The sequence below is a fragment of the Sinocyclocheilus anshuiensis genome, unplaced genomic scaffold (assembly GCF_001515605.1).
Source record: "Sinocyclocheilus anshuiensis isolate Anshui unplaced genomic scaffold, SAMN03320099.WGS_v1.1 scaffold1561, whole genome shotgun sequence".
Taxonomy (NCBI): Eukaryota; Metazoa; Chordata; class Actinopteri; order Cypriniformes; family Cyprinidae; genus Sinocyclocheilus; species Sinocyclocheilus anshuiensis.
The window spans coordinates 704414-766931 of NW_015536630.1; the positions used below are offsets into that span (position 1 = coordinate 704414).

At 35.0% G+C, this 62518-nt stretch overlaps 5 protein-coding genes and 1 non-coding gene across 9 annotated transcripts in view; 4 read left to right on the plus strand and 2 right to left on the minus strand.

Annotated features, from left to right (window-relative positions):
• Window positions 1-2293, plus strand: part of LOC107654128 (beta-taxilin-like) — a 13310-nt gene extending 11017 nt beyond the window's left edge. Inside the window, exons 9-10 of one of the 2 annotated variants that reach the window (XM_016441057.1) lie at window positions 1311-1406; window positions 1735-2292. In XM_016441057.1, coding sequence (XP_016296543.1) covers window positions 1311-1406; window positions 1735-2253 — 615 coding nt within the window. In that variant the 3' untranslated portion in view covers window positions 2254-2292. Of the gene's footprint in view, window positions 1-1310; window positions 1407-1734 lie in introns of both variants that reach the window. The other variant, XM_016441067.1, reaches the window with a different exon arrangement.
• Window positions 2294-11241: 8948 nt separating this feature from the next.
• Window positions 11242-26385, plus strand: afdnb (afadin, adherens junction formation factor b). Of its 2 annotated transcripts, XM_016440537.1 has the most exons (26): window positions 11242-11297; window positions 12644-12756; window positions 12848-12947; window positions 13986-14137; window positions 15001-15193; window positions 15291-15400; window positions 15505-15653; window positions 16817-16881; window positions 16983-17170; window positions 17296-17441; window positions 17528-17610; window positions 18970-19232; window positions 19376-19519; window positions 20546-20741; window positions 20838-20929; window positions 21156-21230; window positions 21591-21656; window positions 21738-21811; window positions 21933-22051; window positions 23126-23323; window positions 23400-23479; window positions 23580-23738; window positions 24366-25097; window positions 25178-25253; window positions 25335-25395; window positions 26058-26385. In XM_016440537.1, the coding sequence occupies exons 4-26, from the start codon at window positions 13997-13999 to the stop codon at window positions 26173-26175; spliced, it is 3528 nt and encodes a 1175-aa protein (XP_016296023.1). In that variant the 5' UTR covers window positions 11242-11297; window positions 12644-12756; window positions 12848-12947; window positions 13986-13996; the 3' UTR covers window positions 26176-26385. The 2 variants fall into 2 exon arrangements, with proteins under 2 accessions (XP_016296023.1, XP_016296032.1); XM_016440546.1 differs by lacking the exon at window positions 11242-11297 and having other exon boundaries at window positions 12475-12715.
• A 136-nt stretch (window positions 26386-26521) lies between these two features.
• Window positions 26522-29030, minus strand: dusp23b (dual specificity phosphatase 23b). Its single transcript, XM_016441080.1, has 3 exons — window positions 28789-29030; window positions 28036-28312; window positions 26522-26763 (listed from the first exon to the last, which is right to left on the minus strand). Exons 2-3 carry the CDS (start codon window positions 28303-28305, stop codon window positions 26575-26577), a joined length of 459 nt encoding a protein of 152 aa, XP_016296566.1. The 5' UTR covers window positions 28306-28312; window positions 28789-29030; the 3' UTR covers window positions 26522-26574.
• A 672-nt stretch (window positions 29031-29702) lies between these two features.
• Window positions 29703-29785, plus strand: trnal-cag (transfer RNA leucine (anticodon CAG)). The gene has a single exon. It is a non-coding gene; the product is annotated as a tRNA-Leu (tRNA).
• Window positions 29786-32067: 2282 nt separating this feature from the next.
• On the minus strand, window positions 32068-50571 carry LOC107653741 (transcriptional-regulating factor 1-like). Its single transcript, XM_016440555.1, is given in 16 exon segments — window positions 32068-32551; window positions 32553-32720; window positions 32814-32995; window positions 35349-35465; window positions 35734-35847; window positions 36866-36954; window positions 37622-37697; window positions 37777-37880; window positions 38309-38448; window positions 39163-39217; window positions 39359-39641; window positions 41229-41381; window positions 41476-41623; window positions 42702-42748; window positions 42828-44172; window positions 50277-50571. Coding segments are annotated over 15 exon segments (2982 nt in total). The 5' UTR covers window positions 44010-44172; window positions 50277-50571; the 3' UTR covers window positions 32068-32427.
• A 3914-nt stretch (window positions 50572-54485) lies between these two features.
• The window catches only part of LOC107653750 (protein-tyrosine kinase 2-beta-like), a 23565-nt gene continuing 15532 nt past the window's right edge, over window positions 54486-62518 (plus strand). For both annotated transcript variants that reach the window (XM_016440567.1, XM_016440575.1), the window contains exons 1-13: window positions 54486-54761; window positions 55489-55547; window positions 56509-56743; window positions 57060-57238; window positions 58174-58261; window positions 58461-58540; window positions 59312-59374; window positions 59455-59509; window positions 59635-59775; window positions 61113-61187; window positions 61878-61979; window positions 62105-62216; window positions 62456-62495. In XM_016440567.1, the coding sequence (XP_016296053.1) occupies window positions 56537-56743; window positions 57060-57238; window positions 58174-58261; window positions 58461-58540; window positions 59312-59374; window positions 59455-59509; window positions 59635-59775; window positions 61113-61187; window positions 61878-61979; window positions 62105-62216; window positions 62456-62495 (1142 nt within the window). In that variant the 5' untranslated portion in view covers window positions 54486-54761; window positions 55489-55547; window positions 56509-56536. The remainder of the gene's footprint in view (window positions 54762-55488; window positions 55548-56508; window positions 56744-57059; window positions 57239-58173; window positions 58262-58460; window positions 58541-59311; window positions 59375-59454; window positions 59510-59634; window positions 59776-61112; window positions 61188-61877; window positions 61980-62104; window positions 62217-62455; window positions 62496-62518) is intronic.

Consider the following 62518-nt stretch of genomic DNA (forward strand, 5'->3'; position numbering starts at 1 on the left):
ACTTTTCAGAAATGTGGTTAGGTCCAATATGGAAAACCTTTCAAATGTGTCGAAACTTGTTTAGAGTCTCACATTAAATGCATCAATGTTTAGTGTGGCTCTCAGACCCAGAACAGAACATTAGGGTTAATTTCTAGCTTGTTTAATCAGGGTTATTATTGGTGGCTAAGACTTACACTATTAAAAACATTTTTGTTAATTTAAATAAATCTGAAAATAAATTTGCTGAAAATCTTAAACTAAAGGAAAATGAGAAATGTTGCATTGGCAACTAACTAAAATAAGTTTAAGCTGAAGCAGTAAAATTACTAACTGGAAATTAATAAATCTAAAACTGAAACTAAAACTGAAATAGAAATAAATTAAACCTAAATAGTAATATATAAAAATACAATAAAATAAAATAAAATAAAACCCTTTCTGTTAATTAAAAAATGTAAATTCTGAATTCTGTTAATTAAAATAAATAAACTGAAATAAATCTGAAATTAATTAGGTGAAAAACTTAAAACTAAACACAAATGTGACCCTGGAGCACAAAACCAGTCTTAAGTCGCTGGGGTATATTTGTAGCAATAGCCAAAAAACATTGTATGGGTCAAAATTATTGATTTTTCTTTTATGCCAAAAATCATTAGGAATTCCAGATTTTCAAATAGTTGTATCTTGGCCAAATATTGTCCTATCCTAACAAACTTATTTGGAAAAAAAAGCTTATTTATTCAGCTCAGATGATGTATAAATCTCAATTTCGAAAAATTGACCCTTATGACTGGTTTTGTGGTCCAGGGTCACAAATTAGAAATGTTGCCTATGTTTAAGCTGAAGCACTAAAATTACTAACTGGAAATGAATAGACTAAAACTAAACTATAACTGAATTAAAAATTAAATTAAGCCTAAACAGTAATATTTAAAATAATAATAACAATAATATGACAAAAGCACACAACAAACTTCCTAAAACTATAACCTAAAATTAAAAAGTAAACTGGAAATTTAAAATAAAAGCCAGTTCAATATATGAATAAAAATATGATGTGAAATGTGAAAATATAATACTACATAAGAAGATGAACTGACTTTAACTGAAATTGAGTGTTTACTGTTGTCCTTTTGTATTATTACACACTATTTTTCCTATTTAATACTGTAAAGCTGCTTTGACACAATCTGTATTGTTAAAAGTCAAGTCAGTCAAGTCAAGTCACCTTTATTTATACAGGTGACTTGACTTGATAAGAAATACTAAAAAAACACTAAGCAGCTTGCTGTCTGATGTACATGGTAAGATGTTGATTTGTCTTACAGATGGCAAAGAAGATGAAGAAGTTGGAGAAGGAGACAGTGGCCTGGAAATCCCGTTTTGATGGCTGCAATAAAGCTCTCATTGATATGGTTGCAGATGTAAGTTGCTCAGGTTATATATCAATCATACATCAATATTGTTGAAATCAGTTAACCATGTCAGGTTCTCCAAAGAACCTTTTAGTAAATAGTTCTTAAAAGAACCCTTTTTAACCATTTAATAATCTAAAGAAACTTTTTCCACTGTAAAGAAACTCCATGGATGTTAAAGGTTCTTCATTGAACCATAGATGCCAACAAAGAACCTTAATTTTTAAGAATTTATCCACTATCTATGAGAATTAAGAGAATGAATCTTCACCCAAATAGTGCTGCTGAGTCTTTCTAGTAGATACAGATTAAATATGATCAAGATTTTCTCACGCAGAAAGCGCTGAAGGAGAAGGAGTTTGAACTCATCACCCTGAAGACCCAGAAACTGGAGAATCTGTGTAGAGCGCTTCAGGACGAGAGGAAAACCCTGTATCAGAAGCTCCACGGGTCCCAAGAGCCTGGAGCCGAAGACTCGGCTGCTACCGAGCCAGTCACTACTGAGGAAACTACAGAGGAAGTGACAATCTCAACAGAAGCGGTCAGTCAAGATGCAAACACCCCCATTGAACCAACCTGTAAGTCTCCCGCAGATGCGACGCCGCTGACCAAAGAGCTTGCCAACCTGAAGGCAGAGAAAGCTCGGCTACAGGAACTCTCGACAGCGTTCACCATCCACCGCCACCTGCCGCCAGAGGCCTACGAGGACTCAAACAGCTGCGTTGAGAGCGCAGACGACGCTCAGGGTGAGCAACAGGTTGACACGGAGTTCAACTTCACAGAGGAGACCATCACAGACACAATGTCTGAAGAACATCAAGAGCTCAGAGACAAAGACATGCAGGCGGTTGATTAGACAGACTAATCTCAATGTCAGTTTGTCACATTCACAAATAAACTTTATACAAATACATCCATGTGTATCACGCTTGTTTGAACTTTGACACCATGCATTCATGTAGTATTATGTATTTTATTATGATATTATATTATACAAAAAATGGTTATATACGGTGCATACATTTGGAGAAACTTTATTGCAACTGCTGGAAATAATAGATACGTAATCATTTATCTGCTTTTTATTTTTGCTATAGTATTAATTACTCAAGCTAAAGCCTACAGCCAATTATTTCCAATTTCATTCATATTTTTGTGAAATAGTTTTTCGAGCTGGCAGATGAGAACCTGTGGATGAACATTGGTGAGTATAATTAGAAACCCAATGCAAAGTAGCCTACGTATTATGTTACAAGAACCAGCAACAAAGTATTAGGGCCAAAGCAGATGTATAAACATTATCCAAAAATTGTAAATCATAGATCATACATAGGGTTGCTTTGATTTTGAATAAAACTTTTAATTGGTCAAATCATTTTAGAGGTCTTAAATAGAAAAAAGAGAAAAAGACTCTAAATCATTCTCTAAATGAATTAATCTTCATTTCACTGTTTTCATAGCCTATCTAAAGAACGTTGGAGCTACTATGTAAAAACAGGAGAATTACCTCAGGATTTGACAGTTATGCAAGGAATTAATTATTCATTGTGATTATTGTGGGTGTTGGTCTGTATGGTGAAACTACAAACAAGTAGGCTACTGTTAATTTGTTTAACTGGATTTACAAAATTCCTAAATTATCTCATTTCATTTTGTTATGGAAGATTACTTAATTCAGGGTTCGTACACATTTTTACCAATAAATTTCCATGACTTTTCCATGACTTTTGAGACAATATTCATGACCTAAATGTTCCATTATTTTACAATAAGAATAAAAATCTGTTCAAATTATCATAGCATATGTTAACTAAAATGAATGACTATTAATGCTACTCGTTTGCTTTCTTGTTTTAGTAATAAGTACAAGCTGCAGCTGCGCCAGACGTTACTCCACATTTCACATTTCACATCACTGAATATTATCATTTATTTAACTGTGTGGCCAGGATGGCCATTTTGGTGTCATTTTGTGTGTATTTTTGCTGCTTAAATGCAACAAGCTGCGCTTTAGAGCCCTGCATTTCAGCCCGAGCCCAACGGCCCCAACTTATTTATGGCTTCGGGACAATTTTCACGTCATAGCTCAGACACGGGCCAGGCATCAGGCTTGCTTCCTCCTTATTTTTATATTTTAGATATCCATCAATTATTATGGTGATGACAAAAATTTGCCGCGCTGGTGGAAACAACACGAGACCGTGCTACCACGACTGTCAAGAGTGGCTCGGACGGTGTTTAGTGTCCAGCAGCAGCGAGTGCTGGAAGAGTTCCATGTTAAAGCGCACGCAAAGCTTGCCGCAAAACGCCAGCAAGTAATTACCATGATGAATGCCCCAGGCGAAATAGAATATTCACAGGGTTTCGGTTCATTTTTGTGAAGCGCTCCTGCTCAAGACAGAGACAGCAGAAAGCGTATCCTGTTTGTTTTCTAAAAAAGCACAACGTATGCTGATATTGTGAGTGCAGACAAATAAAAGTAGACCCTTAACAGTCCCGAATGATGTATTACTCTTACCTTTATGAGCAAAAATGACGGTTGTTTCCACTGTTATAAGAAAAAAATGCAAGTGATCGTGCTGGCGACTCCATGTCCTGCAAAGCGCGCTTTAGCTTCTCTGCACAAACGATTGGATACGCGCCTAATAGCACACATTTATCTAGGTTAACCATTTAAACTAACATTGTTTTTTTAAGCATTTTATATAGGCCTATAGATTTTATTTTAGTCAAGTGGTGATGATTTGAGAAGGCTAAATTGATCAAACATAGGCTATGATTAACTCACTGTCTGCCACTGGCCGCTTGGTCGTTACTTTAAAAAAAACAAAAACTTGAATTTAACAAACACAAACATTTTCCAAACATATTTCTAAATTAACGTAATAAAGAAACGAAAATATATATAACCACTTTTGCCATTAAAAACGAAACTGAACTATTTTAATGGCTACAACAGCAGCTGTGTAATTGGGGAAGAGAGAAAGAGAAAAAAGACGGGCTCCAGTCGGACTCGGCCAGTAATTCTGATAATCTGTCGGATAAGGGCCGGACTAGGGCATATGTTTGAGGCCCGTGCAGGGTTCTGCTGACTTTATTTGGTAGCAAACTCAATTTGGTACTGGCAAGGTGGCTTTTATATGCACGAGCGTACTTTGGATGTGACTGCGCACCGCCTCTGGAGCGCGCGAGTACCGAATGGCTTAAAAAGACGTGCAAATAAATAATACAATTTTCTGACGATGCAACAATGACCCGACGGTTGTTTCCACTGTTATAAGAAAAAATGCAAGTGATAGTGCTGGCGACTCCATGTCCTGCAAAGCGCCCTTTAGCTTCTCTGCACAAGATTGGATACGCGCCTAATAGCACACATTTAACTAGGTTAACCATTTAAACTAACATTGTTTTTTAAAGCATTTTATAAGCGCAGACAAGATGCGCCGGTGTGAAGCCGTTTGAAGAGAAAGTCAAAGAGAGAAGACGCGTACAGCTGAATCACTGATTTGATCAGTCTGTGTGGGCTGGACTCAGTCTGTAGGTTTGATTATTTACTCATCAACCCTACATGCTATAGGCTATTGAATAAACGTGTGAATATCCATCATTTTAAAGTCAAAAGCTGCGGGAATGAGTAAAACTATGCGATATAGCCTATGCGCAATCCCGCACCGAAATTCAGGACCTGATTAAACACAATTCTATTATACAGAGTTTTGTGAAATAGATTTCAATGACTTTTCCAAAACTTTCTGGGTTTATTTATTTTTCCAAAACTTTTCCAGGCCTGGAAATTGGTGTTTTAAAATTCCATGACTTTTCCAGGTTTTTCATTACAGTACGAACCCTGTTAATTGCTTTTTTGGGAGTGGCACATTTGGTCTAAAAAGAGGTCAAGAGCGCAAAAGTGTCTTGGCAATTTTTAGCTATATGTATTTTTTTACAGTCCCTAAACACTGCTATATAAGTAATTTCAGCCAATTACATGCCAAAGCCCCGCCTCCAAATATATGCCAGCCAATCCGATCACAGCAAACGCGAACGCGTTCTTGTGATTCGCTAAAAAACGCGGGCCGCTGCTCTGTATCCAGAGTGTGTCGTAACGGTCGTAACACAGAATCAGCTGCTTCCTCACGACAACTGTTTGATTGATTTCTGTCAGGTAATAGGCACATTTTATATCTAGTATTAAAATTTACAAAAGACACTGGGTGGCGCTGCTCTCACACTCACTGTGATGCTCTGTGGGTTTGACAAGACCTTTAACTTTTCATATTTAAAACAGACCAGTATCTATTTACATGCTACTAGAACTTATTGTTTTAGACACTAGAATCTGTTTGATTAGCTACTAGTGCTTATTCTTTAGGTAAGCGTATCCTTTTTCTGACACAAGAACAGTTTCTTCCCCAAGGCAATCTGCCTTATGAACAGTTTAATGTTCCCCCCATTGTGCAATAAAAATGTGAAATAACCCTATATTTATTTGTTACCACCTACATCCTAGAACATCCCTGCATCTCATTCTATTCTATTCCTATTCTATCATCTATAGCACAACTGTATGTACAATTTATTTTATTTTTCAATTACTTTGCTATTTTTTGTCTATTTATATTTATATATGTGTGTTTTTTTTTTATTCTCATCTTATTTTTATTGTCTATGTGTTGTTGTTGTCTCTGTGTACTGGAAGCTTATGACAATAAAACAAATTCTATGTATGGGCAAGCATACTTGGCAATAAAGCTCTTTCTGATTTCTGATTCTTTTTAATTATACTAGCACGTATTCTTTAGATACTAGTTCTTGTTTATTAGATACCAGTACTTGTACAGAATAACTTCCTGAGGCTGAACGGCTCTAAAACTGATGTGATGCTGATTGGTACAGTGGTGGTTACTCAAAAGGCTGATCAGATTAGTTTTGATTGTTGATTCCAGCATGGTATTTCTCACTTCATGGTATTTTTGATTCTCAATCGACATTTGATGCACATATAAAACACATTCTAAAACTGCCTTCTATCACCTTAGGAACATTGCTCGACTTGGACCTCTTCTCACTTTTGCTGATGCAGAAAGGCTTGTACATGCCTTCGTTACGACTAGGTTGGCTTATTGTAATGCCTTGTTCTCTGGCCTTGCAGCTAATTCTCTGAGCAGGCTACAGTATATTCAGCTTCATTCTCTGTGTCCCATGATCTAATGGAGAGTTTCTTTCTGTTCTAGAGGAGCTGCTGGATAACATCTTGAGACACTCACTCCCTGACCTCCAGCAATACATGAGGACTCATGGGGAGCAGATCAACATTGAGACACACACACACACACACACACACACACAGGTTTGTTTTTGTGAAAAGTGGGGACATCCCATAGGCAAGTACTCAAAGTTTAGCCTACTACTGTTATACTTAAAGCATACTTAAAAGTATACTTTTATATACTAGAATGTGGGCCAATTTAGTCCCAAGGAGTATTGAAATAGTACACTTACAAGTATACTACTAGTACACTGATATTTGTATACTTACTACATAAAGTATACTTAAAAATATACTTGAACTTTACTTAAGCATACTTGCTAAAATAAACTTGAAGTATACTACTTTTTGGTAAGGGTTCCCTCACAATGACTGACTGACGCGGAGGAACTTTGAATAGGTTCATAACTCCACCTCCGCAGCCCTTTGCTCATGCTCATGCGTGACTTAATCTGAAGTATCTGCGGTAAACCACACCAAACGTTCAAACTGAAGTGTCAACAACAGTCTGCATGATAAAAACAGGGCTTACTATAGAAACCGCTTCCACCAACCCTCATAAAGATGTCTAATTTTGACGAACTTCTGCAACACGCTGGTGACTTCGGGTTGTATCAGAAGAGAATCTCTCTCCTAGGGTCTTTGCCTATTTTGCTACTCGCATTTGTGCTAATAGGAGTTGTATTCTTGGGATACACACCAGACCACTGGTGTAACACCGCGGGTCTCCAGGAGAAGTGCGCTTTCAGATCACAGTGGAGTCAGCTGTCTTAACCGTGGCTTGTGTACTGCAAACACATACCAGCTTCATCACTGTGTCTGTCACGCGACTCTGTTCCCCTTTCGGGCTCTGTCTTTACATTTATTTTGAAAGATGAAGCTCCCGATTATTGTAAGGGCCGTTACATTTCCGACGAGTGCTTGCGGTGTTTGGCCAATCACAATGCACTGGGTCAGCTGGCCAATCAGAGCAGACTGCGCTTGTCGGAAGGAGGGACTTTGTAGAAAACGAAGCGTTTGAGAGAGGCGGGGCATAGAGGACCTACAATAATGTACAGTATTTGAAAAATCATGTGTTTTTTGAACATTAAAGCATGTCAACATATTCTGTTACACCAAATACACAAAATAATGAGCTTTAAAAAAGCATCATATGACCCCTTTAACATGCACTTGCTTGCTTTGGGTTTGCAGGCTTTAAAATGTAACTGATCAGTGTTTAAACTTGAGCACAGCTCTGGTGCTGTCAAACCATTAATCACATCCAAAATTAAAGTTTTTGTTTACATAATATATGTATGTGTACTAGGGCTGGACGATATGGCCAAAATTTATATCACGATATATTTCTTAATTTCGGTCGATACGATATAATTCCGATATCGATACATGGGAAACACTGGTAATGTATATCGAAATATCGGAAATGTGTTAACCTTATACTTATTTATCATCCTAAATCCTAGTACATCCCTACAACTTTATTTTATTTTATTCTATTCCTATTCTATCTATAGCACACCTGTACATACAATTTATTCTTTTTTTGTGGTTTATATTTATGCATGTGTATATTATTCACATCTTATTTTTATTATCTGTGTGTTGTTTTTGTCCCCGTGTACTGGAAGCTTGTGACACTATAACAAATTCCTTGTATGTGCAAACATACTTGGCAATAAAGCTCTTTCTGATTCTGATTCTGATAAATACACACATGCATGTATATATTTAAGAAAAATGAAAATTTTATGTATTAAATATATGTATAAAATATATACCGTATGTGTGTATTTATATGCACATAATAAATATACACAGTACACACACATATATAAACAAAAACTTTTATTTTGGATGCGACTAATCGTTTGACACTACTCCTTGATATAGTGACTAAATATAGATTAATCTCTTTGATTATGCGTAGTGACATGTAGATAATTTCGTGCACATTTTTAATTAGTTTTGCAGTCAGAGCATTGTTTACTTACCCTGATCTGAATGTTGTGCTCGTGTATCCCAGTTTTCATTGGTTTGTGAAGACTCTTGGCTTGCAGACCTGAACCAGGTATGCTTAGCTGGAGGGTTTTTTATAGGTGCCCTAGTGACTGGGTACCTAGCTGACAGGTATTTTTCATCTTTCCTGTATCAGCATGTTATATTCAAAGTGCATCAAAAAATCGAGTGGCATTTACTATCATGATATAAACACATTCCAGACTTGAGCTTGACAATAATAACATTTTTCTTTACAGGTTTGGGAGAAAATCTTGTTTTATTGCGTCGATATTTGGCCTTGCAGTTTCTGGGATATGCATTATTTTTTCACCATATTACCCCCTCCTCCTGTTCTTTCGATGTTTGCAAGGCTTTTTCGCCAAAGGAGCATGGACCTCCACATATGTATTGGGTGGGTACATAAGATGCCATACTATAGCTGTTATTTGTTGAGTACATGAATTAACATCAGACTAGAGCTCCAAATCAGTTAAATATAACTACTTGGTCATTTATATCTGAAAAGCAAATACATTGCTTGTAACATCACTAATCCAGTTTTGAGGTTCAAGTGCTTTAAGCTCCAGAGCTTTAAGATTGCAAACTTGTGTTACGTATATTGCATTCATGCATTTGCCAGACACTTTTATCCAAAGCAACTTGCATTGCATACAAGTTATGCATTTTATCAGTTCATGCATTCGTTGGGAACCGAACTAATGATCTTGAAGTTGCTAGGCACCATGCTCTGCCGTGTGAGCTACAGGAATGTGTTTTCTTGATATATTTTCCTTTTTCGAAACAGTTATCGAGTTCTTTGGATCAAACAACAGGAAATTTGTCTCCGTTATGTCCCGTACTGTGTACTCGTTGGGTTTGGTGCTCCTTCCTGCTCTGGCGTATTACATTCCTTCATGGAAAAACCTACAGCTGGCAATGACTCTACCAACATTCATCTTTCTGATCTATCACTGGTAATTGCTTGCAATGGAACAATAACATATTTATGATTGATTTTTAATCACATTTGAAATGAAGGTTCTCTTTAGTCATTCTACATAAGTTATTGGTATCTTTATATAAGATTCTATCATATATCATTTGCTGGATATGGCAGACATTAATGTTGTAACAGGGTTATTCCAGAGTCTCCCAGATGGTTACTGTCACAAAGGAAGACAAAAGAAGCTGTAAAAATTGTCGAGAGCATCGCCAAGTGCAATAAAAGATCACTTCCTGAAGACTTTCAAGAGGTAATTATCAAACTCATTGCTGTAGTATAACCAATGTTTGTTTGTTTTTACTGCCTATAAGTCCTCTGGGAAGTTCTTACATATGAGTTTTGAAGTCAATTACAAAATGATATGAATTCAAGATTTAGACATTATTATATTAATATTTAAATAGAAATAGAATAAAATAAAATAAATATATTTTATATATATAAAACGTTTTTCGTTACATTAAGCATGACGTTTTTTGCAGTAAGCGTTATTAATGCTTAAATATTTATTTTATCATCAATTTTATAATTTCCATGCTGCCATAGACACGTTTGCAAAAGGTAGTTTTGTTGTGCAAGACTTGTGGCTTTATAAACAGACTAAATTGGTAGTGTTTTTAATGAAAATCAACAGTATGCCAAAATGTGTACAAACCAAACTCTATAGTCAACATTCATAATTAAAATCTAATTTTGACTCATATGATTCTGTATTTGAAATGCCTTCAAGAGAATCCTTTTTTACACTATTTTTTCCACAAAAAATAACATTGTGGTGGAACCATACTGTACATATGACCTGGAATTTCCTTTTTGCTCTATTTGTTTTAGTTCACATCAGGGATTAGTGCTTGTTGTGTCTGTGTATAACAATGTGTCTCAAATAAGTCTTCTACACCAGTACTCCGAAAAACACTATTATTAAAAAGGAACTCTTTTGTATCGATTTTTTAGATGGATCTTCTGATAGAAAAACAAGAGGAAATTGTTCGCCCTTCATATAAAGATTTATTTAAGACTCCTAAAATGAGGAAACACACCCTCATCTTGATATATGCATGGTGAGCTTTCTGTATGTGTCCCTAAATACACCTTTTTATGCAACTGTTTAACAGTATCAGTATCAAAATGATCAAAACCACTATTACCTTATTCGATCAAATGCACTATATCCTCAGTGTGACGTTTATTGTTTTTGTTGCATCCTCTTCCTGCAGGTTTACCGGTGCGGTAGTGTTCCAGGGTTTGGTGTTACGTTTAGGAATCACAGGAGACAATGTTTCCTGGATTTTCTCATTTCAGCTGTGGTGGAGCTTCCAACTGGAATTATATTTTATTTCTTAGTTGACTGAATTGGCAGACGCCCTCTCATGGCAACAGTCAATTTTTTGGAGGGGCTGCTTGTTTGGCTGTGCCATTTATTCCGCTGAGTAAGCTACAGGACACCCCCAGACATGTTTTGGCATTTTTTGTAAATGTTTAAATGTTTAATTCACAGTGTTCATCAATCTATTTTTCAAGATATTTCATGGCTGAAAAGAATCATTGCGATAATTGGAAGACTGGCTATTGCTATTGGGAACGAGACTGTGAATTTTGCTAATACAGAACTGTATCCAACACCGCTCAGGTATTTATCAGTCTTTTACCAATGAATGTGAAACAGAAGTGTGTTAATGCTATTTTTAATCACATAATCCACCAAAATTAAAGCCAAATATTTGTATTTTGATCACACTTTAGTTTGGGGACCAATTGTCACTATTAATTAACTTTGCTGCTTATTAATAGGTAGTAGTTAAGTTTAGGTATGGGTATAGGATTAATGGATCTAAAATATGGTCATGCAGAATAAGGTATTAAAGAGATACTCCACCCCAAAATGAAAATTTTGTCATTAATCACTTACCCCATGTCGTTCCAAACCCCTAAAAGCTTTGTTCGTCTTCGGAACACAATTTAAGATAATTTGGTTGAAAACCGGGAGGCTTGTGACTGTCCCATTGACTGCCAAATAAATAACACTGTCAAGGTCCAGAAAAGTATGAAAGACATCGTCAGAATAGTCCATCAGTGGTAACGTTATGAAGCGACGAGAATACTTTTTGTACGCGAAGAAAACGAAAATAACTACTTTAATCAACAATTCGTCTCCTCTGTGTCTCTCCGCATTACCGTAGCGCGGTGGAGAATAACCACTGAACGCAAGCAGCGTACGCTATTCTGTGTCAGCCGTGACACAAGGATACGTTTTCTACGTGTATTTACGCTTTGATTTGAACGAGAACAGCGCATCCCTGCAGCTCGGCTGACACAGAAGAGCGTACGCTGCTTGCATTCAGTGGATATACTAGTGTATTCTCGTATTCTACGGTGATGCGGAGAGACACAGAGGAGACGAATTGTTAAATAAAGTAGTTATTTTTGTTTTCTTCGCGTACAAAAAGTATTCACGTTACGGTTGAACCACTGACGGCAGATGGATAATTCTGACGATGCCTTTCATACTTTTCTGGACCTTGACAGTGTCATTTACTTGGCAGTCAATGGGACAGTCACAAGCCTCCCGGTTTTCATCCAAAATATCTTAAATTGTGTTCCGAAGACGAACAAAGCTTTTACGGGTTTGGAACGACATGGGGTAAGTGATTAATGACAAAATTTTCATTTTGGGGTGGAGTATCCCTTTAATATGTGCTTCATAAGTACTAATATTTAGCCAATATGCTAGCAATATGCATGGAAATAAGCAACTAGTTAATAGTGAGAATTGGCCCCTAAACTAGTGTTACCATATTTTTTAACACCTATATCTATATCTATATATTAATGTTTAAAACAATTGAGCATCGCCTTGAAGTTTGTCTTCCTTTTCTAGATTAGTATTTCTTTATCTAGGTAGTATTTCTTTAAATAGGCATTAAACGTTTCTCTTTTTTTGTAAGTATAATTTACTTATTTTCTTGTGTGTTACAGAAACTTAGGCGTATCTGTGTGCTCCTCAGCCAGTGACATTGGGGCAGTTGTTGCTCCGTTTATTATGTACAGGTTAGCTAGTATTTGGCAAGAGCTTCCCCTCTTTGTCTATGGTGAGAAGTCATTTCAATTTCAGAAGTGGAAACACAAATAATTTCCTTGTGTTTCTTATCGACTCATGTTTCTCTCTGTCCCCATATACAGGGGCCATGTCAGTTCTGTACAGTGGACTTGTGATCCTTTTACCAGAAATGAGAGGTGTTGATCTGCCAGAAACTGTGGATGATGTGGAAAATATGAGAAGGTAGGGGTTTTTAGTTCACAAATAATATAGTTGTTAATTTAGTCTGTTAATAATGTCATATGTTCTTTAGCAGGCGCAAACACAAGGAAAAAGATGGGCCTCAGTTTCCTGAAATAAACATTGTTCCAATGAAAGCAACTGAGAGAACATCCTAGAAATTATTTCATTTGCAAACAATAAATGTAATCAGAACATTTATGGTTGATAGCATCACCATGTACTGTTATATTAGCGTAATATCGTATATGCAATATGCATCCAAAAGAAAAAATGAAAGTATAGGTGCATTCAGATGATTTTAGACATTTTAAATGACATATTTCTACACTTTAAATGCTTTATTTGCTGGCTATATTCCTTTTGTTCATTAAATGTGTCTCTTCATATTTAATATCTAATGTGCCTATATATTTTTTAATTGTTCACGTTCTGGGTGTTGTAGCCTAGCCTGTTTTATATTCATGGTCATAACTCACATCCAGCCATCCATGAAACTCGCTTTTAATGAAATGCTTTTATTGACACACAATAGTTTGTTAATTAACGTGTGGTGACCTGTAAATTCTCTTTTATTATGTTATACGTTAGTGTCTGAGTCTGAACAGAAGGGTACATTCATTGTATTCCAACACCCAATCTAGTCATTCTAGATCAGCAGAGCAGATTTAGTCAGTTTACTGAACATATTGGACAAAAACAATCAAATGGGCACTAAAAAGTAGAGCATTTCCTTTAAATGAGGCTTGAATGGGCAAATTATGGCCCTCCCTATTTCATTCTTTAGTGTTACTGTAGCCCTATACATTAGGACAACATGGGAAATGAGGTTAGCCTTTCAACTGCTGTGTGTTAATGGGTCACACAAACTGAAACAATCAACCATCAGTCTGAATGTTAATCAGGCTGGAAAAAATCAGTGCCATGCAGGCATTTGACGGGAGAATAACGTGAAGTTTAGTGAGCCTCAGCAGCTCTGCTTCATTTTGATACCAAGTTGGTTGATTTTGATTTTTTTTTAAAAAATCAATATCTGATAAGCTCATCAAGAAATGAAGCAAAAACAAAGAAATGCAATTGATTCGGGTCATGATGCTGAGATGAATCCAGAGGAGCGCAGGAGACTTCAGGAAAACATCCGACAGTGGAATTCAAACCGACTCAGCCTGTTTGAGATCACTGAACCTGATGAGGTGAACACTTTTCTCTTTTTAAAGATTGACTTTTACAAATAGGTTTAGTAATGTTAGATCTACAATTTTACATTTTCACATTGTTCAGACTGTTCATTAGGAGAAAGAAGTAAAAAAATAATAATAATGAATAGCATCAAATAATTTGGAATTTGAAGAATTTGATGCTTCTTTGATGACTTTCGACTAAAGACTTTGGTCTCTTGGCAAATCTGAGCACATTTTGATTACCGGGGTCTTTTTCTTTGGAGAAAAATCTGAGAAAAAGGAGAACTAGTATTGCTGTCTAGGATAAATAATTGAGATATAGAAATTTCATTTGTGATTTTTTTTTTAATTTAATATAATTGCTGTCTAGAATAAATAAAATATTAAAGAAATTCCATTTGTGATTATTTTTATTTTCACATTTTTCTATCGAATCTCATTGCTTTCTAAGATAAACAACAGATGTTACAGAAATTTATTGCATGCTTTATTAATTGTTTTTATTTAATTTTGGTTGTGTTTCATGTTTTCCATCCTATTGCTGCTAGTATAAAAAAATTGAGATATTAAAGAAATTCAATTTATTTATACTTATTTTTTATTTAATTTGCTTTGTTTACATTTTCCATTTAATCTCATTGCTGTCTAGGATTCAAAAGTGAGATATTAAAGAAATGTCATGTTTGATTTTAATTTTTGATGTAGTTTAGTTTGCATTTAATGTTTCCATTTGATCTCATTGCTGTCTAGCAAAAAAATTTGATATTAAAGAAATTTCATGTTTTTTTTTTTTTTATTTAGTTTGCATTTTACATTTTCTATTTAATCTTGTAGGATAAATTGAGATAAATGTAATAATCTTTTTTATTCTTTAGGATTCTGTATTTCATGGAGTTATTCGTTTCCACCTCCAAGACCATATTTCAGGGAACTGTGCCACAAAATGCATTTGTATCTCAAGCGCTTCTAACACACAAGAAGTCATTGAAACGCTGCTGGAGAAGTTTCAACATGATGGGACCTCACAGTCTTTCTCATATTCATTGTATGAGGTCTTAAAAAATCAAGGTGACAGCAGGACTGAATTTAACTTGTGTTTGTAGGCACACTTCTGTTCTCAGTCCTTGTCAGAGTTGACTTAACGTTCTGTGTTTTTGCCATTTAGAAGAAAGAAAACTGGACCGTTCAGAAAAGCCCTTGGTGGTTCAACTCAACTGGAATAAAGACACAGATGGCAGATTTGTCTTGAGGAATGACAGTTGTGTAACTTTACAGGTGTGTGACGTCCCTGTCATTCTACTAAATCCACGAGTTGTTATATTAAATATGTAAGTTAAATATAAGAATTTTGGAGTGAACGAAAAATAACTTTTTTTTAGGATGGCTGTTTGGAAAATAAGGAAAAAGTTGGAGTAATTGAAAATTTCAAGAGGACATTATCAAAGAAAGAGAAGAAAAATAAACAGAAGAAAAAAGTTTCTAGCAGTCACATGTTAGAGAACAGTGTCTCTGGCAGTAAAACAAACAGGTAGGTAATCACTTTTTTAATGGACATAGAATGACAATCTTAACCTAAAAGAGATTTTTTTGTGCCGAGAAACCTGTGATGAAAGACTTGTATTCATTAAAGAGAGGTTTTTGAGGTGGAGAACTGTTAAAATTAAATGTTCTGCTACACTCTAAAAAATGCTGGGTTGTTTCAACCCAACTTTGGGTCAAATATGGACTAACCCAGCTGTTGGGTTACATTTTTAAATTAAATTTTTAACCCAAAAGTTGGGTTAGTCCATATTTGACCCAAAGTTGGGTTGAAACAGCCTGGCATTTTTAGAGTGTATATATAAAAACCTAATTGGTTTATTGTGACTTAAACCACTAATCTATTTTAAAAAGAAAGTCAGGTATCTGATGTTTGAGTGTGCAGATATTATAGCAAAAGTTATGTAGGCACCAGTGAAAATGTCATAGCCTTTGTTTTTACTTCAATGTGAATTGGTTGGGAACTGATGTATTTAAATAAAAATTAAAATATATATAATAGGAAAAATATATACGCAAAACTCAAATTCCAAGGAAAAAAAGATTCTCAAAAAACCCTATTACCAGAAATATCTTTTAAAAACAAAATCTATATTTAGGCAATTAATGCTGGGTTGTTTCAACCCAACTTTGGGTCAAATATGGACTAACCCAACCGTTGGGTTCAATTTTTACATTAAATGTTTTACCCAAAAGTTGGGTTAGTCCATATTTGACCCAAAGTTGGGTTGAAACAACCCAGCATTTTTTAGAGTGAAGGTAAGTTTATTTATATAGCACATTTCATAATTCAAAGCGCTTTACATAAAAGGAAGTAAAATAATCGTAAAAAAAATTAAGTGTCTGCATGTAATAAAACATAATATAACAGCATATTAAAGTGACATTTTTCATCTTATTGTAAATTACAATACAAGTAATTTGTCACTTTAACATGTAATAGTTGAAGGTCATATAAAATCATAACTAATTAATGCATTCATAGTTGACTGCTTTTTTGGCAAAATTTGGCATTTGCTGAAATCAGTAAATCTTTCCAAAATATTATATAAATGTATGCATGCTATACAAAGCAACATTAGGTATACCAATAACATATGTTTTGTATTTAATATTTAGTAAATAATAAGTATATTTTTCTCCTGATTACAGCGTGACACAAGACTACTTGGAAGTAAACTGGAATCTCCCACTCAGCATTTCTTTAAAGGAAAAAGGTACAGTTGTTGATCCTGGCTTAATAAAATCATTCAGTCAGCACAATTAAGTTCTCTCTGCTCTTAGGTCATTTACATTTTGTCTTTGATTTCTGTTTCAGATGAGGATTCTTTCTTGCTTGCTGTGGTTAATGACATTAACAGCTCCACGATTCACTTTAAGCTCTCGCCTGCGTATGTGTTTTATCTGGTTGGGCGATTTTTAACCAGCCATAAACCTATGCAGTCTGAACAGAAAGTCTGCATGGTATTTGACAAGATTGTGCACTTGATTCAAGGCGTCATTCAGGTAGATTGAAGACTGTAATTAGAAAAATGTGATAAACTACCTGACCTCAAGATTTGATATATTTGGCCTGGAAATCACAAGTTAAGTCCCTGATAATTTCCTTGGCTCCTGTGTTTCCCATTTAGAAACAGAGGAACATCGCATTGGCTCTTGCCTTCTGGATGGCCAACACATCTGAGCTCCTGAACTTCACCAGACGGGACAGAGATCTGTGTCCCATCACACTACAGGCTCAAAATACTCTCACTCAACTTGTGCAGCAGGCTTTCAGGTATGATAAAAGCATGATTGCATTGTGATGTTTGCAGGAAGGGCGATGTATTTTGAGTGTTTAATTAGGCGTTAATGTTTCCTCAGGTACCTGTCACATCGGCTTCAGGTTGATCTTGAAAATCAATTACCTGCATTCTTTGCTGATGTAAAAACGGAAAAAGAAATAGGTAAAATGTTTAGTAATCACAAAAAAAAAAATGTCTGTAAAGTTTCTGTACAACCGTTCATATTGACTGCTGTGGGGTATTTTGAATGCATTTTAATGATCTACTACATCTAATTCAGATTTACCTGAATTAAATGGCATGTGAAAAGAAATAATTTCATTACGTCAGCATTAACTGCAAAAAAAAAGATTTTTTTACTCAGTATTTTTGTCATGTTTTCCAGTACAAATATCTAAACATTCTTAAATCAATATATATTAAATTGAGAAGCAAAATGACAAGATATCAGGTCTTGCTTTCTGAAAGATGCATCAAAAGTAAGATTATAAAATAAGAAAAAAAATATCGGCTAGTGGGGTCAGAAAAATAATATTGTTTCCCCTTTGAATTAAGTTTACTTTTATTACTCCATTGGCAGATTTTTCTGATTTCTTCTTGTTTTAAGCATACTCATTAAATTAGTTTTTTTAGATTTTTTTTTGTTTGTACTGGAGAACAATACTAAAATACTAAGAAAGAAAATATTTTTTTGCAGTGCAGATGGGTCAGATTTTATGTTTGGATCTACAGGTTCAAACCCACAAATGATGATCAGTAAACTTTTATCATTATGCATTTGAGCAAAAAAAAAAAACCTTCCATCACTTGCTCACCAATGGATGCTCTGCAGTGAATGGGTGCCGTCAGAATGAGAGTCCAAACAGCTGATAAAAACATCACAATAGTCCACAAGTAATCCACACCACTCCAGTATATCAATTAACATCTTGAGAAGACAAAAGCTGCGTTTATTAGAAATAAATCCATCAAGACGTTTTTAACTTCAAGACGTTGATTCTGGCTAAGATAGTCATCTATTCATATTATTGCTTTCTCCAGTGAAAAACTTTGAATCAGGAGAGAAATCTGCACAGATCAAGCACTGTTTACAAGTGAAAATAGTCCAAATCAGTTCTATACAAGTATGTTGGAGATGGACTTCTTCCACCTTATATAGGTTATGTTCTTATACTTTATAAAAGCAATGATTTAAAGTTAAAATGTCGTAATTATGTATTTTCTTTCTAACAAATATGCAGCTGTCACAAGATGTTTACTGATGGACTGGAGTGGTGTGGATTACTTGTGGTTTATTGTGATGTAAGTGAGCAAGTGATGTAATGCTACATTTCTCCAAATCTGTTTCCTTAAAGAAACAAACTCATCTACATCTTGGATGGCCTGAGGGTGAGTAAATGTTCATTTTTGCATGAACTATTCCTGTAAGTTGCTTTAGATGATAAAACATCTGAATTAAAGATGGTGATGTGTGTAGTGTTGCAAATAAAGAATCTGTTCTGTTCTGAATTTGTTTCTTAGAAGGCGTCTTGAACACTCTCGTAAAGACCATGAGTTTGCTCCGAAGGTGTCGGGTCAACCCTGCTCTGAGCATCCAGCTTTTTTCTCAGCTCTTTCACTTGATGGGGGCCTGGATCTTGAACCGGCTCACCGTGCCGGGATCCACGCTGTGCTCGAACTACTGGGGCAAAACTCTACGGCAGCGTCTGATGCACGTGGAGGCCTGGGCAGAAAGACAAGGGCTGGAGCTGGCCGTTGACTGCCATCTCAGTCGTGTAATCCAGGTGGTGTTTTTAAAGAGATGATAAGGAATACAGCATGCAAAATGATGTAACTGCTGTTTTGAACAATATTATTTAGATCTTTATCAACATCAAAAGATCTGACCCATCTGTGGTTATTTCCTTAAAAATGTTGCTCCCTTCAGGCGACGATGCTTCTAACCATGACCTCTTACTCTACACGAAACGCCCAGATGATTCAGTCCACATGCTACAAGCTGAACTCGCTACAGCTGAGAGCACTGATGAGCAAATATCACTACAGCCCAAATCAACCCCACTTTTCAGCCGTAAGTGCATGAAGAAAAATGACCAAAATCAAAACTGCTACAAAGTATTTTCTTAAAAAGTATTTTTTTTCTTATTATCCAGTACAAATATCTAAACATTCTTACATAAAGATGCTTAAAACTAAGAAGCAAAATGACATAAGTCTTGTTTTTTTTTTTTATGTATAAAAATTAAGTGAGTTTAAGATTAAAATAAGAAAACAATATGATAGATATGGTCAGAAAAATAAAACTATGCTCCAAAAAATAAACTGGTTTTCCCTGAGTTAAATTTACTGCACATTTTTTTCATAATATTTTACTTAATATTTTTAATGTCTTTTGTCCAGTAAAAATATCTGAACATTCTAAAATCAAGAAACATTAACCTGAAAAGCAATGTATTAATGAAGATAAAAAGTATTGTTTTCTAAAATTAAGTGAGTTTAAACTTTAAAAAATTGCTGGTTTTCCTATTTTTCTTACCCCGTTGGCAGATGTTTTTTCTTGTTTTAGGCTTAAACGTTTTAACACATTACATTTTTTAGAAAACAAGCATGTCATTTTGCTTAAGTAACTGTATCTTGATTTAAGAATGTTTAAACTGTTTTTGTCTTATTTTCCAGTACAAATATCTAAACATTCTTAAATCTACATACATTAACTTGTGAAACAAAATGACTTAAGATAAAGTCATGTTTTCTGAAAAATTTATAAAAATCAAGAGCGTTTTACCTTAAAAAAAAAAAAAAAAAGGAAATATATGGTCAGAAAAATAAACTTGTTTTCCCTTTGAATCAAGTTTATTTTCTTACCCCATTTTCAGATATTTTATTCTCATTTAAGCTTAACTCACTTCATTTTGATACATTTTTCAGAGAACAAGACTTAATACTATCCTATAGTTTCTTAAGTAAATGTGTCTTGATTTAAGAATGTTTAGATATTTGTGCTGTAAAACGACAATAATACCGAGGAAGAAAGTCATATTTTGCAGTGTAGGCATAATTGTTCTGTAGCCCCACTGAAAGAGTTTGTCATTCATAGGCACTGATAGAGCGTGTAGCCGCTTTAGCAGAAACCACAAGAGACGTTCTGAGACGAGAGGGTGGAGAAATCCGACTGGAAGAAGAACTGGACCTTCACCTGCCTTTCCTGTTGCCTGAGGACGGATATTCAAGTGATTCCATGCGTGGCATTCCTAAGGGATTTCAGGAGTTTTTAGAACCCATCTGTCGCAAAGGTACTATAGCATTATCTGTTCCTCTTGTGATAGTGTAAAGTCAATATATAGACTTAAAATCAATAGTTAAAGATACATATATGTGTAATTCTCTAGGTCTTTGTAAATTAATTCCCCATTCCAACTGCGTTGGGACTTGGACCATTTTCTTTAGTCCATCGGATCACTCCGCAAAGGGTTCAGCTTGGGTATGTTGCTAATTTACATATGAAATTAAAGTGATTAATTCCCATAAAACAGCCAAGAGTTAACACTATATAAAGTAGTAATGAAACTCATCCTCATCCATCTGGACTACGGAGGAGCTGTTAATTTTACTATTGAAGCTCTTCTGAATTAATTCTCTATACACTCATAATTAAGCAGACATGTTTTAACAGTGAACACAACCGTAATTTTATTTTGTCAATACAGAAACCTGAACCAATGAAAATAACTCTAAAGAAACCTTTGCATGGTGGAATGGGAGTGAGCATTGTAGCTGCCAAGGTAAGACCAAGTGGGTTTTGTTTATTTACATTAGTTAACATGAACTTACACTGAAGAATACTTCTACAGCATTTAGTAGTCTTAGTTCATGGGAATTTCAGCATTTAATTCATTTTTGTTGTTTTAATATTGTTTAATGCACTGTCAGCTATCAAACAAATAATGAACAACTGTATTTTTAACTAACATTAACAAAGATGAATAAATGCTGCAAGAAATATACCACTCATTTTTAGTTTATGTTAGCTTTTACAGTACATTAACAAATTAGACCTTGTTGTAAAGTGTTAGTGTAATTTCATAATTCAATTTCAGAAATTATTGTGCAATTGTCTGTGATCAAAATGAATGATCTTTCAGGGGGCTGGACAGGATAAGCTTGGCATTTTTATCAAATCTGTCGTCCAGGGAGAAGCAGCAAATGAGGTCAGTATCATTGCGTAAATAACAAAAGTCATAATGTGCCTGTTTGCATCATATTATATACACTGTTGTGTTTTGATGAAGGACGGCAGACTGAATCCAGGAGATCAGTTACTGAGTGTGGATGGCAAAAGTCTTGTGGGTGTGTCACAGGAAAGGTGAAATAATCTTCATATAATTTAGTCATTCAGTGTTTTTGAGCCTCTTATGTTGTGTGGCAGGCATGACTAGATCTGTTGCACGTTTGGAAGTAAAACTGATTTTAATGATCCTATTCAGGGCTGCAGAGATAATGATGCACACTGGGTCGATCGTATCACTGGAAATTGTCAAGTCAGCAGCTGTATATTATGGTTTTGAGGGAGTATTTACCCAGTCGCCACAAACAACATGTAAAGGCAGTGAATGCTGAGCACACAACATTACAATACGCATTGCACTGCACTACAAAAATGATTTTCTTACTTAGTATTTTTGCCTTGTTTTACAGTACACATATCTAATTATTCTTAAATCAAGATAAATTAGCTTGAGAAGCAAAATGACAAGATAGTAAGTCTTGTTTTCTAAAAAAAAGGATAAAAATGAAGTGAAATTCAGCTAAAATAACTGCAAATGCAGTAAGAAAAATAAACTTGTTTTCCATTTGAATTAAGTTTATTTTTCTTACCCCACTGGCAGATATTTTTTATCTTGTTTTAAGCTCAAGCTCAAACTCACTTCATTTTGATATATTTTTGGAAAACAAAGCTTAATACCTTAAGTCATTTTGCTTCTTAAAGGGATAGTTCACCCTAAAATGAAAATTAGCCCATTATTTACTCACCCTCAAGTCATCCTAGGCGTATATGACTTCCTTCTTTCAGATGAATCCAATCGGAGTTATATAAAAAATTGTCTTTGGTCTTCCAAGCTGTTTAATGGCAGTCAGTGGGTGTTGCAGTTCATCAGTCCAAAAGAAGTGAAATAAAGAGAATCCATCCATAATAAAAAGTGTCTCACACGGCTTTGGGAGGGGGGGGTGAACAAAGGCCCGGCGCATGCGCAACGCCGACGTCCTACGTCATCAGCCCGGAGCTGCTTCCGTGCACAACAGTGAGCGCAAGCTAGATTAAATTGATTATTACGTTTTAAATATGGTTATTTTTCTTACAAAAACGCATCAATTTGCTACAGGAGGACTTTGTTCTCCCTCCAGAGCCGTGTGAGGCACTTTTTATTATGGATGCATGTGCTTTATTTCACTTCTTTTGGACTGATGAACTGCAACTGATGAACTAACCATCTAAGGTCATGTATTTTGATTTTAGAATGTTTAGATATTTGTGCTGGAAAACAAGACAAAATACTGAGTAAGAAAATCCTATTTTGCAGTGTGAACCTTTTGAAATACTTAAATGCACTCAATATTTGTATAGCCAATATATAATCTATGGCTTTGATCATATGCATGCTTGTTTCACATTTGTTAGATCATGATAACGATGGACCATCCAAGCAGAAATCCAGTGTCTCTGATCTTCATGACAGTGCTGAACCGTCTGTTTCTGGTCCATCAAGACCATTAGAAACCTTTAGAAACCAGCACACAATCAGCAGAGAGAACACGAAACAAAACCAGAAATGGCTCAAGCAGAAACTGGATTATCGTTCCAGTCCCAACCTGGCATGTGAGTGTTTATATTTACACCTCATTTTTTGTTTGTTTTTGGTTTGTTAAGCTCTTTTTAATTCAATCTCCATCAGATAACCAGGAAATGCCTGTTGATTCAGTTCCTCCTGAAAAGATGACATTATCCTTCTCCATTGAAAATCTCATGGATTCTGTAAGTACAGATACATGTTTTTTGTTTATTAAGATAATCACCTTTATGAACAGTCCCATGTTTTTTACTATTGACCTCATTATTTCACTTGTCACCCCAGGGGAAACAAAGAAACACTCTTTCAAATGCAGAGACTTTTCACAGAGAATATCTGACCCTGCCAACATCCAAACCACACAGCAATAAAACACCAAGAACCACCAAACATCCTCCACATATTGCACCAGTCTCCAGGGATCAGCAAAAGAGCAACTTTATGGTATTTGTGTGTTGCATTTCCTGTCTTTGTTCTGTCTGTTTTATTGCTGTGTTTGATATTTGTGCTTCCATAAGCTTTGCATGAGTTTGTTTGAAAGCAGAATCACCTGCCACATAGGGGAAGCCGGGGTTAGTTGTCACACATTTTACTCCACTGTATATTTCTCAAGGTTTCTGTATAGACACAAACATTTAAGTCTTGACAGAAAAAAGCTTGTGAACACGTCCACTGTTATTGGCCCTTAAAATCTGCAAATGGTAGTAAAGAGATATATACAAAAACATAATCCAATTTTTTTTTTTGCCAACAGATTAACTATAATAATAGTTATTATTATCAGGGTGCGATTTGTTAAAAAAAAAAAAATCAGAGGGGGGATATTTGAACAAGAATGTAATCATTCAGATTTTAATGTCTAAATTTAGAATATAAATGTACAAACAGTGTAATTCAAATAAAATGAACAGTAAAATACAGAAAATAATGGTTTAAAGTGAATTAACTAAATGAAATGCATTTTTAACAGCTTATTGACTATATCTAGGATAAGACTAAGATCACGTTTTATATTAAAAAAATATATAAATTATATATTAAAAGGCTTTATCCATTTTCTTTTTAATGTAGAAACAGGCACTTTCTCAAGACAATCTCTGGAGTGAAGAGAAAGGAGGTCCTCTAGTGGACAGACCGAGTTATTTCAAGAAGCAGCCAGATCTGAGCAAATGGAACAGTATTGCAACCATAAGCCCAATGGATTCCAGTTTATCCAGCCTGGGACACAGAAACGGACTCTGGAAGATCCCGACAACAACCCAGTTCGTGCCTCTATCACAGCCGAAACGAATGGACGTCCCATATACACCACAAGCCAACAGTCTTTCATTCAGTACGTTCCGCCAGCCTGTGGAGACCCAAAGTATGTCTCCAGCACACCATCAGTATCAAAAACAGAACAATGCATCACCATCTCAAAGACCACAGCAGGTTCTCAAGAAAAAAACAGTCGTCTTCCAATCATCTGCGCAGACATGGCAGAACAGCTCAGCCTCATGTCTAAGTGCGAACCCTCAGCAGAAAGGGCCCGATAAGATCAAAAAGCTCTCTGTTGGAGATTCGTGGAAGCGGGATGCTCAGGATAAGCAACAGACTGCAGACCTGCTGCAACAGGAAGTACAACAGCTGCAGGCTAAAGTGCAGCGCAGCATAGAGGAGAGTGAACGTCTGCGCAGACTCTCTCTAGAGCTGCAGTTCCAGAAGAGACTGGAGGAGTTCCAGCAGAATGGTGAAGAGGATGATGATTATGAGAGCGATTCGGGGGCCGGACGGAAGTGGTTTCAGACAGAAAGTGATGTAGTGGTGAGTTGTTAAGTGTGCACTGAAACATCACAATGATCACTTGTATGCATGAGCTTTTAAAAATCATTTTGTCATTCTAGCAGAACTGTGAAAACACTGAAACGCCCGCTGACCAGCAAAAGGAAAGCCCCTTTACTAAAGAAGCCAGTTTGAAAGGTACTGGATGATATTTCATAATCAATCGCTGATTATCTCAGACTTGATAAATTTGTCTAACATTGATTTATGGAACTGCAGATGGAGTCAAAGGTGAATCTACAGGATACGACAAAACGTCATCTGAGAAGTTCTGTTCTGGGTAAGTCTCAACTATGAAAGCATAATTCTTTACACCAATTCTGTTTTTTAACTCTCCAGAATAGGGAAGAGTGGGGTTTATCATCACATTTTTACTTCAACCTATACTAAGTTTATTTTAAATGGTATTTTAATGGCTTTTCAGCTCAATTTAACTACATAAGCAATTATGAAGCACAAAAATGGTTAATGGATTAGCCAATAAATAGTGGGCAATAAATGCTGTAATGAATTCTATATTGTAACATTTTGATAATTTATGTTTATATATATATATAAAAAAATCGAAGGCACCCGTCAAAAACCCTCTGCCTCCTTTGTTCGACGCTGCAGGGCTGCTGCAATATTATTATTATATTATTATAGAACCTAGTTAAATTCTGTCTTATATTTATTATATTGCTCACTGTTGTCTTAATGTATGTTGGTGTTTTGTTGCGTTTACTTGTTACCCACAAGTTATAAAAATAATATATGATGGTGTTGGAATTTTGATCTGGAGAACGGAATTCACAAACATTCATCATAATTTAAATGATCATTATTTTAAAATGACTATTCCTCTAACATAGCCTTATACATAGCCTCACATATTGGATGTTTAGAGAAACCTGTAGTATTTAATTCTAATCAGGTGATTGTTTCGTATATATATTCTTACAGTGAGGTAGATCACAAAAGCTTCAAAACACGACGATCCCCAGAGAATCTGACCTTTAAGGAGCGCCAGCAGCTGTTTTCTTTGGCAATGGTCACTTCAAGTAAAGCCAAAGTGTCCTGATGAAAAGGCAAGCCTCAGAGACTGTCAGTCATTCGGACAATAGTGTCTTAAACAAGATAAACAAGGTTTTATATTTCATGATGTGTTTCTAGACCGCTGCATGCAAGCTGTAAAATTGTATACACATAAGGTAACTGAGCCACTTTTTCATTTCTGTGACTAAAGATGACCCGCTTTATCTGAATTCACCAGTATTTTTCACATAGTGTCATTAAAAAATAAACTAAGAATTTATTCATATTGGAAAGAGGGATGTTGTATACTTTACCAGATATTTAGGTGATAGCAACTTATGCATCCTTCAACACTTCAAAAATAAAAAACATACATTGGAAATGAATAATTCTTTATTGCTTTGTATAACATTCATAAACATCTGCATCATAAATGTTTCTTATTTTACACCTTATTTTGTTGATAAAACTGCACCACCATTTGTTCCTGCTCTCTGGTTTCAATGGACCCTCGGCGTATGCTTCTTATCTCATTAATGGCATCGATTCCAGTGATTTTCCTGCTCTTCACCAGGTAACAGGCGAGCATCGTCCCCGTCCGCCCAAAACCATGCAAACAGTGCACCGCAACAGCCTGTCGAAGACAAACACTTCAGCATACACACATGCTTCAAGAGCTCCACTATGTAACTTTTGGCCCTCTAGCGGTTGAAGCATAAAAGTACAGGCTGAAAATGATCGTTTTGTCAGTGAATATCACACTAACAACATCAAAACTCTACTAAATTATGTCTTATGATCAGGTAAGTAGCTTATTTGCTGTTGTTGTTCGGTCAGTCATTTTAAAATAAGGTTACAAATGATAACGATGTGAACTATAACTTGCCAAGGCTATTTATAGCCTACTAACTGGTTTAGAGATTTGCTTTGTTACCAACGTGTGAAGTCAGTGTACAAAAAATGTGATGCAAACATGCAACTGGCATTCACTTTTTGCTTTCGGTTCGAGGTTCAGTCGGTTGAAGAAGATACTCACTATTTTTGTGATCACACAAGTGAATTATTATATTTTGCTGTATTCTCTTTTGAGTATTCAAACAATCCAACGAAAACATCTTAAAAATGCTGCTGTAATATTGGTTTTACATAATCAAAATTGTGCATTTATTATCTGATGAACATGCTAACATTAAAAGCTCTCGTTATGAATTAGAGTATATTAGCTACCATAACTATAAATAAAGACTTTAGATGACATGCAACTGTGGTCAAAAGTCAATCATAAATGCAAGAGAAGGTCTGCTGTTATGTCCCCACCGATGTCAAAATCCAACCTACGCCCTTGAGTATTAGCCTGGCCTTCTTTAATTAATAATTATTCTTTCATGAATTCATCAGAAATGATGTTATTATGTGCAGACGAATTATAAAAGCATGGGAAATCCATCCTGACAACTCTAAAAAGTAGTGTAACTTACCATAGTGACTTAGGATAAGGCGATGTTTTTTGTGATGTACTCGCTCATTATTTAAATTTGGTTCCTTTTTGAAGACAAAAACATTATTTATACACGGTTCATGGATTTTTTTTTTTTTTACTGAAACTTTTTAGTTGGACATTTGCCTAACATTTTTTAAATTTGACTACTTGTTTCAGAACGTTTAGAGAACTTTCAAATGGAACATTCCCATCAAATTTGCTAAATGATCAAATGGAATGTTCCTCAATGGTTGCATAACCAAGAAAAAAAAAATGTAAAAAAAAATGTAAACATTCACAATAAATGTTTTCATAACAGGACAGTTAGCAAAATATTATTAGAACATATATTTGATAGCTGTGATTATGTAGCTTTAATCAATATTTGAAAAACATAGATATGCATAATTAATTGGCCTGTTTTACCTGTCCTTTTGCATTGGCCTCCTCCACTATGGACAGGAATCTGTTGATTTGATCAAACGTTGGCGCGCAGAAGTCGTGAATCCTGATGTGATGAAGGGTCAGGTCTGGACAGGTGTCATGGTAAGGAGGTTTGCGTTCGCTCAGGGTCACCAGATGCTTGACGCCATTGTTCAGCAGGTACTGATAGTGGGCCGTCATTCGGGGCATTGCCAGGCCTGCAACCTTACCAGGATCTACCCAGGAGAAGTTTGGAGGTTGTGCCGAAGCCATAGTTTTTCTGATTTGTGAGTAACAGTAAAACATTGTTTACCAGTAAACAACAGCATTTCTGCAACATTACGGAAAAACTGTCTAATATTTAGGCCTACTAAAGTTTATGAATATAATAAAAAACAATTAAAAATAAAGAAATAAACAACTGTTACTTACTAAAATAAAATATGAAGCTATGTATGAAAATGTTTTATATTTTAAAATGTGAAACTTGAAATTCTAAAACGAATAAAAACTACAAAACACAACACAATTACTAAAACTTTAACTAAAATAAAAAACATACAATATCAAAAAAATCTTTAAAAACCATAAAATATTAATAAAATTAATAGCATATGAATTATACTAAAATATCACTCATTATAAAACAACATTATATTATGTTTGTGGTCTACACTGTATCATCTACAGGCGTGTGGGGTAAATTAATCAAGCATATTGATTGCAAATACAAGTAATTTGCTCTGTAGTCTGTACCTTGTTTAGTTCAGTGTTTTCTCGACGTGGTCCATATCAGCACTAAACGGTTCTCTTGTGAACACACTGATAACCACACACTGCTCCTTTTCTCTAAATACACATGCATTCATTAATATATTATTATTGTAGCTAATAAAATGTCAGATATAAATTCGATCTCTGGAACTGAAGACGGCGGTTCGGTACATGCAGTTCAGTCGGAACTGAAGCAGCTGTCGAGTTTGACCATTGGGTGGCACGCGATACTAACCAATCACTGCAGTCTGTGTTACATGCAGCTCTTCCTCCAGAGGGCGCACAAAGGCCATAAACCCGTATTTTCCATTGAAACACGGGGAAATCAGAGCGAGTGTTTTGTCTTAGTGGAAATAGCTTTTTCATTGAAAATTAAATGATTTAAACATATTAATTGCATCTACTTGCTGTCGATATGTATAAAAAAAATCGACGCAATAATCTCTGTAAAATGACAAAATAAAGTACTTTTTACTTTAATCATAAACGACTGTGATTGGCCCATTTCGACCAGCGCTGAGTGAAGTAACGTTTACCACGTCTCAGACTTTGCCGTCTGGAAAATACTTTACACCTGATAAACGACGCAGGAAGACTTCGACGAGCTAAAATAGTGGAATCTATCTTTAGACGTGTAGTACCTGACAACATTACTAAACGTCGATCTTTTTTTTAACTGGAGCGTCTCATGCTAATTGCTAATAATACGTTGCAGTGTGGTTTAACGTTTTTTTCACCAGGGCGTTCAAAGACGATCGTGTCAGAAAAGGTTTGTAGCATTGATACAATGCACTAAAGCACAATACATACGCTTAAATGTGTAAAATGTCGTTAAATGTTATGTTGTCTCACTGATAATAATATGAAAGAACTAGCATGGAATTAGCTTAGAGCATGTCAGGATGGCCGAGCGGTCTAAGGCGCTGCGTTCAGGTCGCAGTCTCCTCTGGAGGCGTGGGTTCGAATCCCACTTCTGACAAGCATTACGTTTTTGTGCAGGTTAAACAACTAGATCTTGTGTTAAGCTCATATTTTCAGTTTACAGTCATAAAATTCTCGCATATGGTAAGAAACAGCATACTGCTTTTGCAACACGCAGCATGCGTACTGAGTGTGCTCATTAAACAGGCGCAGTGAGTTCACAAACGTGTCAGATATTTCTGCTTGGAAAAAAAAAAATTGTTGCATACAGGTTTCCATAGTATTTTTAAAAATGTAGTTGTTAGACTAGATAAAATCACTCGTTACATTTAGTCATTTAGCAGACGCTTTAATCCAAAGCGATTTACAAATGAGGACAATGGAAGCAATCAAAATCAACAAAAGAGCAATGATATGCACGTGCTATAACAAGTCTCAGTTAGCTTAAAGCAGTACACGTAGCAAGGTTTGTGTTTTTTTTAATTATATAATAAATAAAAAGAAAACAGAATAGAAAAAGAATAGAGCAAGCTAGTGTTAGAGGCCTTTTTTTGCTTTTTGTATAATAAATAAAACAGATAGAATACAAAAAGAATAGAGAAGCTAGTGTTATTTTTTTTTTTTTAAGAAAACAAGCAGTTAGTAAATTAATATAATGCAGGTTTAAAAGGGGCAAGTTTTTTTTTAAAGAATATAATTAGAATAGAGAGTGCTCAAGTTAGAGGGCAAAGTGAAGATGGAAGAGATGTGTTTTTAGCTGATTCATGAAGATGGCTAAGGACTCAGCTGCTCGGATTGAGTTGTGCAGGTCATTCCACCAGGAGGGAACAGTTAATGTAAAAGTCTGTGAAAGTGATTTTGTGCCTCTTTGGGATGGCACAATAAAGCGACGTTCACTTGCAGAACACAAGCTTCTAGAGGGCACATAAGTCTGAAGTAATGAATTTAGGTAAAGGGGTGCAGAGCCAGTGGTGGTTTTGTAGGCAAACATTAATGCCTTGAATTAAAGGGATAGGTAAATGTAAAATGTATTTAGGGATCGTTCGCCCAAAAATGAAAATTCTGTCATTAATTGCTCACCCTCATGTCGTTCCAAACCCATAAGACCTTTGTTTATCTTCGGAACACAAATTAAGATATTTTTGATGAAATCCGAGAGCCCTCAGACCCTCCATAGACAGCAATGTGTATGCCTTGTGTCAGATTTCATCAAAAATATCTCAATTTGTGTTCCGAAGATGAACGAAGGTCTTATGGGTTTGGAACGACATGAGGGTGAGTAATTAATGACAGAATTTTCATTTTTGGGTGAACTAACCCTTTAACCAAACAAGCCAAACTCATACTGCTCAGTAATGGGAGTGGAAACATGCAAATTTGCTTGCAGTGTTCTCTGTGCTGTAATTGGTCAAATGTCATCAGTCTCTCTTTGATGATTGGCTGCAGCTTTGCTTTTCGGAATCTTTGCATATTTCGGAATGGTTGACAGATCGTCCGGATGCTGCAGCACAGCGGTTTCTCAGTTAACGGAATGTTCTCAGAACTTTGGCTAATGTTCTGGCAAGGTTCTCTCAAAGTTTTCATATTATTAGAATGTTTGTTCAAAATTATCTGGTCTTTAACAATAGTTGCATCCCAAATGACGCAGTTGTGTACACTAAGCACTTATGCACTCAACTGTGTAGTAGGGGTGGAAACCTCACATTTCGATTCATATCGATTTTTGGGGTCATGATTTTATTAAAAATCGATTCGCCATTTTTCATCAATTTTGTTGTGCACTGGACATCAAACGCACCAGTTTTTTTTTTTTATATACAAAAACACACCTGTCTATAGTATGAGTAGTCCTGACTTAAGAAATCAGTGTTTCCTATAAACTATTAACTTCCTAATAAATCAAAAATATTTTACACTTCCCATAATAACAAAAGATCAATAATTAAGATAATATGTTTCCAAACACTTGCCCTCGCTGAAAATGGGTCAGGATGTATTTGTTTTTCCACCTCTATCCTCATGTTATTATTTTGTTTACGTTGGACGTTTTTTTTATGTTACAGCTTGTTTTAGAACATTCAAAAGTAACATTCCCATAATGTTTGCTGGTAGACATTGACTTCCATAGCATGGAAAATACTATGTAATTTAATGGCTACCAGCAACTGTTTGGTTACCAACATTCTTCAAAGTATCTTCTTTTGTCTTCAACAGAAAAAAAGTAATTCATACAAGTGTGGAACAAGATGAGGGTGAGTAAATGATGACAACGTTTTCATTTTTGGGTGAACTGTCCCTTTAACGTTCTCATAACCATGAAAACACATTTTTAATCCTGGATGTTTTGAACGTTTAATGAACATTCAGAAGTAAAGTTTCATAACATTCAGAACATGTTGATAGCTGGGTAGAGTCACACCGCTTATGAAAAGTGGTTTTGTAAAGTCGACTGCATTGTGAATTTAATCTGTTGTGAGTTTGAGTGTTTGATAATCACTGACAAACCAAGTGGTTTATTACAAAAGAAATATGATACAAAACCAGATAATACACAACAGGATATCAGATACAGCTAAAACAAAGAACATTACATACTTTTTACACAAATTGTGCCTTAGCCTTAGTTTTAATATACATAAATCTGTGCCATTTACATGAAGGAGACAATTATAGTCTACAAAGAATTTACTTATTCATCTTCTAACTTGGAATATAGTCTAGTGGACTCTGTAGGACAGGAAGTGTCTTCAGACGATAATTAATTTCCTGCACTGACTCATTGCACATGTCATTTATGGATGTTTTCACCTCCGCAGTTCTGTCACGTTAAAGAATGAAGGCTTATGGGTGGTTTTAGTGGTGTAACAGGACATTCAGGTGTCACCATCACGCGATCTTGCTCAGGAACCCTGGGGAACTGCCACAACTGTATGTCCTCCTGCTGCCGGTGTGTCTTCATGTGGGCATTTCGACTTTTCACCTTTAAAAACACCCTATGAAATGAGGCAATCGTGAATCAGACCGCAACCACTGTGATTCATAATTGTATGAAGATGTTTCTGTGTTTGACTCAGGACGAGGCTTACTTTCCACACTCGTTGCAGGGAAAGACGACGGCTGAATCAGTGTCTCCACTGGTGGTGCTGGAGGGAGAACTTCTCACAGAAGCCGAACCCAAAGGAAGGGTCAGCGTGGACGTTCTGTTTTCGGCCGGAGAGCTACAGAGCAGCCGGAGATTGGTCTGGGTCCACGTTTCTTTGTTCATCTGCTGTGAGAAACATCGTAATTTTACCCAGAAACAAATGTTCTGTAATTACTTACTTGTTCCAAATCCGTTTTTCCACAAGACAGCAGTTAATAAGTTGCAAAATGGCCAAGGAAACACCCTAAATCTTAACATCCATGCAACTCATGTACTATATTCCAAGTCTTCTGAAGTAATATGATAGCTTGGTCTGAGTTACAGGCTAAAATTGTAATTCAACCTGAAAGATTAACTGTTGGAACTAGTGCTTTTAATGTGTTTTTGTTTTAATATGTTTTTGGAGATTGACAGAAGTCGTTGTATGGAAAAGTACACTTTAGAATACCTTCCAAATTAATACTTGTTATGGAAATAATATATTTTAAAAGGCTACATTTGAGTGTTAAAGGCACAATATGTAAGATTTTTTTATTAAAATATTCAAAAACCACTAGAACAGCGTTATATATTTTGCTGACTTGTGTACTTACATTATCCCAAATGTTTCGAAGAATGTTTAAATCCAGAGAAATAAGCAATTTTAACTAGTGACACGGACCGTGTCTATAGTGTCATTGTGTCGCCTGCCAATGACGTCATAACCCCTCGATTTCCGGTTTTGTTTTGTAGAAAACATGAAACCACCAAAGATGCTTTAATATGTTGTGCGTTTTAATAGACCGGTGATGACCGCACAGAGTAGGCATTATGACAGAACTTTCATATGTATCTAGTATGATAAAACAGCGCTACTTTACCCCACATACGCACGACCGGAAGGAGTGGAAGCGGTCAACTGTGGCATAATAAAAGCTCCGCTGCTTTCGAGCCGTGTGTTGCGCTCGTTTCGCTTTGACGGCTTTCAGCCTCACACTGCTTCATTCTACTACATTAATAAATCATTAGCTCATCCATGAACATGATTTCTGCCCGAGTCCCGTCGGATTGCATCGGCTGTGGGGATGAAGACGACAACTCCCATGATAACACACTCACTCAGTCACGGCGCCATCTAACTACGCTTTTGTCTATTTGTTTATTTTGAATACGCGCCCTCTAGCGGCGAAAATTACATATTGTGCCTTTAACTGAATGTAATGTTCAGACATTTAATGGCATGTTTTTTGCAATTACAATAAATGAAAATTTATTATAGTTTAAATTGATATTAAATGCAATTAGTTGAAATTAAGAGTGTTTTTTGACACACTTAAGTAGGACTTAAGTACATCTTTGTTTGTAATTTTTATAACTAATTCATTAGTCTTTAATATATGGTTACTGACAAGCATTTATGGTAAATTAAAATATGCTTTAATTTCAAGTTGCAATTAAAATGTATTAACTTTAAATGTAATATAAATAACGCACTAAAGTTTAAATTATAATCAAGTGACAAAAGATTATTAGAACATAATAATTTGGAATGTACTTTGTTTAACGTTTAATTTGACATTGTTATAAAGTGCGCTTCTTAAAGTGTACGTAAGTGTGTTAAGAAACATAGTTATGAAAGTGTCTCTTAAAGTACACTCAAGTGGTCTTTTATTTCATTTATATCATCTGCAAGTACAGTTTTTTTTGTTAATATAAATATACTTCGAAAGTTTAAAGTACACTACAAGTTTACATCCAGTACAAGTAAGCACACTTATTTTTAAGAAGTGACCTGTGTGACAAAATCTTTAAAATGTCTTATTTTGTGCTCCACAGAACAGCATACGGATTTGGAACAGCTTGAAGGTGAGTAAATAATAAATAATGATAGGATGTCATTTTGGATTATTATTGTCAAATCATCTTATGTAGGGAGATTTTTTGTTTTTGTTTGTTTTTTCGGGGTTTTTTAAGAGTTTGAATCCTATAACTGAACATCAACTATTGTATATATAGTTCAGTCATGAAACTCTAGATGGTGCAGGCTGATGGGTTGTTAACGTAACTGATGATATTCAGAGAGTTAAACGACTTGGCACAAGCTGATTGGTTCATGCTGCATATGCAGCCAATGAGTTTACTGCCTTTCATTTATATAGCTGGCTAGCATTCACTTGAGATTCCTGCAGCGCGCTTTCAGAGTTTGTCTGAAACCCTCCCCCTTCCCCAACTCTACCTGTATAGATCTGCTACGGGTTATTTTATATGCTATTTGTGCAGCAGCAGTATATCTTAAATACTCATGGCACCATGTCGCTTTTAATAATAAAGACATTATTCGGCTACTATATACAGATTACTACACAACCACACTATCTAGATTAATACAGCACACATTTGACGGAACGCAGAGGCAGTATACAGCATATTTGAGAGAAAACGTACTAGTAAATGACAGGAAGTGGAGAAAGCACCTAGAGGTTTCAGTGTGTACAGATACAGAGTTTGACACTTCACAGACAAACACGGCACTGGAGTTTTCTGATATTTCAGGCTCCCTGGTTTTGCTGTTGGCTTCTTTATTTGGTTCTGTGGTGGTGTTTATCGGCCAGTCTCCCTAATTCATTAAATATATAGGCTATGCATGAAAAAATATTTGAAAGTCACAATATAATGTAATAATAAATCACAACAAAAAATGCCTGAATGTCATTAAATTAGATAACTTATAAAAGTGAGTGTCGTTTGCACTCTTTTTTATTTTTTTTAAATAATATTTTCTTTTCTAATGCAATGCAGTGTCTTAATTGTCCAAATACTGGCAGGCGAACGCGGTGACATGAGATTTAGGTGAGTATGACCAGTAAAACTGTGCTGGAACTCACCCGCTGGTCTTGAACAGGTGTAGACAGAGCCATACTGACTCTCGTACCCACGCGCAAACGCTTTTTCCATGTGTAATAGTACTCGACGCACTGAGACACAGACTTTGTCTTGACCTAAATAATAAAATAACACATTCTCACAGTCACTGCACCACAGGGTCACAAATTAATGCTAATATATTAATGGAGAACAAAAGATTAAATTAATACAGGGTTTCTGCAGGTCTTAAAAAGTCTTAATTCGTCCTTCCACAAATTAAGGCCTTAAAAAAAACATAATTCAGAGCAGAAAATCATCACCCAAATGCAACGCCAAAATGTAAATATCTTCCTCAATATTGTTTTGTTTTCCTATATCTAAACATCCTTAAATCTAGAAACATTTACTTGAGATGCAATGTTAGAAATGTTGGAAATGTAACAATTAAGTGGGTTTATGCTTAAAAAAAGAACAAATTTCTGACGGGGGTATGAAAATGTTTCCCTTTTGAATTAAGTTGATTTTTCTGAGCCCATTGGCAGATTCTTGTTATTTTAATAATCAACTCACTTTATTTTGATGAGTAGTTGACAAGTAAATGTATCTTGATTTAAGAATCTTTTGCACTGGAAAACAAGATAATGTTTTTTTTTTTTTTTTGCTCTGTGATCGGTAAGAGATATTTCCATATTCCAGTGGATTAGCAGAGCTATTCAAGACTTAAGGTATTTCTGGTTGCACTTTATTTTAAGGTGTCCTTGTTACAGTGTAATTATACACTTAAGTGCTGAGTAATATTAATTAACTACATGTACTTACTATATGCATGGTTAGGGTTAGGATTAGGGTTTGGCTTAGGGTTACATGAATGTAATTATGCATAATTAATTGTTAATATAATAGTAAGTACATGCTACGTGTAACAAGGACACCTTAAAATAAAGTGGTACCGTATTTCTTTGTAAAATGAATGAAAACGTAATAGAGATTTGTTTTGAAGTGTTGCTAATACAAGACATTTACATTTAGAGAACATACAGTACAGTCCATTCAATTTATTCCTTACATTTTCTTTACTTGGTCTTGAAAAAGTCTTAAACGTACCTTCATAAAACCTGCACAAACCTTTTAATATTAATTGACCACAAATACCATTTTCTGGACAAGATAGAAATCTTTGTGATGACTTAAAAGTGCTTTGTTCAGTTGGCGTTTTTCCTGAAGCGTCCATCTGTCTGATCCTAGTTGATGAGAAGAGGAGAAGAAAAGCTGTAATGTGGTGCATTCAGTGATTCAAGTATTTAGGGCCAGATTTACTAAACGGGTCAAGTTATAGCGTGAGAGCGCAAACATATAAAAGCACCGATAGGAGTGGAAAGTTCTGCGGTTGATCTACTGACAGTACGCAGATTAAAGAACACAGACAAGACACAGATCTGTTCTATAATGACCAATGCAATCTACCAAGAACAGCTCGAATTAGTGTCTGGTTTAAGACATGCTTTTTTGGGCTGGAAACAATAGCGCAAATACCAGTAAATTGACTGGCGCAAACATTAGTAAATCACTTTGTGTGATTCATTTAGATACTTTCCTCCCATGAATTTTGCATCTGAAAGAGAAACTCCTACAAATGCATATGCGATAAGATCAGCCACAAAAATGACTGTGTCCACATCTTTTCAGCGCTAATCTTTCACAGAGCGTCTTTAGAAAATCCTGACAGTAGTTGTTTAATGCCAAAAGAGGGTTTGCGCTTGTGCAAGCTGTTAGTAAATCTGGCCCTTAATTTGTAGTCTTCTATACATAATTAAATATTTCCTCAGGAAGGAATACTTGCATATAAGAATACCACAGTAAAAGGAGAGACGAAAATAGTATTTTTTGAGGGCACAAAATCTTACGCACCTGCGTAATGATAGCCTGTTTTGGGGCTGGATGTGTTTTTCAGCGGCGTTGGCAGGAGAAGTTTTTCAAGGGTATTCTGGAACATGATAGTTATTTTAAGGCTTTTTAGAGAACGAGTTTTAGTGCCAGGAAGCGATAATACGCAAAATACTAACCATAATATCTCCTCTGCACTCAGAAAGACAGTGCAGGACATATTCTGTGTTTGCTCCGCCACCTGGTAGCACACTAGAGCAAGCCATTTTCAAAAGATTGTCCACTAAAAGGGGTAAAAAGTCAACAGTAATCAGATATTGGTGCTTTCTTTTTCCTTAATATGCACAAAAATAAATGAACCATTTAAAAATGGATATTTTAGACTCTAAAAACTTGCATATCATTGTTAGCCTGCACTGAAAACAACTGTTGTGGAAACAATTTAGAGTGAAGAAATTTCACTCAGAAGAGTGTGAAATTTTGAAGTAAAAAGAATGAAATGTCATTTTCTTGCAAAACGTACTTATATAATTTTTCGAAAACCATTTTTTCCAGTGTAGTGAACTTAATTACTTGGCTGAAGTATGATTTTAGAATGTTTTGCTTTGCATCATGCCTTAAAATGTCTGTTCTGCATTATAAAATCACCGCATGTCTCCTAGTTGCTGCATTTAACTCAATGTGATTTTTGTTGAAAGTGATTTTAGTTACCTTTCTGCTGGTTATCAGGGGCATCCAGGTCTTGGGTGGGCGACCACAAAAGAACAGCATTATGGGAATCTTCCTCTTTGAGGGTTTGACTCTTAATGTCTGCGATCTTTGCTTGAAATTCCTCGCCAACATTTATCCGACTATAAAGAACATAAACAGTTATTGATTATTCATTTTATATTTGAACATTATCAATTATTTAATAAATCAAGTAAGCAGCATTAATCTACAAAGAACATATACAGTTATTGATTATTAATTTATTGTATATTTAAACATTATTTAATTATTTAATAAATCAAGTAGGCAATTGACAGTAAAATGATGTGCAATAACACATTGTTTTGCTGGTGTAGCTTAAAGGTGAAGAGTGTAATGTTTCGAAACACTTTTGTGAAAATGAAACCTCAGATCATGCGGTTTTATTGAGAGGAAGTGTGATATTACTTGAGTGAATAAACTCACTTTTAAAAAATGAAACGAGAGGGAAAATGGTATTTCAAAGCTTTTCCATTTGCTGGAAAAAAATTGGTTGTCTCCGAAAAACTGCATTCATTGGTAAAAGTATTGTTAGAACACAACATTTTTCAAGCAAATGCAAACTTTCTCGGGAGAACAAAAGCATCCAAATATACATTTTTATTCCATTTCATATTTTTTTCAATATGATTATTTTCAATATTTTGCCAATAAACAACTACCTACAGGATCAACACCATAACAACTGCATAGCAACGCCCTGGCAACAGACCACATTTTTTTCTTGAGAAAATGTAACTTGTAATTAGTTTTTGCTAGTGACATTGAATTTACACACATACTGTATCTTTGAGTAAAAACATTAAAATGCTTACGGTGTTACATTAACCACTTTCTCCCTTGCAGTCTCACCACAGTCATCCATATCACCTGTTATAGACAAACATGGATAATGCATATTATAATTAGAAAAATACAGCTACTGTTACAATGCATCTAAAATAATTCAGTAAAAACAACTCTTTAATCTTCGCTGTTGTCATGCCAATGACTTTGACTGCATTAACTAACCAGCCCCATCTGCAGCAGATTCGACCCCGCTGCTCTTGCCTCTTCCATTGATGGCGCTGAAGAGGCCTGATCCCAGGCGTACGGGGCTGAGCATAGGTGGAGGGGTGTACGGCACGTCGTCCCCCAAGCTGCTCGCCGTCCTGAGCTGACTGCGGAAGAGCACTGCGCCTCTGGACTCCTGACCGGCGCTGGGCGGAGGAATCATCAATGGGACCAGACAGTGGCGGTACCTCTTTTTCACCTGCTTTGGTGCACATTCTCCATCTGAGACAGATCTCTTTATCTAGAATGTGTTATGTGGGGGGTGAGGTTTAGTTGACCTTAAAATCTGTCAGATCAGTTAAAGGGATACTTCACCCAAAAATGAAAATGAAAAAGGAAAGTTGGTAACCACTGGCTTCAATAGTATGACATTTTTTTTTTAATAAAAGTCAATGGCTATGGAGGGTGAGTAAATGATGATTTTCTTTTTTGGGTGAACTATCCCTTTAAGAAACACAAACATGATTTGGAACTTCTACATCATCGAGTTAGGTTGTTTTGAAGTGACCAAATAAAGTAAATTCAAAGTAATTTGCATGAGAGTTAAGGTTATTTAATTATATATATATATATATATATATATATATATATATATATTGTCATATCTCTGAATTATAAGCTAGTGCTAGCTAGCACATTGTTAACGAGCTATAGCACATTTTAGCATGCTAAATGCTAAGTCTGCTCCAATTCTTCACCACAATGGTAACCCACTGTAATTGAAACGGTTCTAAATCCCAACATAATTGAATTTTAACTTTAAACACTATCAAGACTCTCCTGTTGTCATTTTGTTCAAAAATACTAAAAATAATACTTAATTTCAACATTCTACTAAGGTGTCCTTGTTACACGTTACATGTACCTACTATTATAATAACAATAAATTATGCATAAATATAAGCAAGTAACCCTTAGCCAAACCCTAATCCTAAACCTAACCGTATAGTAAGTGCATGTAGTTAATTAATATTACTCAGTACTTAAATGTATAATTACACCGTAACAAGGACACCTTAAAACAAAGTGTAACTAAAGTGTTTCCTGCACCGTTGCAAAAGGACATCCAACACATATGTATGCGTATCTTTTTTTACTTTTTCAACATTCTGTCATGTTCTAATGTGTAGATTTCCTCGTAAACTTCTCATTCTGTCTGACAGAAACATGTTCACACCCTAAACATATCTGATTTAAAGTAACCCATTCTACTCTCTCCATTAAATCCTGTGCAAAGCATACAGTTTCAGCCAACATCAAAAACAATTATCAGCTGTTTGATTGGTTCACATTCGCCCTACTTAACTCAATCCGGTAGATTGCATATTTTAGAGGTTTACATTAACTGAAAGCAAAGAAATCACATTTAGAAGAGAAATATAACTTTGCTGTGTAGATCACAAATAATATGAATCAAATCGAACTGGACAGTCTTTATGATCCCATTTTTTCTTTCTTTTAATTATGCATTTCCTATTAAAACAGAGCTGGGCAGGATATATTAAAGGGCTCATTGCATTATTTTTCACAGTGAAATCAATTTACAGTTCTTGTTTTTTTTCTTTTTATGGAATATTGCTGTTTATTGTAAATTATTTATCCATGTATATTGCAGCATTCATGTGCCCCTTGTAATTTTTAATCAAAAAGTCAGCATAAGCATGAAGTTTTACATTTAAAAAATATTTTGAGCATCAGCAGTCTATAAATTCTTACGATGTTGAAGTGATGTTTCAGACCTCGTTGTTAAAGCTTTTAATTTTCTAAAACGGTTTTAAAAATAACTATATGAATGCCAGAATCTCGCACAGGAAGGGTGGTTTCGTACCGATGGGAGGGGTGACTGTGCACCACACTTAATTAAACCGCTTTGTTCCTCATCTTTCTGCTGGCACAGAAGGCTGAGCGTGAGTTTGGTTGGGGTCTGGTAGTCCTTGACAGGTACTGACACAGGTAAGAGGATGGAGTTGCTTTGAGCAGCCTATTCAAACAAAGAAAGAAATACCAAGCAATGGGGCAAATCAGCATGCAAGTTTTCACAAACCACTGATAATCAAAATGACTCTGGTTCATACCATTTTGAGGGTTGTGGGGTGTGTCCGCAGGCCTCCATGTGAGCGCATGTGACCGTTCAGAGCCGGGAGACTTTTGAACTCCCTCTGACAAACAGTGCATCTCATCTTTGCATGAGATCTATCCTCTCTCGACAACCCTGGTTCTGCTCTACAGAAATCCAAATCCACATACTATATTAAATATCAATAATATGAGTGGAGCATTGAGTTTTTCGTTTTTTTGCCACAGTTGCCTTTGCTTGCATACTAGAGGACTAGTGATATTATGTATTACACAAAAAAAAAGGGTGTAGAAACAGTTTTCACTCAGACACTGCTAGTAAATTTGACAAAAATAAAAAATACAAAGGACATCAAGTAACACTAGTGAAATTTTGAAGCAGAAAAACTGAAATAGTATTTTCTTAAGCATACTCCAATAATCCAGTGCTACACATGACCAAATAGTAATTATGGTTGTCACTACACCAAGTTGTTATGAATCGAATAACAAGCTTTCATAATTCTCAAGATCACCAGATGACGAATTAATAATAATCAACGAATTATAAATTAATAATGAATTATACAATTACGGTAACACTTTAAGCCTTTATGTATAATGCATTATAAAAGTAGTTTTAATGCATTAATTATGCCTTGTAATGCACATTATAATGCATTACGATCGCATGAATAATTGTAACCATAGTTCCACATTATAACACTTATCAATTCAATTGTTACACTATGCATTTTAAATTCGGTAATAATTAGTTACGACAACATATAATGTATTACAATGCACATTATGAATAATTATAATGCGTTATACTCTTTAATAACACTTTATAATGCATTATACGTAAAGGCTTTAAGTAAAGTGTTACCACATTTGCTTTAAGTATACCCAAACTTTACATTACCTTATATATTATATCCAACTTTTTGTCGCAAAATTTAACTATATTAATATCCAGCTCTTTATATAAAGTAGGGTATATATATGTCACATAGGGCTATACATTCTATATAGAAAAATCGTTGTGTAATTGCTGCAAAATGTAAACTATATTATCACCCAGCTCTAACCTGCTAAATGTGATTATAAGGCATTAATGTACTGACATTATCAACATTAACATCACGACTTTCTGTAAAGCTGCTTTGAAATGTGTATTTAGAACACGCTCTATACAAATGAATTTGATTTGACTAAATGGATAGAAGTAGGGTTGGAGTCAAACCTGAAATGAGGTGAAATGGCCTCTTCCTGAATATTTGGTGAAGGTGCCTGCAAGGTATTCATGAGAAACCTTTAACTTAAATGCAAATGAGTCTATAATGAAGTAATAAAATAAAAAATACAGTACCTGTGACCACTGAGGAGCATGTGCGGTGAGATGATGAAAAATATCCCCCCTCATAGTCATCTGTTGAAGAGTTTTACAGACCCCTGAGCTCTTGTTTTGGTAGAGCGAACTGCAGAGGTCTTCACTTCGGTGAGGGAAGTTGAAACCAGATTGATCTTCTTTGGGACTCGAGAACACGGGTGTGTTGGGTGCCGAGTGACGAGCATCGCTAAACATGTTGTTTTGCTTTGCAGGGATCGATTGGACGTGATCTTGCGCAAGGTAAGGCTTGCCGGGTTGGGAAAGCGAACGAAGATGTTGTTGCTCTTGGTAATGGAAGATCTGCTGCTCTGGGACTTTGAAGTCTTGACGGTGGTCATAGGTTGGCGATTGAGCAGGTTCTTGAGAGTCCAGGTGAGTTTTGTGTGCAAAAATCCCTCTTTGTTGTTCATTCAAGGCCATCGGATATGGCATTGGGTGGCTTTGATAGCCATGCCAAGAGTTCTGTGGTTTTTGGAGACTCCTGTTTATCTGCTCCGTGTTGTTTAATTTCTGTTTGTGTTGCTGGTATCCATAGTTTTGGTAAAGGCCGTGCATTGAGTTTTGGCTTTCTGATGGATGGAAGCCGGTCTGATCGCATTGACCTTGAATGACCATTGGGTTAAAAACCGGAGACTCCAAATGTTGCCTGTCCGATCCTTCTAGGAGACATTGAGGCATGTGCAAAACCCCTGAATCATTATCATTTGTCCTGTTGCTATCGCCAAAGGGAAGTTGAATGTTTTTTGTAGGGAAGGCCTTTGAGAACGAGTCCAGCCTTTGAGGATGAGAAACACTGCCGTTGTCTTTGCAGGTCATTGATGAGTTGTTCTGACACGTGATGTTAAACGGATAGATTCGAGACGTCTCCGGTAGTTCTTCGTGCGGAGAAGATCCCCATGATGATGTCCTTCCAAACGGATTATATTCCCAAGTCCCGCCACTGTTTGGCATCTCAAGCATTGGAGAAGGTTCATGTCCTGGAGTGCCAGGAGATGTTAGCGGCTCGTGGTTGAGTCGAGGAGACATTGGAGATGATTGGATCGAGTTTATGTTTGGTACACCATAGTGAGGTGCACCCAGTGTACTCGGGCTGTGCTGGAACAAATAGGTCCCGTTGGTGTGGTCTGTGAAATGATTCGTCTCATACAAGTTTTCTGTCATCTTCAGAAAGATTAAAATGCCACTTCTGTATTGTTAAACTAATGGCTTGAGGGAACGTGATTACATACTGGTTTGAACGTCACTATAAAAGAGTGGAATGCTTTTTCCGTCATTCGTTGTTGAGTCTCTCAAATTGTTCGGCTGATTTCAAGAATAGGTTTTCCTGTAAAATGAGAGAACAAGTTGTTATACTTTGCTGATTTTTAAAGACAACCTGCACCATTTAAATGTGCACAATAAGACTAGAAACCTGTGTTAAGATGTATGCTGTCATTCAAAATTTTGAGGTTTGTAAGATATTTTTTAAAGATATTAATAGTTTTATCCAGCAAGGGTGCATTAAATTGATCAAAGGTGACAGCAAATACATTTATAATGTTAAAAAAGATTTCTATTTCAAATAAATGCTCCTATTGGTTCTAAAAAATTATTACTGTTTTGACAAAAAAATGTTAAGCAGCATGACTATTTTAATCATTGATAATATAAATGACTGTTTTCAAAACTGATAATAATCACACTGTAAAAAATGGCCGTGAATTTAACGGTTAAAGACTGTAAAAATGCTACAGTAAAAACCTGTTAAATGGTTAATAGTAAATTCCCCTACTATATACGGTGAAAAACTGTATTGGACATTAATTTTACGGTAGTATACTGTTTTTCTAAGTGAAAAAAGACCGTATAATTTACAGTGAATAACCGTAAATTGACATTCCCAGAATTCCCTGCATTACATTTCAAATGTTATTGTTTTTTGTTCATCATGTGACTTTCTCATCACCACCTGCATTTGGTGGTTATCAGTGTATTACAAAGGTACAAAACAGATTTCAGTACTTCAATAGGTTGGTATATTAACATTATATCAGTTAATGAAATAACGGTATTTAACTGTAAATTTAAGTTAAAACCGTAAAACCTAAAACTTTGCTACCATATTTTTTATGGTAAAATTCCGACAACCACAGCTGCCGTTTTTTTACCGTATATTTTACGGATTTTTTTTTACAGTGAAATGTTTCTTGAGCAGCAAATCAGCACATTAGAATGATTTCTGAAGGATCATGTGACATTGAAGACTGGAGTAATGATGCTGAAAATTCAGCTTTGCATCACATGAATAAATTCAATTTTACAGTATATTACAATAGAAAACAGTTATTTTAAATTCCAATAATATTTCACGATATTGCCTTTTATACTGTATTTTTTATCAAATAAATGCAACCTTGGTGAGCACAAAAGACTTCTTTCAAAATCATTTTAAAAATCTTACCAACCCCAAACGTTTAAGCGTAAATGTGTATTTTATGTTCACTTTAAAATAAATTGTTCACAGTTTATTGCAATTAAATTTTTTTCAAGCAGTTGTCAAAATCTAGATCGTGTTTTAAGATTAATTTGTTCATTTTTCATACAGAAAGGAATCGGTCTTTAGCAAACTAATAATATCTTATTTTTCCACCCACAGCAGATACAGTAAATTCACACCATGACTCAGTCTGAGGCTTCCTCTCACATCTAGAATATGAAGTTCAGACACCATCTTATCACTTCCTGTCACATGGTCTGCCTAGAGCATAGGACGGCAGTTTGATCAGTATCTAAGCTCTTTGAAAGATGCTGCTGTCCTAAAAATCATTTTCATGTATTCAGCATTTTCTCATAAATTCATCGCCGGGTGAATTTAATATACCTCAAAGCAAAACTATGACGTTTAAATACCTTAAAAATGTACTTGCAAAAACATTTTCCACCTCTAAAGTATTCCCAATCTGAGGTTTGTTTTCCAAAACAGTATGCAAAAATGCATAGAATAACACATGCATGTACTTTTACCCATGTGCGCTTTAGAAAGGCCAAGTGTTGAGTGTGTTGTTTGAAAAAAGTCTGCAGATAGATCATTGGTTCACCTCTCTGAATCAACACAGCATCTCAGTGTCAGAGGCTCAAGTGCGCTTTGTGGTTTCGAAAGTTTCCATCTTCACTTTAGTCTGTTTACTGTGTATCAGTGTGTGAAGCCGTCAGACTCTGACCAGTGAGTGGAACAAGGCGACTGTTAGACCTTTAAAAATAAACTTAAAAGCAATGCGTGTATGTAGCAACAAACAAAGATCTGTACCATCTCGAAAAATGACACTACTGAGGCACAACATCAACTCAACCCTCATCTGTTTTTTTTAACGATTAGCTAATCAGCCTTTGAGTTAGTGCCAATTACATTTACATTTGCATTTATTCATTTAGCAGAGGCTTTTGTCCAAATGAGGATATTCACTTGCAAATGAAGGTTATTTTATTTTATTTTTAATTTAATAAAAATTTTATATTTTCATTTTATTATTTACATTTTTTTCCATTTTATTTATTTATGCTTTCTTCTCCCTTTTTTTTCTTGGTGTAACACATTCAACCTCATTGCATGATAGGGTCCATTATGAAGTTCTTTTGGATTCAGCATCTCATGTTAACTGTGGCACAGTTAGAGTAGTTGCAACAGTTGATTCACTAATATCAACAAGTATAGACCAATTCAGAGTAGACGTCACAGTTACGTCACTTGCAGCTGCGCGCGCATAGTGGTTGCAGAAAAACACTTAATCAAATTGACCTTTTTAAAATTCTTTTATTCCATGGCTCCATAGACTGCCGCTTGAAAACCGTCATTTTCTGCCTCCAGATAGGCTCCGCCCACAAAAAACATCATCCCTGTTTCGGATCTGCAAGACTATCGCACTCTCTATCGTCAATTTCGTTGAATAACAGTGCTTATCGTTGGTAGACAAGCTCTTGTAATATGTGGAGAACATTTTGAAAATGACATCTAATCAATATAATTTATCATCTTTTTAAACCTAACTATTTTGTACCGTATCCGTGAAATTCTCTAGCCGTAAAGGCTATCTCTACCGGGTTTTCTGCAACCATGATGCGCGCGCATCCTGAATGTTTACAAACCTATAATTGGTCTATAAAATTAGTCTTTAGTTTTGAGTCCAGTTGGAATTTGTTCTCTGTCAAATTGTTGTAGTGGAATGTTGGAATTTATCACGATGAAGAAAATTCTACAGCAGTATCAACTTATTATTACAGTTCAAAAGTGACATTTGTCATTGCTTTTTTCTAAGCATAAAATTATGGGTGACTCTTCACATTTATCCTGACATCTGCATTATTATTAATAGAATCAAATACTTACAACATTTTTAATTAGACATTTTCATATAAGAATACTTTGCATGAAATTTAAATTGCGTCAATTCCTGTGTGTGCCCAGGCACAAATGAGATGACAAAAATAATACCTGTTTTTATGACATATATGACTGTTATTTGTTCATTTCAACATTAGTTGAGCAACATGTTGAGTTGCATCTCAACGGTTTCATTTATGAGCTGTCTGAACTTTATCCACTCTTGAGGTAAACCAAGCTTACCTAGTGTTCATAACAGTACAGTCGGCTATTAAAAATGCATGTGATGTGTTTTCAGTTACAACCATTTTTAGAAACTGCAGCTTGCATATATGGCTCCACAGAGACTCGTTACCATGTCAGTCTGCGCAGTGGTTGAGTTCTTTAAACCGTATCTGTACATATGCAAATCAAAGCTTAACAAAATCAATCCGCAACCCCGCTGAGGTCAATGCATGCAACACCTTATAGTCTGACAGTATGACTTTTTTATTCAATTTGCTGTCTGTATTAAAATTGGTCTTGACATCTTTAGAAGATGCACATGCTGCATGCATTTTTGTGATTGAAAGTGTGATAATGACAAATAGTAATGCTTACCTCTCTCATTTCTTTATGTCCGTAATGTACTTTTTTAGAAAAGGCCGCTCTCTCAAACTGACCCATCAAGATGCACTGAATACCATGTAAGACGCTCTGGATATCATAACAAACATAGACGAGTCAAACTGCATCGCGGATAAAAAACAATAACTCAAAGGCACATCAGAAATAGGAAGTAAGTTCAGTTCATACTGCTGACTAAGGAATTATGCCTGTGTCCTCTTATAGCTACAGCAAGTGTCTAAAGGCATGAGAGGGTTCAAGGAAGTTCAGGAAATGTCATCTTTCTCTTTAAGCCGAGAGACTTCCGGGGTTTAACCACAAGCTATTTTCTCAACCTGCTATTATTTGTCTCATACATTTGTTAGCTGTAAACTGAAAGAGGATAAAAAGAGAGTTTTTCAGTGTAATTTTGCATAGAAATCTACATTAGTACCGTCAGATGTAATGACGGTCCATAATGACAGTGTTGTTGTACGTGGTATACTGCACTGTGCGTCTTTCAATCTTATCAAATGTAAATTATGGTTGCCTTATTCTTGTTTTAGCGTGTATTGTCAGCTTGGCCACAATTTTTCGTTCACACATGTTAAGAAAGGTCACTGTTTCTGTGAATGTGTGCTGTGGTGAGCGCATACTGGCAGAGATTTGCTGCCATCAACAGTTTCGAATTAATGATATGAAGTGAATGTATGATATGAAGTCATAGTCTCCTTTAAAGGAATAGTTCACACAAAAATGAAGATTTGCTGAAATGAACTCACCCTCAGGCTATCCATGATGTAGATGAGTTTGTTTCTTCATGGGAACAAATTTAGAGAAATGTAGCATTCCATCACTTGCTCACCAGTGGATCCTCTGCAGTGAATGGGTGCCGTCAGAATGAGAGTCCACACCACTCCACTCAAGTAATCCACACCACTCCAGTCCATCAAATAACGTCTTGTGAAGCGAAAAACTGCATGGTTGTAAGAAAGAAATCCATCATTAATACGTTTTTCATTTTAACCCTTGCTTCCATCTAAAATATGAGTTCTCTATCCAATATTTCTTTCGTCTTGTCTGAATCAGGAGAGCTCAGTTCTAAACAAATATGTGGGTGAATTGTGATGTGAGTGGACAACGGGGATGAACTGGAGGAAGTGTTATAATGGATTATGAACTCATATTTTGGCCAGAAGCGATGGTTTATACAGTAGTTAAAACATCTTGATGGATTAGTTTCTTACAAGCGCACAGCTTTTCACTTCACAATATTAACTGATGGACTGGAGTGGTGTGGATTATTGTGATGTTTGGGCTCTCATTCTGACGGCACCCATTCACTGCAGGATCCGTTGGTGAGCAAGTGATGGAATGCTACATTTTTCCAAATCGGATGAAGAAGCAAACTCTTGAATGGCAGTAAATTGTTAGCAAATTTTCATTGTTGGATCAACTATTCTTTTAATTTAAAGAATTCTGTGTGCTTTAAATGTGAATAAATCATGTATGTATAACTGAATATAAAGTTTATATTTGTTTTATCTTACGTTTGTGCTTCCTTGTAGACTGGTTGATGTCCAGAGAACAGAAGACTTGCGGTGCCGTTTTACTAATCTCCATATCAAACCACTGTTAAAAATATACAATGCATACAAGTATAAAATCTTTAGATAAATACCCACCACATCCATCTGTAACTGATCGCAAAAGCGATGCCACAGGGATCTTGCACGCACGTTCTTATTTATATATGGTCGAGAGCCATTTGTGTTATAAATAAAAGTGGCATTAATTAAACAGGCACTGACTGTGTTAGCATGCACGAGAGTTTTCCAATATTAATCAGAATTAGGTCATAATATGGTTTTGTAAGCAAGCCGTTTGCTATAATGTGTGAATTATGTGCATGCAAACAAGGTCTCTGCTCAATTCACAATTAGCTAAAAGTGTCATTAGTTTTCAGCTATTTTCTGTCTTGTCATGTCCTCCAATGTTTTCAATTAGATTTGAATTAAAAATCTATTTATTGTGCAGCACCAAACTTTTTAAACTTCTTACCTAAGATTCCACAACTAGGCCTCATTGATTAAAACAATTGTCTTCAACTTCAAAATAATGAAACACTTTTTACTTGCAGTGGGGTTTTCATCATCAACATTTTATCTGATCATAAAGTTGCACCTGTTAACTGAAAACTTCTGTTTCTATCTGCAGTTAAATACACAAACTACTGCAGTTTAGTGCAAATTAGAAGTTTAAATATAGGAAATAGTCAATTAATAATATTAAATTAAAGGAAGGAATAGAATTTGCAGAATTATTTCAGAACACTCTAATCAGACCAAATGTTATAAAATTATATTTTTATGAGCCTAAAGGATATTTAAATCAATATACTTTCATAACCTGCTTCCATTTTTGAGCATCATGAAATATAGTGTTTGAGGTTTACAAAAACTGCTTTAGAAATGAAAAGTACTTACCTTTTTAGAAAGTGAAAGGAGAGATGATGAAGCTCTGAATAAAGTTCATGCTTCATCTTTCAGGTGAAGGATCCAATGATCACATGACTCACACACTCGCTGCCATCAGCTCTAAAAACTTTTTTTGTTTCCAAATAGTAGCTCAGTTTCCAAGAGCTAAAATCCATAAGCAAAGCTGTAATTCGGTAAAGAGATCTGCAGTGAACGTCAGCAGTGCCCTCTGCTGTAAAACACACTTCCGTATCAACATCCTCTAAACACAGTTTCACTATGACACATTGACACCTTTTCTGATTAAAACCACCAAACTTTAACATAAGAGTTTATTTGTTTGTTTTTACTTTATACAAAAGAAGTGTTGTTTTTATTTCCCTTTTCAGCAAAATAATAATAATAATAATAATAGAGGAAATCCATATAATAAAATATATTATTATTATTATTATGCTCATTATATTCATTACCTCAATTTGCATATTTCATTTAGTTCTCATACAAAACAAAAAAATATATATTATAAAATATAAGGTGACAGAATTTTAAAACCATATTTTTTATTATGATTATTTTGTGTTTTGTGTGAGAACTGTATAAAATATGTACATTGAAGAAATTAATATAATGAACATACTAATAATATTATGTTTTTTTAATTGATTTCCTCCTAATACGTAACTCAATCATTCATGAAAAGTTTCAGGATTTCAGTCAAAGAAACTTTTTTTTTCTAAAGAGAAGAGAAGTTTATGACATAGCTTTAGTGGGGTCAAATTATGAAAATCAACTTCTGAGGACACTCCTGAGGAAAAAATATCCTCACAATTATAGTCAAATGTTGAAGACCAACTTCTGAGGACATTCATTAGGGCAAAATATTCTCACAGATATAGTGAAATGTTGGAAACCAACTTTTGAGGACATTCATGAGGAAAATATATCCTCATAATTATAGTAAAAAGTTGAAGACCAACTTCTGAGGGAAATTCATGACAAAATGCCCTCACAATTACTGTAAAATGTTGGAAAACAACTTTTGAGGACATTTGTGAGGAAAGAATACCCTCACAATTACAGTAAAATGTTGAAAAACAACTTCTGGGGACATTCATGGAGGAAAAAATATCCTCACAATTATAGTAAAATGTTGAAAACCAACTTTTGAGGACATTCATGACAAAAAATATCCTCACAATTATTGTAAAATGTTAAAAACCAATTTTGAGGACCTTCGTGAAGAAAAATATTATTACAATTATAGTAAAATGTTGAAGACAAACTTCTGAGGACATTCATTAGGGCAAAATATTCTCACAGATATAGTGAAATGTTGAAAACCAACGTTTGAGGACATTCCTGAGGAAAAAAATACCCTCACACATATAGTACAGTGTTGGAAACCAACTTTTGAGGACATTCATGAGGAAAATATATCCTCATAATTATAGTAAAAAGTTGAAGACCAACTTCTGAAGGAAATTCATGACAAAATACCCTCACAATTACTGTAAAATGTTGGAAAACAACTTTTGAGGACATTTGTGAGGAAAAAATACCCTCACAATTACAGTAAAATGTTGAAAAACAACTTCTGGGGACATTCGTGAAGAAAAATATTCTTACAATTATAGTAAAATGCTGAAAACCAACTTTTGAGGACCTTCGTGAAGAAAAATGTTATTACAATTATCGTAAAATGCTGAAAACCAACTTTTGAGGACCTTCGTGAAGAAAAATGTTATTACAATTATCGTAAAATGCTGAAAACCAACTTTTGAGGACTTTCATGAGGAAAAAAATATCCTCACAATTATAGTAAAATGTTGAAAACCAACTTCTGAGGACATTTGTGAAGAAAAATGTTCTTACAATTATAGTAAAATGCTGAAACCCAACGTTTGAGGACATTCGTGAGGAAAAAATATCCTCACAATTATAGTAAAATGTTGAAAACCAACTTTTGAGGACATCTGTGAAGAAAAATATTCTTACAATTATAGTAAAATGCTGAAAACCAACTTTTGAGGACATTCATTACAAAAAATATACTCACAATTATTGTAAAATGTTAAAAACCATCTTTTGAGGACATTCGTGAATAAAAATATTCTTACAATTATAGTAAAATGCTGAAAAACAACTTTTGAGGACCTTCGTGAAGAAAAATGTTATTACAATTATCGTAAAATGCTGAAAACTAACTTTTGAGGACTTCATGAGGAAAAAAATATCTTCACAATTATAGTAAAATGTTGAAAACCAACTTTTGAGGACATTTGTGAAGAAAAATATTCTTACAATTATAGTAAAATACTGAAAACCAACTTTTGAGGACATTCGTGAGTAAAAAATATCCTCACAATTATAGTAAAATGTTCAAAACCAACTTTTGAGGACATTTGTGAAGAAAAATATTCTTACAATTATAGTAAAATGCTGAAAACCAACTTTTGAGGACCTTCGTGAAGAAAAATATTATTACAATTATCGTAAAATGCTGAAAACCAACTTTTCAGGACTTTCATGAGGAAAAAAATATCCTCACAATTATAGTAAAATGTTGAAAACCAACTTTTGAGGACCTTCGTGAAGAAAAATGTTATTACAATTATCGTAAAATGCTGAAAACCAACTTTTCAGGACTTTCATGAGGAAAAAAATATCCTCACAATTATAGTAAAATGTTGAAAACCAACTTTTGAGGACCTTCGTGAAGAAAAATGTTATTACAATTATCGTAAAATGCTGAAAACCAACTTTTCAGGACTTTCATGAGGAAAAAAATATCCTCACAATTATAGTAAAATGTTGAAAACCAACTTTTGAGGACCTTCGTGAAGAAAAATATTACAATTATCGTAAAATGCTGAAAACCAACTTTTGAGGACTTTCATGAGGAAAAAAATATCCTCACAATTATAGTAAAATGCTGAAAACCAACTTTTGAGGACATTTGTGAAGAAAAATATTCTTACAATTATAGTAAAATGCTGAAAACCTACTTTTGAGGACATTCGTGAGGAGAAAAAATATCCTCACAATTATAGTAAAATGTTGAAAACCAACTTTTGAGGACTTTCATGAGGAAAAAAATATCCTCACAATTATAGTAAAATGCTGCAAACCAACTTTTGAGGAACTTCGTGAAGAAAAATATTATTACAATTATTGTAAAATGCTGAAAACCAACTTTTGAGGACTTTCATGAGGAAAAAAATATCCTCACAATTATAGTAAAATGCTGAAAACCAACTTTTGAGGACATTCCTGAGGAAAACATACACTCACACATATAGTACAGTGTTGGAAACCAACTTCTGAGGACATTCATGAGGAAAAAAATATCCTCACAATTATAGTAAAATGTTGAAAACAACTTTTGAGGACATTCTAGTAAAATGTTGAAAACCAACTTTTGAGGACATTCGTGAATAAAAATATTCTTACAATTATAGTAAAATGCTGAAAACCTACTTTTGAGGACATTCGTGAGGAGAAAAAATATCCTCACAATTATAGTAAAATGTTGAAAACCAACTTTTGAGGACATTCGTGAGGAAAAAATATCCTCACAATTATAGTAAAATGTTGAAAACCAACTTTTGAGGACATTCGTGAATAAAAATATTCTTACAATTATAGTAAAATGCTGAAAAACAACTTTTGAGGACCTTCGTGAAGAAAAATGTTATTACAATTATCGTAAAATGCTGAAAACTAACTTTTGAGGACTTCATGAGGAAAAAAATATCTTCACAATTATAGTAAAATGTTGAAAACCAACTTTTGAGGACATTTGTGAAGAAAAATATTCTTACAATTATAGTAAAATACTGAAAACCAACTTTTGAGGACATTATGAGGAAAAAAATATCCTCACAATTATAGTAAAATGTTGAAAACAACTTTTGAGGACATTCATGACAAAAATATCCTCATGACAAAAATATCCTCACAATTATAGTAAAATGTTGAAGACCAACTTTTGAGGACATTCATAATGAAAAATGTCATCACAAATATAGTAAAATGTTGAAAACCAACTTCTGAGGACATTCATGACAAAATATCCTCACAATTATAGTAAAATGTTGAAAACCAACTTCTGAGGACAAAATATCCTTAAAAATATAGTAAAATGTCAAAAACCAACTTTTGAGGAAATTCATTAGGAAACATATCCTCAAAAATATAGTAGAAAACCAACTTTCAAGGACATTCATAATGAAGGAGGAGGACCTCACAAATAGTGTTTGTAATGTAGTTTCTGTGATCTGTGCCTGTGTGTTTTTGCAACAGCAGCAGCAGCTCTGATGAAGTGGTGTGAAGTTTGAGGAAGTCAGTGACATGCGTGGGGTGTGTCCAAAACACTCACGTCAGGACTTCAGCTCATACTCTGTCAGTTTGGATTCGTATGAATTAAACAAACACCGGATGACAGAGAGTGAAAGCGAGAGAAATCTGCACTGAACATCAGCTCATGCTCAGGTCTGTGACACATTTACATTTTCATATTTCAATTAGAGATTCTGACCGTTTCAAACCTTGAAGTCACAGTGTGTAGCATTAAAAAGGAAGTTCAGTGGATGCTGATGTGGTGCAAATATCATTAGATGTTTCCATTTTTCATTTGACTTTATTTTAATGGTGGTGTGGGCAGAAAGAGTCAGAAATATGAGGCATTGTCTGATATCAGGTGAGGTGCGTTTGTATGGATGTTGTGGGATGATTGTTGTTATCAATCATGATTCATGAATATTGAGCTGATGCTGTAAAAACATGGCCACAATATTTTGCTGTTTGATTTAAACAAAATTTTTAGTAGTTTAATAGTAAAGCAATGCTCAGAATTAAAACGCAATGCATTTCCTTTAAAAAGAAACTTCAACATCACTTATTTCCTCTTCAAAACATTTTTTTTTATCATGGCAAAGTGTGAATGTTTAACACCTTCAGAATTTCCAACACATACTGTAACATCTCTGAACCTGATACCACATGACAGGAAACCAAAGTTGTGGTAGATGGTTTTGATGCATTTAAGAGACATATAGTAGTTGATAGTCAATGTATAGTAGTCAACATTTTCTTGTAGAATTCTCTTAGCGAAGCTTAACCAAGCTTCATTTCACTTCCTATTTTCTTTTAGATACTGAAAAAAGCTGTGAATGTTGTCATTATTTTAACCTGTCATGTTTTCTGTCCTGTGACTCAGAGATCATACGGTAACACAGGAGTAAACTGGTTCACACATCAGACATGGAGCACGTCCAGGTAGGATGTTGCATTAGTTGATGCCTTGCATTAGACATGTTGCATGTGCTGACGTGTGTTTGGTCATGAACGTCATGTGCTTTTACTACTGCTGTCTGTAATATGAGAATTTATGTATGAAATGTGACAGAATGCTATTTTAGAATTGATAAAAGCACTGAATCTTTTGAATAAAACTACATTTAAGCTGTTCCCAAGACAGTTATGCTTACAGTCAGATAAAGTTATATAATTAAATAATTTTTAAGTGATCAACAGACTCTAATACTAATAATAATAACTGAATGCACGTTGTTGTTGTTGTTATTGTATTACTAATTTATTTACTTAACTTTTATTTGTTTTAAGCTGTTTTAAGACACGCTTACTTTCAGACAGTGCTAGGATTGATATAATTCTTATAATAATTATTAATAATAACAACAAGAATAATAATAATGATTTATTATTTAATTTTTTCATAAATTTTTTGTTTTAACATCTTTAACAAAACTACATTTAAGCTGTTTTTAAGACAGTTAAGCATAGTGTCAGATAGTTCTATATCATTATAATTCTAATTTTAATGCCAAGCACAGTCTAATAATAATAATAATAATAATAATAATAATAATTAATCCCACATTATTATTATTATATATTTTTTAATTTTATTTTAGAGTCTGCTGAGCATTAAAATTACTTTTAGTTTTACTTCATAACATTTCTTTGTTTTAAAAATATTCAAACTCCTATTTTTTTTGAATATTTCCAAGTGTAAATGTAAAAACAAAAACAAAAAAATTCCCGGATTCTGTTCTCTGACTTTGATTACCATATATCAGGAAAGGATTCATCCCTAGAATTCACAATTTTCATGTTCTCATAGTTTATTATTGAGTCATTCATTGATTTCCTTTGGCTGTGGTAATGTTCCTGCCTGAACTCGAATGTATTATTTCTCCTCCATCTCACTACACAGCTAATAGTCAGTTGAGGAGATCCATCGCATGACAGCCTATGTAGAGATGTCAGGTGACACCAGTACGTTATCATGGAAACCGCCTCCTCCCGGTCCACTGCAGATGCCCGCCGGTGCCATCGAGAATAAATGGACGGGGCCAGTGAAAATCCTCAAAGTGTGCTTCATCAGCAACAGCTCCAACCTGGGCAAGAACTTCAAACTGGTCAAATGTGAAAGTTCCTGGAATATCAGGGTGAGAAGATGAACGTGCATTGTTAAACATTTATCATGACTGCAATATGAAGCACGTTATCAACACAACTTGCTGTTGTTATAATGAAGGATCACTTTGAATTAAGATTTTTTGTATCGTTTTCATGATGAATGTTAAATAAAATCCAAATGTCATAATGGAGAAAATTATTTTCTTTCATTAGTAAGACATTCCTTTCATGACAATGATAATTAAATTAAAGTAATGCAAAAAAGCTCTAAACATATAGTCTTAAATATGAAATAAATCCACAAATGTATAAATGTTTGATTTAAATGATGATTTCATTTTGCAGAGAATTATTCAGTCCATCCTGGACAGTGGACGACTCGGCCCCAACATCAAGTTCTCAGAATGCTACGGTCTGCTGCTCAAACACCTCAAATCAGACGAGGTTCACTGGCTGCACCCAAACCTCACCGTAGCAGAGGTGGAGCAGAAATATGAACAGCAGCACGTCGAGGCAGAGTGGAGGTGTGTGCGTGTCCCACATGGCAGAAATATTTTAAAAAAACGTATTGCTAATTTTAAACTATATTTGCAATAATGTATTTTCATTATGCTCATATTTCATCTTAAGTTTTGGCCATTTTTAGTATATTTTCAGTCTAAATATATTAACACAACCGTTCAAAAGTTTGGAATCGGCAAAGAAGTCTCTTCTGCTCACTAAGGCTCTATTTATGGAATCAAAAATACAGTAAAAACAGTAAAATTGCGAAATGTTATTGCAATTTAAAAGAACTGTTTTCTATTTGAAAATATTCTAAAATCTAATTTATTTCTGTGATCAAAGCTGTATTTTCAGCATCATTACTCCAGTCTTCAGTGTCACATGATCCTTCAGAAATTATTCTAATATGCTGATTTGCTGCTCAAGAAACTTTATTATCAGTGTTAAAAACAGTTGTGCTTCTTAATATGGATGAAGAAACTGCATCCTAAGTTAGTGATAGTGTATATCGTCTATAATATATTTTTTTTAAATGCATTTTGCATTATCCCAAATTCATTTTAATTATTGCCACTTCAAGTACATTTTGTAATATACTTTGGCATTTGAAGGTAAAAATAAAATTGATATTTAAAGGGATAATTTACCCCCAAATTTAAATTCTGTCATCATTTACTTACCCTGAAGTTTTTCCAATCCTGTATGAGTTTCTTTAATCTGTTGAGATCAAAAGAAGATATTTTGTACAATGTTGGTAACTAAAAAGTTGACGGTAGCCATTGAAAAACTACGGCTACCGTTAAATGTTTGGTTTCTTTTTGAAGATATCACATTTGAACTATATTTGGCCCCGAAGAAATATTTTGCCCTATAGTTCATGGAGTTCTTCTTACAGTGCTGGAAATCAATTTTGTGTAGGTTCCTAATCCTGTTTTTGTTCTGCCGTCATGATCAGATATGACTTGAGGATCCGTTACATTCCTCCTGATTTCCTGGAGAAGTTAAAGGATGACAAAACTACAATGCTCTACTTCTACCAGCAGGTCAGTACCTGTCACATAGGGAGTGTTTCTTCACATTTACCACGCCATATCCTGAAACTGCACACAGAAAAGTGAAGGAAACATGAGTCACGCCATTTGCACTGAGGCGTTGTGGATGTTTGATGTAGCGCTGAAGTGTTAATGGTGGTTTGCACATCTAAAAGGCGAATGAAGGTGTGTTGTTACTGTCGTTACGCAGGTTCGCAGTGACTACATGCAGCACAGCGCGAGGAGAGTTAGTGACGGGATGGCGCTGCAGTTGGGCTGTCTGGAGATTAGGTATATTTATACAGATGAACTGATAATAATAATAACATTTGTTTGTATAGCACCTTACAAGAAATGCAGCTGAAATTGCTTTATAATTAAAAAAAGCATTACAGTAAGCACCAAGTACTTCACATGAAGTAAAAATGACATTATTCACCCAAAAATTAAAATGTACTGAAAATTTACTTAAGGCCGTCAAGATGTAGATGAGTTTGTTTCTTCATCAGAACAGATTTGTGGAGAAATGTAGCATTACATCACTTGCTCACCAATGGATCCTCTGCAGTGAATGGGTGCCGTCGGGTCCAAACAGCTGATAAAAACATCACAATAATCCACAAGTTAAAAATGTCTTCATTGATTTTTTTTTCTTACAAACACACAGCTTTTGGCTTCACAAGATGTTAATTGATGGACTAGAGTTGTGTAGATTACTTGTTGATTATTGTGATGTTTTTATCAGCTGTTTGGACTCTCATTCTGACGGCACCCATTCACTGCAAGAGGATCCACTGGTGAGCAAATGATGCAATGCAAAATTTCTCCAAATCTGTCGGTAAATCAAACTTAGCTACATCTTAGATTTCTTTAAAAGGAAACCTAATTTATAATGATAGTAAAAGAAGATAAAATAGGTGGTACACATTAAATGCATGACAAAAAATTTAAATTCAAACCAAATAATAATAAAAGTCAACATAATATGCATGTACACAATACACAGAATGCTTCAAAAATTATTTTCAAATTACATGCTTTTCATTTTTCCTGTTCTGACAGGAGGTTTTATAAAGACATGAATGCCAGCGGCCTGGAGAAAAAATCTAACTTCGATCTGCTGGAGTAAGTACTTTGTATCGTGCTTTAGATAGATTTACTCAAGAATATACACAATGCATTGATGGCATTTCTGCTCCTTTCAGGAAAGATGTTGGTCTGGATTTGTTCTTTCCTCAAGAATTAATCGACAGTATGAAGGTGAAAACATTTTCTTGACCTCTTTTGGAATAAAGCAGCATAGCAATCCAATACACACTAACAGCTTTTGTAATTTATGATTAATAATGATGAAATATTGTTCATATATGTCTGGTGTGAAACAGCCGAAGCAGCTGCGGAAACTGATCCAGCAAACATTCCAGCAGTTTGCGCTGCTGAAGGAAGAGCAGTGCATCATCAAGTTCTTTGAGACATTATCTGTCTTTTCCAGTTTTGATGAAGAGGTTTTTTCTTGTGAGCTGGTGGTAAGATCCCATCATGGTATTTTTAAGTTACAGCCATATTAAAGCAATAGTTGACCCAAAAATGAAAAGTTGCTGAAAATGTACCTTCAGACCATCAAAGATGTAGATGAGTTTGTTTCTTCAGATTTGAAGGAAATTAAGGATCACATGCTCACCAGTGGATGCTCTGCAGTGAATGGGTGCCGTCAGAATGAGAGTCCAAACAGCTGATAAAATCATCACAATAATCCACTCCAGTCCATCAGTTATCATCTGGTGAAATGCAAAGCTGCATGTTTGCAAGAAACAAATCCATAATAGCTTTTTCCAGCAAAGAAGTCATCTCGTCTGAATCAGGAGAGAAATCTGCACAGATCAAGCACCATTTACAAGTCAAAACAGTCCAAAACAGTTTATATGTGGGTGGATTTTGATGTGAGAGACAACAGTGAATGGACTTTTTCCACTGCAGGAAGCATTGTTATGGATGATGGACACATATTTTGGCTGGAAGAGATGATTTAAAGTAAAAATGCCTTAATTATGTCTGCACCAATGGCCTTGTGGACAGTGTGCCGACATATAGCACCGTTGTGCTACGGGCGTCCCGTGTTTGAATCCCAGCTTGAGGACCTTTCCTGATCCTGCCCCCCTCTCTCTCCCACTTCGCTTCCTGTCATCTCTATACTGTACTATAATTATTAAAAAAAGGCAAAAAAATGCCTTAATTATGGATTTGTTTCTTAAACATGCAGGTTTTTGCTTTATAAGATGTTAACTGATGGACTGAGGTCGTGTGGATTATTGTGATGTTTTTAGCTGTTTTTGACGGCACCCATTCACATATTTTCAGCAAATTTGCCATTTTGGGTGAACTATTCCTTCAGTGATGTGTGTCGTTTAATCTCTGAAGTAGTGTGAGAACTAGTTGTGGTTGGACAGATAAATTCAGTGGTCCCAAAATGTCTTTAGACACTGTGGGCATGTATACAATCGTGTGAAAGTCACTGCATTAGATAAGAGTTTTAAAGCAACTGTCATTAGCAATTAAATCCTGCAAAAACTTTTCCAGTGACTATGAAGTCCAAGTTCAGTACTTTTCATCTTCATTTTCAGTACTATATCTGTTTATTTTCCATCATACTGTATAAAACCCAACAAACATCTTTTATAAAGTGTTTTACTTGAAATTCCTTCCTGTGTTATCGTTCTGCAGCACAGATAGCATGTTGCTCTGCTATTTTGTTATCTAATGCGTGACATTGATATGAATGTGTGTACTACAGATGTTCATCAAGCAGCAGTTGTTGTGTAAAAGCTGCAGTTGTTGCTCAGTGTAACAGTATATTCTTCTGTAGCAAGGTTGGAGCATCTCTGTGGATCTGGTCATCGGGCCCAAAGGTATTCGGCAGCATACAGACAAAAGCTCTGTGGTAAGAAGATCCCCTCACATACGTTCATCCCACTGCTTGACCTATTCTCTAAAACGCAGCACTCAATAACCACTTCTATTTTGTCAGTTAACCACGATGGAAAAATTTTGCATCTGCCAATAGTCGTTGGTGAGAAATCAATAGTGTTATTTTAGTATCATTGGGATACTAATACTATTGAGATACATTATAGTTTTTATTAATATTTAGAATTAGTATCTATTCTTATATATTCTGTTTTCATTTTAATTTAATTGTTAGTATTTTTTATTTTCAGTGTTTTTAATATGTCTATATAGTGTTTATTCATTTTTATTCCAGTTTTAGTGTTGGTTATTTTAGTACATTAAGCGACAGTAAACTAAGAATGTTGGAGTGTTTTACATGAAAATACATTTTCTTCAAGAAAATATCTTTCCACATCAAAATTTCACATTTAATGTGTTATTGGCTGTTTCTTTGTAATTAATTGTGAAATTTACTAGCTATTTCTGAGTAAAAAACTTTTTCAACAACTATATTTGTTCAGTGTAGCTGAAACCAGTTATATTTGTATGTGTGTGTGTGTGTGTGTGCATACATATATATATATACCATATATATATATATATATATACTTAAATATAATAACCCTGTTATGTGCTCATGTATATTAACATGTTGTTGTTTTTTTTTATATGTCCTCATTAGCCGGTCTGTCTAGCCACATTTGCACAAATTCGAAGTATTAAATGCACACCTCAGAATGACGGAAAGACGCTGCTACATATAGATATAGCAGGAGCTAAACAGGTAAATGGATCCACACGTCTTCTTGAAATGAATGCTTGATTACTATATAACATCAGTTAACCTTTTCTCATGAAGATTATAATGATGCATGTTAAAAGATTTGATCGTTCTGTTGTCATTTTCAGCCTTTGTCCATCAGCATAGCCTCTCTGGCCATCGCAGAGAACATGATGTATTTAATTGATGGTTACTGTCGTTTGGAGCATGGAAATGAGACAACTTTAATAGTACACAAAGGTGTGTGGGTTTTATTATTTTGTATTACTAGGTCATGAAACTCTATTTAAGATCATGTATCTTAAATTGAGATCCACTAATCCAATTAATTATCCACTAATGAAACCAGTTCAAGTACTTCCTCTGCCTAAATGGTTTTTGACTTGCCTAATCAGTGCTTGACCATTACTAGTGTAGAAACACAGTGTGCGCTGTGATTGCCACCATACTAATAACAAACTACTGCTTATGTTTACCAGACAGAGAATCTAGGATCTCTCTCCCTCTTTTACCCAGCAGGTGAGCACTGATGTTTATATATA

Bases quoted from the DNA above. Each gene is read 5' to 3' on its own strand.
- dusp23b (XM_016441080.1), bottom strand. From the start codon at position 28,305: ATGGCTTCGGCACAACCTCCAAACTTCTCCTGGGTAGATCCTGGTAAG. The intron at 26,764-28,035 runs GTAAAACAGGCC...TGTCTTCGACAG, and splicing joins AGGCCAATGCAAAAGGACAG to GCTGTTGCGGTGCACTGTTT.
- afdnb (XM_016440537.1), top strand. From the start codon at position 13,997: ATGAAGCAAAAACAAAGAAATGCAATTGATTCGGGTCATGATGCTGAG. The intron at 21,231-21,590 runs GTAAGACCAAGT...ATGATCTTTCAG, and splicing joins TGAGCATTGTAGCTGCCAAG to GGGGCTGGACAGGATAAGCT. The intron at 21,812-21,932 runs GTGAAATAATCT...GATCCTATTCAG, and splicing joins GTGGGTGTGTCACAGGAAAG to GGCTGCAGAGATAATGATGC.